The following is a 69,253-nucleotide window of genomic DNA, read 5'->3' as shown; positions in this document are numbered from 1 at the left end:
AACTTCCTTCAGAGTTCGATGAGAGGATCAATGCTCCTCCACATCTGTTCTTTACAGATAAGCGGACACAGTTAGCTGAGCTTGGCATAGGCTATAGACTGAAAACATTGACCCTTTCCAAAGGTAACAAAATCCACCTTCCAGCTCATCTCAAGCTCACTAATTAACATCTTGTATCTTGTATGTCTAATGGTGTAATTATTGAGTATTGTTGTCGCTGTGAGGTTGCCAGGCAACCATCTGAGTTTAAAGGTGTCCTATCATGCTAAATGCACTTTTTAATGTATTTTATCCCCAGTGTGCCAGGGAACTCACAAAGTGTCAGAAAATAAAACCCTCTCTCTTTTTCTCTCTACCCACATCTCTAAGAATGGGGGTACAACGGAGCTGAACCAGATTTGCGTCCGATATGACGTAATATCCTAAATGTCAGCTAAATGCAATGTAACATAATGTAATGTAAATGTGGGCTAGCTTTACACCCACAGCCCTATCAGAAACGTCGCTATCAGAAACAATGCGTGACGTGTTTTGGGCGTATTTTGTTCTTCGTTTACATTAGCAAGCATCGCTAACACTCAGAGCTAACCTGTACTGGAGAGAGCATGTGTAAAAAAGCAGGAAATAAAAAAAGGAACTCACCTTGTGGTAAAACCGCAAGAAAATAAGCATTTGAGCTCTATACTGTTTCAGAAATCTTCCTTGAAGTTGTTTTGAACGTGAAATGGCGTTTAATCACGACAGCATCTAGCTGCATCTTAACAGATCAGACAGCCTGCTCTCACAGAACTCACAGTGGGCCTGCGTGCTCAAAAGGGGGCGGGCCAGCAGAGAATCAGCCATTCTCTGACAGGGCTGAAATAGAGTGATATGAGGGATGTCTAAAATGCAGGATCTGTTTGGTATTTTGAGCAAAACACATCATAGATATGTTTTTTATATATTTTTTTATATCTGATACCCATAACATATGCCTAAAAATAGCATGATCGGTGATCTTTAAGTGAAACACATAACCGATGTAAAATCACATATTTTTGACACTTCGGCTTTTGAATGTAGGCCTATTGATCAAACCAGATCTGACTTTTTAATTTGTAAACTTTGGAGATACTAGAAGGACGATTGTGTTACCTTGGGAACGAGCCACGTTAGCTGTTTCTAGTCTCTCAAGGCCTTTCAGGCCTACCAGCAACTGGCTGAGATTTTGTGTTTTACTCATGAGTACGGTATGAATTTAAGAAAAATTTGAGAAAGAAAGCAAATAATCATACTTCTGAAAATACAAACAATTCCTTAAAATGCATATAAACACATACACTACCATAATTACTTTTGGAATGTTATTCACATCATGACATGTGCCTTACAGTGGTGTTTTTGTCAACTCTGTTAGTCATTTCATTTCAAGGCTTTATTTACCCAGGTGTATCCCTTGAGATCATTGATCTCTTTTCAAGGGAGTCATAGCTGTCATTCATTTCAATATATTGCATGTGTTTGTGTATTTATTTAGAATGTGAAAGAATCCACAGAACAAACCATGGTTCATCTCCCTGCCTCGCGGTAAGTTGAATGAGCTGACAGAAGTGACAAAGGGATGATAACTAAAAGTCTTGTTACATGATGTGAGACCCTCCGCAGTATTGGTCCCAAATGGATCTGATTAAACCAGCAGTGAGGGCTCTGAAGGGCCGAAAGTCTTCAATCTGCAGCACAATCTAGCCAGTAAAGTCACATGCAAGTGATGCAACACTGTGGCTGCCATCAACAACAACATGCCACATAAAGTTGGCTTGTTTATGTTCTGCAGGACTGTAATATTTTTATTTGTATGCTGTTAATCTCGAGAATAGGCTGTCTGCTCTATCTCGAAGTTCAACTATATGATTAAATCTTCCCTTGCATCAGCCAGGATACCGCCATATCTCTCTGGGTGTTCCATCTATGACCCATTATTTTTTTTTAAAACAGGGAAACAGATAGTTATATCAAATATGCAACACTTTATTTGAGCAAAAATGTAATAAAAAGCAATCCAACAATGGGCAAGTACAAAGAAAGAGCGTAAACAATAATAGATTTTAGATTAAATCAAACTGTAAACAGCTAAAAGTGTTTAATCACTCCAACACACCAAAGGAAAAGCTTTTTCAATTTTAAATCAGTCTGCAATCATTTCCAAACACAGGGAATGGGATAAATGAAAACTTCTAAAAGAATGAATAGCAGACAAATCCTCTTTGTACTCAGCCATGAGCGGCAATAAGGCTAACAAGCTTTTTTGAGAATGCACAGGCAGCTCCACAGTGCCCCGTCATACTGTCAACATGCTGCTCGGCTTGGCAGCTCCAGCAATGGGTGTCCTTGAGCTTCACAATTCCCAGACTGCTTTCTGTTCTCTCCGTCTTAACTCCTCTCTAGCTCCCGATTTTCACAAAGCCTTGCATGAGATCCTTTTCATTAAGGAAGTATCTGCGAAGAAACTGGAAACGATAAAATTATACATTTCCGGAATAAATTATGTATCTTACATCTCTTCCTCCTCCTATATTCAGAAAATCTTGGCCTCACGCTTCGTCCTTCCTCCCCAAAACTGCTGTACTGTACCATCTGATTAAAATGGGAAAATTAAAATAGATGGAAGGTTGCCATGAATGCTGTAAATCCTAACTCAACTGTAATGAGCAAAATGCAATCACTCATTGCACAGGAAGATGTACAATTAAACAGGGCATATGAAATAAACATGAACCCTGGAAGCAGCTAATTTCTTGTGTGGACATTGGATACCACTTTCCTCTATAATCGCAACAAAAAATGCATAATTACTTTGCCTGATTATACAAGCAAAACAAGTATCTGTGAAAGTAATGAAAAAGTTAAGTTTCTCTCGTCTCTCAGACTCGCAGTGGTTTTCCTTTTAATTAATTTTGATTTTTACTTCCACATTAGCATCACACTTCTTTTTCTCTGACACGATACACATCTTGATTTTGTTGTTACGCAGCTTGCCCTTAATGTCCTATGCTTTTTCTTGAATTCATCTATGTAATAATAATAGTCAATTTGTCATTTATATTCTAATAAATGACCTATCAACATGTTATAGTTTAGTTACATTGTATTATTCTCTCTTCGCTCTCACTTTGTGATTCTCTTAACCACCCACATTATATCTGTTGTTTATGTTTTTCTAGGCCAAGAAGCTTCTACAACTAATGAAGGATTGTGGTAAGTCTTCCAGTTGTAGCAAAGCACTAAAAGCCTACTAAAAGGAACAAGTGAGAAAAGGCAGCAGTTTTACACTATGATGATAATGCTGGTGTGGTGTCACTTTATATTTATTTTACTGTCAACAAATTCCCATGACAACACCAAAATGAAAATTTATTAGACTGCCTTTCGGTGCTTTACAACGTCCCCACGCATCTGTGGCACTTAAATAAAAACCCACTGGTTTTAAATGCATAATGCCAATTGCTCTTCTTTGATGATACGGTGGTGAAACCTGACGATGGGGATCTCAATTTTCATAGCAAATAATTATTTAGGAATCATGATTATCTGTATAAAATGTAATGACAATTTGTGTTTCATATTAACAACCTACTTTGGGCCAAAACATGTAAATGTACTGAAGGACTAAGAACAACAATCTTTTTACTGGGAAGAAATGTTTTCCCTCATCCGTTTAATAGACTAAGGAACTATGACGTCTGCACAATGTGTGGCAGTCCATCGACTAGTTATTGAGAGTCTGGCCCAGAGTTGTTAGGTGACTGAGTGGGAAAAAGAAAATTACATCTGAGTCAAGCCACTGGCTAGACATAAAGTACACTTTTTTAAAACCCCTGGGAACTGTAGCATTTAGCACATGTGTTTACTGAATTTCTTTTGTGGACCGAGTTTAGTTGGGGAAGAATATATATTCTGTGCAGTAGTCAGTGGGACAGGCTCTATAGAAACTACATGACTACATGTCACAATACCCAGTGCAATGATGTTGCTCACTGTTTCGTAGTGTTTTTGGACAACAATAGAGCTATTATGGCACAGAGGAATAAGCCCTATCAGACCTTGGCTGCACATTCTTTGTTAATAGCATCAATCCATTGTTGGTTTTAACTTATTTTTATGCTTATGTGCTTTCAATAACAAAAAGTTTCGAGTTTTTGCAGACTTGTCTTTTTAAATACCCCACGCTCCCTGGAGGAAAGCTGCTTGAGCATCTCTCATATCTAAAAATCTCTCCCTCGTCTTCATCTCTCTCCCTTTCTTCCTCATCACTCCTTAACTCATCTCTGTGGTACCTGCATGTCCTCGTCCAAACTGGCAGCTGGGCCAAAACTTCAACACAGTATGTCTGGAGCGAGTGCCAGCCAGGGAATGAGCCTCAGTGTTATGAGTGGAGGATGTCAACCATACTTATAGAGTGCTAACCAGTAATAACATCATCAATTCTTTATAGGGTGAGGTGAACTTTAAAGTGATGATGCCTGGAGCATAAAATGTAATTCATTTTCAGGATTATTCAATGTAGGGAACAAGCTGTTTGTGCTGTGTGTGAGTGTAAGAGGGAGCGAAAACCCTTTATGTCACAGTCGTGTCCTCCTTCTTGCCAGGTTTGTGCTTTTCCCCGGCTCACCTCAAGTCGGCATCCGCTCACCAGTGGAGGCTCTGTGCCTGGGCCAGGCTGAGAGAGGAGCGTATGTGCCTATCTAATCTGTCTCGACAAGTACTGTTCGACATAAGGATGAAAAAGAATTCCATCGCTGAAGTGAATTTACCCTCTGACATTCAGATTATACGCAATATTGTGGATCTCTCCTTGGTGGATTTCAACAGTTATTGGCATGACACAAGGGTGAAGCCTTAGTGTGAAATAGCATGAACTGAACACCACCACCTAAGTTGCTCTGATTTATTTAGCATGCTGCCAAGATACACTCATCAACTGAAGTTGATAGAGGCCATATCAGGCAGCACCAGGCTGCAATGTTGCCTTATGGCAGTCAGCAGTTATATGTGTTTGTGCCTCCCACAACAAGCCCAGGGACGGTGCAAGTTTGTATGTGTACTGTATCGGTGTATGAATCCTAGTGTGTATATGTTCATGTGTGAATCAGAAGTCTAACCTGTGATATTGCTATCTGCTTGAGAGCAGATGTCCCCACAAGAGCACAGAATTGAGGAAATCCACGCTTTGCAAAGCTTCACACAGGAATATGCCACCACAGTCAGGTAGTATCACTACACTGTAAAAAATGGCTGTGAAATCCACAGTTATTTACAGTGTTTGTGCACAGTAAATTACTTTATACCATTTTAGAGTATAATACCGCGTTTCGAACCAAAAATTACAGCAAATCTGGAGTTACTTTAGAAATAGAAGTAGTAACATCCCAACTTTATAAAATCACAGTAACCAACAATGCACTGTAGAAGATCAAAGTAACCTACAAAGTACTGTAGAACATCACAGTAACCAACAATGTACTGTAGATGATCACAGTAACCAACAATGTACTGTAGATGATCACAGTAAGCAACAATGTACTAACTAGAAGATCACAGTAACCAACAATGTACTGTAAATGATCACAGTAACCAACAATGTACTGTAGATGATCACAGTAACCAACAATGTACTGTAGAACATCACAGTAACCAACAATGTACTGTAGAAGATCACAGTAACGAACAATGTACTGTAGAAGATCACGGTAACCAACAATGTACTGTAGAAGATCACGGTAACCAACAATGTACTGTAGATGATCACAGTAACCAACAATGTACTAGAAGATCACAGTAACCATCAATGTACTGTAGATGATCACAGTAACCAACGATGTACTGTAGAAGATCACGGTAACCAACAATGTACTGTAGAAGATCACGGTAACCAACAATGTACTGTAGAAGATCACGGTAACCAACAATGTACTGTAGATGATCACAGTAACCAACAATTTACTGTAGAAGATCACGGTAACCAACAATGTACTGTAGAAGATCACGGTAACCAACAATGTACTGTAGAAGATCACGGTAACCAACAATGTACTGTAGAAGATCACGGTAACCAACAATGTACTGTAGATGATCACAGTAACCAATAATGTACTAGAAGATCACAGTAACCATCAATGTACTGTAGATGATCACAGTAACCAACGATGTACTGTAGAAGATCACAGTAACCAACAATGTACTGTAGAAGATCACGGTAACCAACAATGTACTGTAGATGATCACAGTAACCAACAATGTACTGTAGAAGATCACGGTAACCAACAATGTACTGTAGAAGATCACGGTAACCAACAATGTACTGTAGATGATCACAGTAACCAACAATGTACTGTAGATATTCACAGTAACCAACAATGTACTGTAGATGATCACAGTAACCAACAATGTACTGTAGATGATCACAGTAACCAACAATGTACTGTAGATATTCACAGTAACCTACGATGTACTGTAGAAGATCACAGTAACCAACAATGTACTGTAGAAGATCACAGTAACCAACAATGTACTGTAGATGATCACAGTAACCAACAATGTATTGTAGATATTCACAGTAACCTACGATGTACTGTAGAAGATCACAGTAACCAAAAAAGAAAGAACCAACCGAAAAACCCCATTTATAGCTAAAATATCTTAAATAAACCAACATATTTTTCTTAATATATATAATCTTGATGCAGTGTAATTACTAGTTTGGCTATACTAGATATTTTCTATACTTATTAGATATATTTGTAAGACCCTATGTCTTTGCAAACTGGAAGAACTACAAATGTGGTGCTGATTTATACAAAGAATGTGTCTTGGCATTGCACCTTAATTAAAAACGCAACACAGAGGAATAAAAATAGACAAAAGTAAAGTAATAATCATCATTTGTATTATTATTGTGGCGGCTCGAAAGTAGACGAGAATAGCCGGTTGCAGCTGAGGGAGGTCTCAAAAAGCTTGCCTGAAGTCGGACAGCACGGAGTCGACTTGACTCGGTTTGCAATGGCGGGATTTGCGTTGCCGTTCTTCGTTGCAGATGAACAATTATTATATCACTACAAATGAATGACTCAAGTGTCTGTTCATTTTAAAACAAATCAATACAAGGGGGGTTGAATCCTACATGTAAAAGACAGAACGACTTATTACTTTGCAAAACTACTTCCGTCAGTGTTCTTGACCAGTTTGCATTTATAAAGAATGCACAAATTTGTTTAATCATTAATGTCAGATATGTACTAAGTAAAGACATTTGTTCCTGCTCAAGATTAGATTCAACTTTATTGTTATTGCACAAATTACAGGTACTGAGACAACAAAATGCAGTTTATCTTCTAACCAGGAGTGCAAAAAGCAGTAAAGTGAAAAGTAATGTACACAATCTACAGAATAACATTTAGAATGAATTGAATGATGAATAAACAGTGAGGGGTATGAACAACAGGACACAGGAGTGGTTTAAATAAACAGGGTTTTTTATTTACCCAAAAGTCCACAGAAAACATCATAAACCAATAATTTCTAATAACTAGGCCTATAAAAGAGGTCAACAGAAAATGCTTCAAAGAAACATGGCATCAATTTAACACTTAGGTGTTAACTCAACAAACTGACCTGCTACAATGAAAAACCAAGGAACCTATATAGTGGCTTTGCCAAACCAAGTTGAAACCAAGGGATAATTAATAGCAACAGAAAACACAAAGGACACTGACAAAACCCAAATCCCCCCTTTAAAATGAAAGAAGGTGGTTTGTCCCAATCTGTCCCAATTGGCTCCTTGCAGTATTTATGAGTCCTCAGCGCTAGGCCACGCCCTTTGCTGAACCAGGAAGTAAACTCCCCCAATGAACATGGTAACTCAAGAGACAAAGAAAGTAATTAATACAAATAATTTTGTCATTTAATTTATGTAACTCTAGCCAAAGTTTGACAGTCCGACGTCAGGCCATTTAGTGAAAAAGCAAGTTAAGCTAACTGTACTCGGCAAGCTTATCAAAATGTCTTACACATGTAAGGTTTGTAAGTTCAGGACAGGGTCCATTCCTGCATGCATTTGGTTGTTTGTATTCAAAGTGTTTTCAAATATTGTGTATTATCTAAGAATAGTGATAAGAGTGCAAAACAATGCCTTTTGTCGTGTCTCGTCAAATGTGTTGGTTATGTTTATGTATTGTGTCTGTCATTTCGCGTTTAGTAAGGTTTTCATGTTTATTCACATCATGACAGGTCTGTCTATTTATGTAATTCATCTCTAGTTAAGTCCCTGTGTTTCATTTTGTGTCTCGTTTTCCATTTCCTGTTTCATTTTCTACTTACCTCTTGTCTCTCATTTCAGGCCCTGTTACTTCCTCCTTTTTGTGTTTTCCCGCCATCGTCAGTGTCTGCCCCGTCCCTGATTGTTTCCACCTGTTCCCACTCACCTCATGTTTAAATCGTCCTGTCTCCCCCCTGTCCTGTGTCAGTTCATGTTTGTTCCCACATGTGGTCGTGCCAGGCCTCAGCAAAGAGAGGATCGTTTCCAGTCTTGTCGGGTTTTGTTGTTTTGTTAGTTTAAGTTTATTTTAGAGGGATTTTCTGTTCAATGACATTAAAAAGAAAATGTTTGTTACATTCAAGACTGTCTCTGGGTCGTGCATTTGGGTTCTCCTGTTTGTGTCGAGGTCGTGACACCTTTTCAACTACAGCACGTCTCTAAAATGGCTTGGCAGAAGAAATGGCTTCATATTCTTTGTGTTTTGTTATCGACACTGTTTTAAAAATCCAATCTCCATGTTTTTGAATATTAATATCGATTGTTTTATGGATGAAAATATTTATAATTTAGCACAAAAAAATACATGGTCTTGATACCGTTCAACAATTAAGAACACATTGTTCAAATGTAATGTTTGCTGTCTCCCTGCAGTTATTGGTGAGCTTTAACATTTTGTCAAGAATTTCTGGTCATCTGTAAATTACCAGCATGACATGAAGTATACTATAATAAAAAATGTTACAGTTACGATACTGATACTGTAACTTAAAATTATAGCATTAATTTAGTCTTTCTACTTTACAATTTAAACTATTACCATAAACAAAAATACAGTACTTTTTAAATGGCAGTGTTTTATTTGAAAGTTAAAATACTATTAGCTTAAACAAAAATACAATGCTTCGAAATTACTGTTTTATTCTACAGCTATAACACTACTGCTGTAACAAAAAATAAAGTAATTAAATATTAGTTTTATTTTAAAGTTAAAACACTATTACCGTAAACACAAATACAGTACTTGGAAGTTACTGTTTCATTTTACACTGTTACTGTAAATAAAAACTTGTAAATACTGTGATTTCCTTTACAGTATTTAACTGGCAGCAATTGACAAGTTACTTACTGTAATTCATTTTGCAGTATTTAACTGGCAGCAATTGACAAGTTACTTACTGTAAAATGAATTACAGTATTTAACTCGCAACAATTGTAAAATGAATTACAGTAAGTAACTTGTCAAGTGCTGCCAGTTAAATACTGTGAATTTCACGGTACGTTTCTTACAGTGTAGTGTCTAATATTTCATTCATTGTGAGGATTTTGGGGGGTTGTAATTTAGCTTTTTGCTATCTATGATCCCTGTGGCTTTCTTAATTAATCATGCTATAATTACTTTGTTTCCTTTCTCAAAATGCCTTTGGTTTTGATTGTTTTCAGTAAATGAAGACAATATATTCAAACACAATGAATCTGTACCTGAGTTAATACACTTAACAATTCTGCCAGTGGTTCTACATAAATGTTTCATCACTCAGCAATGGTTTTCTTACATTTGCTTTACAGTTTATGATCACATTTGTGTTTCAATCAAAATTCTGTAAAATGGATATACAGTTGAAGGGTATGGTATGCAAATCTCACTAAGAGGCACTGACCGTGATTGTCCACTTTTTGTCTTCCTGTAATGAACAAGGTTCCCTATTGATCTTTGTGTGTTGTTTTAACATATATTAGCTTGGTTGAGCTTTAACATAAATCCTTGTTTAAGTCTCACCTGAATGAGAAAGAAAGGTGAGGTGAAATCACTTCAATTTTCAAATGTGTATTAAAGTTAGCACACAGGTCAAGTATAACTCTAATGAGATTTGGAATAAGAAACACTATAAATACACGGCTTTCAGATGCAGACAAAACTAACAACATTTGACAGAGAGAAATCCCAAGCTTCAACATGTGAGAAATGTGTGCTGCTATTGAAAATGCTCTTGTGCTACTTCTGACATACAGTACTACATAAATAAACAATTATGCATCATATGTTCTTGTATCTGTTCTCAAACACCTGGGCTGTATTGTGGAGAGAAATCATATTGACACTCAGATTACCTTTTTGATCGGGAACAAAGTCAAGAATGTGTCCTGACACAAGAGTATTTCATTTAAAATCAAACTCTTCTCCACTTGTACTGTATAGAGTATGTGCAGAGACTGAGAATATTGTTTCCGATTGGCACCTACAGTAAATGTATTCTATTTTAACAATTAGTTAATTGCATTTAAAAATGACCACATATAAACTAAATACAAAACCCAAGCAGAGTTCTGGGTACTGAGAGGCAAGGGTTTTTAAATGATTACTGGTATACAAGTATATCATATTATTATTATCATTATGATGATGATGAAGATGATTATTATCCTCATTATAATATGTATTATTCTTATAACGAGAGAGAGAGAGAGAGAGAGAGAGAGAGAGAGAGAGAGAGAGAGAGAGAAAGAGAGAGAGAGATTTGTTCATATGTGTATATGGGTACAAATGTAGTGTTATTCCCACTCCATTGCCATTTTCCACGTCATGCACGTCATGCACTAAGTCTATCACGATTCACCGCCTAAAATGAATGTGTACTAAATTAGTAGTAAACTATTTATTTTTCAAATCTCGTCCACTCTCGTCCTTTGGATCCAGCTTGTGGCATAAATTGGCACGCAGTACTGAAAATGTCAGGCAAACATAAGGTGACAAGGTCTGCCCCCAAGGACGGTGACCGTAAAGGAAATATACGTCCCTTCCAGGGTTTAAACAGATGTAACCCCGCCTTTATTTTCCACAGTCTGTGCGTCTTCGCCTTCCTCAGTCAGTACCGAAGGTAACTCCGTGCGTAAAGCTCCTGGACATCATACGGACACCGTACAGTTTCAGTGTGCTTCTCTAGAGATCGAGAGGGAAGAAACGCTTTCCTCGAGGTTTTCGCCAAATAACCGGGAAACAGTTAAATATTTAAAGCAGTTTTAATTATTTATGTTTTGTATGCATCCTATGTTTAGGCTCTCATCGCCAGTGTAGTTGTACCCCAACAGCCTGTACTAATGCCACGGACCCAAACCGCCGCACCGATTCGTTTCAATTTCAAAGAGTAAACCATGTGTAAAGCAAATGACGGATACAGTAGGAGCTAACTGGGGTGCGCTTGGATTTAACCCGTAAAAACAAAGATTCAGTCAAACTTATGGCGTGAAGGTAAGACACATTTGTTTCCCTGTGTAATGCGCCAAACTTGCAAAAATAAGATTATCTTGCTTGGATCTGTGAATATATGTGAAACATTTTCTATCCAGCAGGGTTCGGTGGTCCAGTCAAACCTATACCTACTGAGGCATATGGGGTGATATAAAGTGATTTATTGGGTGTCATTCCCTACAATATGAACTTTCAAGATGAATTTGCTGTTGTGAGACTATTTAAAGATGAATCCAAACTCGAAATATTTGTCTATTTGCAAATTAACACTTTAAGACCGTTTCTGTGAATGAGCGAGTGTGAGCGCGTAATAACATCAACAGTGTTTGTGTCACAGACGCATTATCGGGAAGATGTATTTGTATAGCAGGTATGTTGTTGTCAGTATTGATCCGGGTTGGTCTCCGGTGTAAAACAACTGAAAGCAAACATTTGCTCTCCGCCGCATTAGGAGCCCAGCAAAAGTGCTCTAACTGAGTTGTAGTTTAATTATTGAGATGTGACAATGTGATTGTGTCAGGCTCTCCTTTCCAACCCACGGAGCTGATTTGAGATCTGTTTGTGCCTTCCAGTTTGTAATTAGTGCTAGGTTCTCCAGGGGCAGCGCGTCCTCGACACAGGGCTCGGTGCAGGGCAGGTGTGGGCTGTTCTGGCTGAACAACCCGTCATGTATCATATCAACCCTCGCTGTGCAGCTTTCACAAGTTAACAGGCAATATAAATTAGGTGAACAGACCTGGGTGGTTTATCTGCAGCTGTCTGAAACCTGTGGGCTAACAACCTATCAGTCATACTGTCACAGAGTTGATAGTGGCCTTTAAGTAATTCATGTATTTAATTGCATGTATAATAAAACATGTAGCATGATGTTGTTGCATTGTTTTATTTTTGTTGAAATATGCTTAGTTTGCCATTTCCCAAACATATTGAAGATGGAATGGTGATAATGATGATGCAGGTATTGATATGCAGTCAGTAACTGAAGACAACATTTGAAAAAAGGAAAAATGTGATTGAGATGAGCTATCTTGTTCCCAAACGGTTTTGGCATATGGTCAGCAACTAATGTATGGTCTTTTGGATAGCTCAATTCTTTTAACCGAATTTGTGCTTTACCAAAAAGGACCACCAGTGGACAGGGACAGTTGGGTTTGTTTGCTCAACATGGCCACAATTAACAATTGGAATGGTTTCTTAAAGGAGACATGTGAAATGCTTGCTCCAAGTGTTTGCATCTTTCAAATACCAAAGGAACTCCTGAGACTGAATGTAGTGTCAATTTGCTGTCTGTCCAGTGACAGTTTTCCAGACGCATTGTTCGTTTATATGGATTCTACGTCTTCCTGACTCTGATGTGTCACACCTTGTGAAGTAAACAGCTACGAAAGGGCAGCCTGATGTAGCGCTTGTCAAGTCCAGCTGTTTAAGCCAGACAGCTTGAATCAAATCTCCTGATTGCCTCCAGACAACTATTCATTTAAAAAAACTGATATTTATCTCGCCATGATTTACATGGATTAGTATCAGGAAAAGACAACACCCATTAGGACTTTGCTATAGCTTTACGTTGTGAGAGATAAGCCAACATGAGGATATTTACATCATGGTGATACACAGTCTTAAGTGGATAAGGCACATTATTAGCAAAATAGTTAAGGGATTTAAAGCCAAATCACTTGATGCAGCTGGTCAGTCAAAAGTGACATTTCAATTCAGCACAGTGCTCCAAAGAGAGATGACATGTATTCAACAAAAACAACACTGTGCTTCAGCCTGGGCCCGTGATTACATTTCATTGCAAACCTGTTTGTTTACAGGCTTGTATCGCCCACATTTGATCAAGTCTCTGAAAATCAAAACCCCATTTAATAAACAGACACTCACAAAAAAAGCCATTCTCCATATGTGCTACAGGGGTCAAGCCATTAGAATAAAGTAACACATAGTTTCAAATTGAAGCATTAGATTATGTTTACAAGATGCTACAAAAAGCTCTGCAATGTCAAAACGTAACATATTTTTTGTTCGTAATTTTACTCTGTGTAGAAGCATTCTTTGGGCATTACCCATTTGGGAAAGTAAATGTTTGATAATAAAGTCCTCTATGCCATGATACAAGTTAATTGGCATCTTGCTTTGATGCTTTATGATTTGAGATGATTATATTTGGTGCTTTCAGAGATGTCATGGTATATGTCATATAGTAATGTTAGTATAAACCCCGGAAAGCAGTCTCAGAGTTTTAAAAGCAGTAGATGTTAACCGTAATTATGTCGATGTAAGCTGAAGAGGAATACAAAAAACTAAGAGGAAACATTGTTTGATACCATGATAAACAAAAAAAGGCTAAGAAATGGTGGACAAGAGAGCTTTGGTGACCTTTTTGTTTGGTTCTGTCTAGAACACAAGTGAGTTAACATGAAATATAAATAGTTTACATTTTCAGCGGAAACTGAAGCACCAAAACTCAAAATTGTCACGATTCTCATGTTATGTCACGTTTATAGTTTTGTAGGTTTGGGTGTTTTTGCTGTTTTTCCTGTCATGTTTTCCTCTGGGTTATTGTCTGGTCCTTTTCCCTGTGTTTTTCCTCTTGTCATTAGTTTCCCTGGTGTGTCTAATTGTCTGATTATGTTCACCTGTGGCCCCTGTGTTTTCTCCTCCCTCCTCACCTGTGTCTTGTTGTGTGATTAGTCTTGTGTGTATATAAGTTCTGGGTTTTCTGTCTGTCTTTGTCGGTTCGTCTTGTGCCATGACTAGTTCTGCGGTGAGTGTTCTGTTTTGTCATTGTTTATATCATAGCCTTGAAATAAAGGAGTTTTTTCAGTTTATATCTGCATTTGGGTCCTGCTTCCTTCACAAACCGTGACAGAACGAACCGACCAAAATATGGACCCAGTGGATATGGAAGATTTTGACTTAGATCTGTTCGATCTAGACTTTCCCCTTCAATGTTTTCATGCCGAGTGGAAAGGAACCTCCTCTAGAAAGGACAAAGAGGCTATTCTCGAGAGAGCACGAATGGAGGTGGCAGAAATGCCTTGGTTGAGAAGTTCGTTGCCGGATTGGTTACAGCTGTTCACAAGTTGTCCTGAGGATTGGTCCGACGCTTGTAACCCTTTCCTCGGATCCGACTACGGTCCTGTTGGAGGTCCACGGAGTCTCCAAAGAGCCTCTAGGAGACGCAGCGCCAGGATTCCAGCCCGTGCTCCAACAGCCATGATCCCGGTGTGGGATTCACAGCCTGCTAGCCCCAGGCATGCTAGCTCCCTGTCTCCCAATTACCAACCTGGCACCATACGCCTCGGTGGGATCCGTCTGAAGTCAACCCATGCTTCTGCCCCAGTTCCTGCTCCTATTCAGGAGTCGTATGATGGAACTCGTCTGGCTTATGGAGGTCCACGGGAGTATTCAGGCGGCTGCGAAGAGAAGGAGTTGCAAGGCCAGGCTAGCAGCCCGAGCCCCAGCAGCCATGGTTCCCGCTACAGAACCGGCCCACACAGCCATGGCTCCAGCCCCAGTACAGGCCCCAGCAGCCATGGCCCAATGCGCGAGTACCGGCCCACGCAGCTTTGCTTCCATACTCCATTACCTGGCTTACAAAGCCAGGGTCCAGGCTTCCGCTCTGCGCCCAGCAGCCATGGTTCCGGCTCCAGTGCCGGCCCCAGCAGCCATGCCCCCTGCTCCAGAACCGGACCTTACAGCCATGTTTCCGGCTCCAGAACCGGACCTTACAGCCATGTTTCCGGCTCCAGTGCCGGCCCACACAGCCATATTTCCGGCTCCAGAACTGGATCTTACAACCATGTTTCCGGCTCTAGAACCGGCCCATGCAGCCATGATCCCTGCTCCAGAGCTGGCCCATACAGCCATGGTTCCAGCCATGGTTCCGGCTCAAGTACCGGCCCCAGCAGTCATGGTCCCGACTCCGGCTCCTCGTCACCTGTTGACTCATCGGCCGACGCCAGCCCCCCGTGTCCTGTCGGCGTACCGGCCGACTCCAGCACCTCGTCTCCTGTTGGCTGTTCAGCCAACGCCAGCTCCCCGAGTCCTGTCGGCGTACCGGCCGACTCCAGCTCGTCGTTTACTGTTGGCTGTTCAGCCGACGCCAGCTCCCCGAGTCCTGTCGGCGTACCGACCGACACATGTTCCTTCTCAACCATCTCAAGTCCCCTCTCGAGTTCCCTCTCGAGTCTCCTCTCGAGTCCCCTCTCAAGTCCCCTCCCTCTCAAGTCCCCTCCCTCTCAAGTCCCCTCTCTCTCAAGTCCCCTCTCGAGTCCCCTCTCGAGTCCCCTCTCGAGTCTCCTCTCAAGTTCCCGCTCGAGGCTCCTCTCGAGTTCCCTCTCAACTCACCTCTCGAGTTCCCTCTCAAGTCTTCTCTCGAGTTACCTCTCGAGTCTCCGATCAAGTTCCCTCTCGAGATCCCTCTCAAGCCACCTCTCAAGTCAATTCTCAAGTTTCCTCTCGAGTTCCCTCTCAAGCCCTCTCTCGAGTTCCCACTCAAGTCCCTACTCAAGTGCCGTTGGAGGTTCCGCTGGGGGTCCTGCCAACTCTATGTCCTGTGCCGTTGGAGGCCCCGCCGACTACTCTTCTGCCGGGGGTCCTTCCAACCCCATGTCCTGTGCCGTTGGAGGTCCCGCAGACTGCTCTTTTGCCGGGGGTCCTGCCAACACCATGTCCTGTGCCATTGGAGGTCCCGCAGACTGCGCTCCTGCCGGGGGTCCTTCCAACCCCATGTCCTGTGCCGTTGGAGGTCCCGCAGACTTCTCTTTTGCGGGAGGTCCTGCCAACCCTATGTCCCGTGCCGTTGGAGGTTCCGCCGATTGGTCTCCTGCCGGGGGTCCTGCCGGCCCTGTATCCTCTTCCGTGGGGGATCTTGCCGACACCGGCTCCTGCCCGGCCTCCGGAGCTGTCTGGTCTTTTCCCTCGGGCCCGTCCCCTGAGTTCGCCCGCTGTGGTCTTCACCCCTCCTCGAACTCTGCCTTGCCCCCAGGCCGTCCGCCCGAGACCCCCTCCTCGAACTCTGCCTTGCCCCCGGCCGTCCGCCCGAGTTCCCCTTTTTGAACTCTGCCTTCCCCCCGGGCCGTCCGCCCGAGACCCGTCCTCCAGACCCCCTCCATCCACCCTGCTGGACTTTGTTTTTTTGGGATGTCTGGAATCCGTCCCTTGAGGGGGGGGTTATGTCACGATTCTCATGTTATGTCACGTTTATAGTTTTGAGTGTTTTTCCTGTCATGTTTTCCTTTGGGTTATTGTCTGGTCCTTTTCCCTGTGTTTTCCTCTTGTCATTAGTTTCCCTGGTGTGTCTAATTGTCTGATTATGTTCACCTGTGGCCCCTGTGTTTTCTCCTCCCTCCTCACGTGTGTCTTGTTGTGTGATTAGCCTTGTGTGTATTTAAGTTCTGGGTTTTCTGTCTTTGTCGGTTCGTCTTGTGCCATGACTAGTTCTGCGGTGAGTGTTCTATTTTGTCATTGTTTATATCATAGCCTTGAAATAAAGGAGTTTTTTTCAGTTTATCTGCATTTGGGTCCTGCTTCCTTCACAAACCGTGACAAAAATGACCTCAAAATAACAACCAGTGTAACCACACAGTAGACTCCTCCGACTAGCAGCGGTTTCACAATAATCTGGCATAATGCACACGTAGCACCAAAACACCAGTGCATCTCCTCCGGTATTTGTATGTGGCTCAGCAGCCCCATTGTGTTTTGACCAGTTAATAATTTAATTGTATTGGATCTATGTGAATGTATCTGACTGGCCTACATTCTCTTCTCTCCTGAAACCCATTCCCCAGCATGTCAAACACGTCCACACTCTAGGGACTGGCACCATCACTGAAAGGATGGAGGAGTCAATTAGGTTCTAAAGCCAATAAGAAATCACTCAGGATCTGATAATGCTCAATGTTACAGTTATATTCTCAAAGTTATGGTGGCAGGTTGGTCTGTGTGTGCATTAATGATGCGTAAATGATATAAACACATTACTACAGATTGTGTATATAAACATGCATTGTGTTTGAGTTACGATTATAACCTAAGTGAGGGGTTTGTATTATGTTGCCATAAGTGTGCTCTCTTTGTGTGTGTTTCATAAAAAGTTCTTTCTTAACAGTAATTATTTATCATCCTCATGGAGAGGTGCACTCACACAGCACTGTATTTTTTGGATTTATGGTGCAGTTACACTTGACAATAACTAACACCTTAACAAATGCATCATCACATTTATAATTACATTTCTGTAAAAAGCAGACAAAAATAAGTTTTACACACATAACGCTCTGCTGTAGAGAACCGCTCCATCACACATTTTTAATTAGAAAAATAGCCCATTTGTCTTCTTTTGAGGCAAGAGCAACAGTTAGTTAAATGTGAGTGATCAGTAAGAACAGTGAACCTTTCCATGGCTCTCTATCTCACTGATCCCCTGTTGAGCTAGGTGTGAAAGTGCTTTAGCTACAGTAAGGCAGAATTGTCAGAGCATCCCTCTCGATCAGTCACAATTGGTGCATTAAAGACACATGTGCATTGCATACATACCACAATGAATATAATTGGATTGGACATTTCTTAATAAGTTATGGCTCCTGTCGAGCTTGATATAACATCAAAGGTAAAATATTTGAAATAACTATGTGCAGCAATTGACAGGGTGTTTATTAGAGGAGAGGGGAAGCAATGAGGATTATTAGCAAAAGTAGAAAGAAGGAACAGCTTGTCCCTAGAGAAAGGAAATATCTTTCCAATTATTTAAATATAGAGTGTTTTTGGTCTGAATACGCTGAAACTTGAATGTGTGGTCCATTTAAGAGTTTCTCCCTGTGGACTTTAATTTAGTGGCACTAAGACCAGATCATTTGAACTCCACCAGATGGTGCCTGAAACACTACGACCATCGTGGTGTACAAAGAAAACATATTTACACAGCTCACTCAAACACTCTGAAAATCAGTCTTTAAAAGGACAAACATTAAAAAGATGAAAGTGAGATGGAGTGGGGTGATGTGTAAGATACAAGCTTGCCGTGACACGAATATTGCATCACTTTGAACTATATTGTTCAAGCTCTTGTGTCAAGTGTCAGTGAAAGCTGGGTTTTACTAAACAGCCCCTCAGTGGCAGCTTCCTTGACATTTTCCTCAAGAGTCTTAGAGTGTTTTGTTGGGTGAACAAAGCAAGCATAGATTCTCCTGTCTGTATGACCTTTTGGTCGTAGCTTTGATAAATTATTGTCCAACACAAGACTTTCCGAGGAACTGCTAATCTCTGAAAATAGCAAAGCCTCCAGGCACCCCGTATTTGAAAAAACTGACAGTAAGGTTTTTCAAAAGATGAGTGTGTACTTAATAGGTGATAAGTCATTTCCGATGTAATATGTTGACTGTTTTTATAATACTGTGCTCACAGTGTATAGGATACATATAATTGAAGTACAGCATCTTATCTTTCTCAGAAGGAGGCGCACTGGCAGTATAAGGGACTCTCTCATTTAAATGTTAGGGCCACCAATTGAATGTTGTGACAAACCAATCAAACCTTTTTATTTACACGTTGTATACATGAGTGTAAGTGAGCAGAATAGTTCTTAAAGGTGTCAGACAACAGCAGGTTTGACTCAAACATTGCTCTATAAACTTTGTACTTCTTAAAGGTGGGGTAGGTAAGTTTGAGAAACCTGCTCGAGATACACTTTTTGTTATATTCCATGGAATGCTCTTAACATCCCGATAGCAATGAATATCTTAAGTGCTTTGACAAAAAATCCATAACAAATGTCATCTGTGGAAGCCGTAGTACTGTAACAAGCATGACCAATCATTTTAGCCGGCCTGGCTAAAATAACTGGATGGCCTACCTGCCTGTCAGCCTTCCATCTGTGCACAAACTTATCTTGTGCCCTCATCGGTCATGTGCGCGTTCGTGTGTGTTGGAGGAGGGGCTCTGTAAGGAAGTGGCAGATATTTTCCAGCTGTGTATTTTCAAATTCTAGCGCACTCGAGCTGGTTTCTTCAAAATGACCTACCCCACCTTTAATGTAACAAAATCAATATATAGATATAAATGTGCTGAAGGGTTTTATATTAAAATAATTGAGTCTGATAGCTTGTTGGCGCATTGTCCACAATACATCCAGATTTTTTTTTGCCTGTTCCGATTGCGTGCCTGTTCTGGACGGCCGGTTGCTTGACTCCTAAAAGTGTGTTTTGAACATTCAAATTTGAACAGCTTGAACACTGCTCGTCTTTCGGTTCCAAGCATTACCTGCCATGTGTGAAGTCCATTGAAAGGAGGAGATACCGACACAAACACACACACACACACACACACACACACACACACACACACACACACACACACACACACACACACACACACACACACACACACACACACACACACACACACACACACACACACACACACACACACACATTTCTTGCTTCATAGTTAGGTAGATTACAATTTTCAATACCAATCATTTGAGCATTTTAGTGAAAGCTTCCACTTAGAGTAATAGACCCTACACCCACCACTTCTTACCGCTTTTTTACTGGGAGCAGTGATTGAATACATTCTTTTATATTCCATCATCTCCTCTTAAATCCACAATGTAATATTTATTTTCTTCCAATTGTAGATAGATTTCCCGTCTTGACCACCTCTCAGCGATCACAGAGCAGCTTGAAAGCAAATGAGAAAAAACGAATTCCTTTCAATTACCTGGTAAAAGTGACAACCAAAAGATACCATTGTGGTTCATTTTGTCACTACCAATCCATCAGGCCTTGTGACCTTTTTCCAGGCTTACTTGTTGCATCCTATCCTACTGTGGTCCGTTTCTTTATGGTTGCAGAATTGGTGGAAGCAGCTCAAAATCAGATTTTAAAGTTTAGTAATAGCTATGTGTCAATAATACTTTTCACCAGTCTCATTCGCTTGTAGCATGCTATAACAGGCCCCTTCATCTGCATGTTCAAATAGTGATACCGATGCAGAAACTGAGGAGAACTTTTCTATTTTCACAAAAGGAGAAGATTTGTTTGCATGAAGTAAATGATCAGTGCAATTTAGGTGTGTTGTTATTACAGGCAACCAGTAATAACCCCTCTATCAATATGTTTGGGTCATACTGTTCCTCTTCTGATTAATGTTCCCTTGCATGGCCATTAATTAAAGTAAATGGCTCTGCTTCACATTTTTAAGCTGACAACGTTTTTATTAAAGGTCAAAATTATGCAACATTTTCACCTGGCAACGGATAATATCCTATTTCACAGTGGGTGATAACAATGCTGTTATGTAGCCTCAAACTGATGATGAGAAAAAACCGACTGTATCTCTGTGCCAAACACAGAGGGAGGAGGGAGAAATACAAAAAGACACATGTTGGCACGGTTTCACATTGATCTGCTAATCAGAAGTGCAAAGAATCTGCCTATCACAAGTGCAAAGAATCTGCCTGCTTCCGTGCATCTGTGTTCACTCCACAGCCAACAGCACCTTCCAGGATAGTGTGGGGATATGCAGGATTATGGACTGCCTGAGATGACTATGCAATAAGCTCAGACAAGCATCGGACATGAAAAACCCAATTGTATTAACCTCACCTTTTATTTTTTACTATAAACAGCACCGTTGTTGCAGACAGGTACAGTGAGGCTCACAGAAGCACTTGATTTACTCGGGGCTTACAAGCCTCTGTCGAGGGAAGCTGTGTATGGATGTCTGTGTACACCTGCATCCGTTCCTACATGTTTGTTGGCCTGTAATGGAAAAGCAGCTAGGTGTGTGTTCTTTTCGTATGTGTGTGTACATGCACGTACGTGTGTGCATGTGTCTCACAAGAGACAAGGCCGGTTGTTAGGTTAGAGCTTCGCTACGACCTAATGAGGACAATGGAGGCTTGTTACCAACCTCCCTCTCCTCTCTTTCCAGTGGGCGGATGCTCTACCATTTGTACCCTTATGGCTTGATTTGAGAAGGTAATGGCTGGAATTGCCACTACAGTAACCTTTATGTCGTACTGTATCAATAACATTGATGTATAGGTGGAATTTGTGCCCAGAGGGATTTGGTCTCAGTGCCTTTTATTTAGCCCTTTATATCTTCCTTCCTTTCTCTCAATGTGACTTGTGACTTCCTGTTTGGTTCCTCATATTAGATTTGTTTTCACCTCTTTCTGACAGGATCTCCAAAGTAAAAAGTCCCTTGTCAGAGTTAAAATTTCTGCTCTGAATGCCATTTTCAGTGATACAGGTTATTGCATACGCCAGTCAAATAAATTACCGACCGGTCCCTTTGTACTTTTTTATATGTCAAGTGCCGTAGCTCAGCATCCTGACAGAAGAAAATGCTGTCTCTTCTTGTTTTCCCCCCTCTTCTTTAAGCAGATGCACACTGCCTGAAAAATAGAATTGATTTATCATCTTTACAAACACTGTCACTCTTCTACTACTATAGCTGTTTGATGAACATATCGGTGTACCACTAAGGGCACAACAGTGAGCCTGCAAGTGTGCTTTTTTATGTTTCATATAGAAAGGAAAAATACGTCTTCAGTATATCTTTTGAATCATTCACCATCTTATCTATTTTGTATTGCCCCATCTGAAAAGGGTGCCAAACAAAACTGATTGAACCTTTAGGTAAGAAGGATTTTACCAGAAAATATTTCGTAATGGTAAGTGCAGCGAGAAAGGAGGGATAATTAGAACTCCAGGATAATGACACTGTAATTGCTACTCTGAATGAGCAGGTTTATTTTCAGCACACTTAAAGACATAGCAGCTTCCACCTACACAGCAAGCTTGTAGAAAGAGGCTTGGAAATTGTTAGGAGTTGCCTCTTCACTCAAACAGTAACAAAAGCTATTTTACAAGAAAGGGAATTCACAAGATAGCCATTGACTTATTCAGCATCGATGATTCTGACCCCCTTCTAAGAGGGGATGTGGTAGATAGAAAACGAATTAGGCTGAGGGGTATCGCAGGGTGGAATCAAACACTTTGACAGTATTGACCAAGAGGTATCAGCTTGACGGTTTTACTTTCCCTTTGCATATGCAGGTACTGGGATTTGTAAATGATTAAATGATGCATGTGGACAGGGTTAGCAAAATCTAAATGTCCTATCTGTACCATTAGAACTGGATGTTCGTTTAACCGTGTCACACAAACAAATCTATAAGAATTCAGGTATACATAACTGGCAAGAATTTAGAAATTAAAAGAGAACATTAGCGACGCCATATTATCCACACAAATAACATTTATTAATAGATTATTTGGTTCCAGTTGGAATAATGTATCTTTAATTGCCCTTAAAAGAGTTGTTAAATGAAAATGTCTCACATTCCAAACCCAGAAAACATTGTTAACGGAGCGTTTCAAACAACAGTATAGTAACAGTGAAATGTGTATTGTGGTATTCAAGGCACTATTGTAAATGGTGTGTTTCAGTTCTGTTGTTGTTAGTATGTGTATTATGACAGTGTGTGTGTGTGTGTGTGTGTGTGTGTGTGTGTGTGTGTGTGTGTGTGTGTGTGTGTGTGTGTGTGTGTGTGTGTGTGTGTGTGTGTGTGTGTGTGTGTGTGTGTGTGTGTGTGTGTGTGTGTGTGTGTGTGTGTGTGTGTGTGTGTGTGTGTGTGTGTGTGTGTGTGTGTGAACAGTGCGTTTTACTACATGGTTTAATAAACTGATGACTGAATCGCTGGTGATTGGAGGAGATTAGCACTCAACAGCAATGAGGAACAGTTTTATTCGTTTTTCACAGACTGATGCCAGTTCAGAGACCTTCAACATTTTATAGGAGATTCAATTATAATTTCAAAACAGTTGCTCTGTACAAAACAGCCTAATGTTGCTAACCATAAATAATGTTAGAAGTACTATTATTTTAGGGTACAATAATGTAGACAACATGGGGGAATTAAAAAGTAATTATGGTTGGATTTTTATAAGAAACTGTCATGACCATTTGCTCCCCAATGATATCATAATTGTACCTTCTTATTATTTCATAATTGCCCCATTATTAAAAAAAATAATTCCACCATAATGTGTTGGCTGCAATCTCCAACAATTAAATGGTATAAGGTAAACTATGAAACACACTAGAACCAACATCACTCATATATTCACACTGTTAAATATAAAATAACAGTTATAATATAAAAATAGAAATATTAATATCTATGTTGTTTACTAATGAAAACATTTAATCTCTTTATTTATTCAAAGCTGTCTCTGCTTTTGTCAATCTTTTTGTAAATAACATTTGCTATTTGGTCTTGGAATGTAATTGTACACTTTATCTGATGAAAGAGAGAAAAAAGACATATCCTACATTGCATCTGTGTAACAAGAACAAAGCAAACACCCTCACTAGCTCTTTTTATCTGTTTTTTCGGGCTGTTGAAGCCGGGGTCCTCGCCATGCCTCCTGCTTTCATAGATCAGTGATGGGGTCACATGGGAATAAGAGGATGCGGTTGGATGTGAGACTGAGGGATTGTGGGTAGAAAGTGAGGTTATTTAAGGATTGTATCCAAGACAGGTCAACTGTTCACAATTAAGAGGTTACTTGGTAGGCTCAAGCACTATACAATCTGTTTAATGATGATGGATACACTGTAGCTGCTGCTCGTAATCCAGCTGTTTGCAATTAAACCTTCACATTAACACTGTAGAATAATGGGGGGAATACTCCTTTGTGGCTAAAATTGCTCACACTTTACTTGTTATATCTCTGTGTGTATTTGATCTGTGTTGTAAGAGAAAGCATTCTCAGTTATAGAGCTCCCAGCTTGCACAATGATTGAATTAACTCCCAATTCTTAAATCATTGGACGGTTGGAATTCCTTTATGCCTTGTGCTCAATCATTTTAAGGACCAGCTGTGCACAGTGATTGCATACAGTCTCTCATTGATTAGTAGCTTTTTTATCTTTTACCACAAATAATTCTGGTGGTGTAATTAATAATAACTGTTTCGATGACTGTCAAGCTTCCATTCTGCAACTGGACATACAGTATGTGGTTTACAATCATCACAATGACCCAATCAGCGTTATTCTTGACCAGATTCCCTCAGACATTCTTCCATTCATCCAAGGAGTAGTCTCTCCCCTCTGCCCTGCAATCACCTCATCCCCCTCACCTGAGCTTCCTCGTCCATTTCCCCGCCCATTTGCACATAATTTCCTTATCAGCCATGCAGGTCGTTTTGTCTCAATTCCATTTTAAATTGTGCCTCATGCTTTGTTTTCTGAACGTATAGCCTGCTGGACATATAGTATAATGACCTGTTTGAATTGCCTTTCTGGTTTTGACCAGCCTTTCTTGTGACTAAGTTGTGGTAGTAGTTCTGAAGCTCATGCTGTTTGGTTCTGTTTGAGTAATCTTTGTTGTTGTGGCATGCTTTCACTTTGTTGATTTAGTTGTCTGGTGAAGCTTTGTTTAGGAAGCACCCTTGGGGTATGCTAAATGTGTTAGTATTTGCCTTCTCATTCCAGCTCTGTCTAATGGTACTTAGAAGTGTTAATATTTAGCTTTAAGGTTTCTTTGCGTGGCTGCAAGCTTATGGTGACTTAGAGCAGTGGTTCCCAACCTTTTTTCCCAAGAGCCTCCCCAAATGACTCCTGTTGGAAGTTGCCCCCCCCCCCCCACACACACACGCACACACACAGGTGGGGGGGGGGGGGGTTGGCGCAACAGCGATAATTAAAGTTTAAAAGTCTCAAACATGCTACAACTACTGTCACAAACTGGATGAATGTGAAGTATTTTGTTAAAGGAGATGAAAGCGTAATTAAGGAGCACTATTGGAGTGACTTTGATGGTTATTGGACTCAGGATTAATTTATTTGGATGCCCTCTGTATGAAGAAATGAAAGGACGGCGCAAGTGCAAACAATTCACAAAGGGATTAAACTGTGTAAAAACACATGCTCAAAGTAAGCCGGATTTTGCCGATGTGTTTATGTGGATTCAAAAGTCGTAAATAATCTACAAAATGGAGGAGACCGATCTGATCGGAACAACTGTGACAAATAATCCAACTGAAACGGGCATGGACGATGACTATGTTTCAAAAATGCGCTTATCCAGAAAAGCCTGGTTTGGACACTTTACGGCAGAAGAAACATTTCTATTAAAGAAAGAATTATACATTTCTGTCTTTTTATGCCTTTAATAGCTACTAACTTGAATTTTATTCTAATTCATTAATCAATTATTTATTATATTTTATTGTAATGTAGAGACAAGGCTTTTAGTGACAATCATGTATTGCTTTACAATTATATGTAAATGTAAAAAAAAAATATATATATATTTGGCCTCAAATCATCTGAGGCCTGGCGCCCCCCCCCCCCCTGGGATCTTTGGTGCCCCCCCAAGGGGGGCGACCCCCCCAGGTTGGGAACCACTGACTTAGAGGATCAACATTTTGATGTCGGTGATTAAGGTCAGAGGTTATATCTCATTCACTGATGACCAAAATGTTATCCTCAAGAGTATACAAGAATTAAGAAAACTTCACCCTTCACCTTCTCTGTGGCTGTAGAGCAAATTTCATTGCAGGGTAAATACAGGCGTAACAACACTCATGAGCAGGTAACATATTGGTGGGCTAGGGTCCCGGTATGGCTGTGACACAATGAATAAAAACAATAATCAAATTTATCAATAAAACTTGCGTTAACCCTATAATGAATTGCGTTAAATTGAATGTGTATTTACCACACTAGGCCTTCTTACAGCATGTCATCACATTGATATACTGGTAAACTGTCATTATTCAAATGTAAAATAAATGAAGTCGATTCAACCCAAGTGTAATTTCATCATAAAACTGCAACTCCTGTTCCCACAGCAAAACTATATCGAAACATATGTTTATGTTTACGTCACAGCTCTCTTAAACGGGGCTCCGCGCTGCAGTGGAAACGCGCCATAACTGGCTGATGAATATCCCAGTGCTCGTGTCACAGCCACCGAAGCATTAAGGAAATGTTCTATTTAATGCACCTTTCATCCGTTTTTATCATCCACAGTGTAATTTCCAATCAATCAGGCATAACTCAGTTTGACACGAGTATTGTGGGTTTCCCTGTAGCTGTTTCAGAGAGTTTATCTGCAATGTTTGAAAATGCTTGTAGCCCAGATTGCCATTTGTTATGAGTCCACAAACCCTTCAACTTCATAATTCTAAATATTCTCAAGGCATTTTATTACAGCAGGGTTTGTTGTGTATTACTATTTCCCATACTTTATTAGACTCTGGGCTGCAGTCTTGCTTTTTATGCTATTCGGCCACATCTTTGCAACCTTTCCATCAGTCATTTTGACTAAAAACTAATACATTATGGAAAATAAGGTGCCATTTTAATTCCAATTGGATTTGAGAATAGGTGCATTACACACCATACTGTATGCACAGATACAGATATTTGTTTTATAATGTTTAGTAGGGACATATTTTCATATGCTTCTCTGTGTTTTCTTCCATATGCACATATATGTTGGAAAACAAAGTTAAACAAGCTAACTGTATTGTATTTACGTCAGATGGTGTTTTTACATTTGATGGCTTTATAGTTCTTCAGTGCACTGGCAGAAATGATCTCCTACACACAAACACACACGCACACACGGAAAAAAGCTCCAACCGCTGGAGCAAAAATAATAACACACTCACAATTGTATCAACATCAAATAACTGATGCAACTGGTGCAACAGTTTTCAAATAATTTCAGTTATAATAGTCCATATATTGCTATCACATTTTTTTATTTCATTAGGACATGAAGAGGAAGAACACCCACTTTGCTTCTATCTGTGATTTTGCACTCCACTTTGAAATTAAAGCTCCCATTTGAATTCTGGATTGGTGTTTGAGAGCTTTCCTACCAGCGGTCTATTAACTGTTTTGCTATTATAGACGACACATGCAGCTTCTTAGATGACAGGATGGAGGTGTCTGGCCTTAAAAAAAGAGAGGAAATTACGGCTTGTTACTGGGAGCTTCAAAGAACAATACACATCAAGAGACTCCAAAAAGAATGTCTTGTGACACAGTTCACTTGTCTTTAGCCCCATCTTCTTTGTTTCAGAAATGCATGCTTGTTCTAAAGCCGGGAGGGAAAGGTGTCTTTTCACAGCAGGAAATTGCAACACCTAGAAAAATAATTAGATAAACTGCTATTGATCAACAACACGTAAACCTTCTCAAAGTAAAAGGCAATTTGTACTCTGAGAATAAACTTTCTATTAATTGCACCTGACTATTTTATAAAAATCACTAAATTGTTCACTGTTATTGTTGCTTTATAATTGGTGTATAATTTACATTTCACCTAGGTTAACCTTAGAATTGTATTTTATTATTATTATTATTATTATTATTATTATTATTATTATTATTATTATTATCTAATGTAAAATATTAAAGTAGGACTACTAAGAAGTGTGAATAGTGGTTAATCCAATTATGTTAATCCTAAAGCCAGAGTTTCCGATGTTACGAAGGGGGCGCTCTTTGAACCCTGGTAAATCACCATGGTAACTGTAGCTGTAATAATATGTTTTTAATGCTGGATTGGCTGAAAAAGTGTTTATGGCAAAACACGATCAGACTGTGTTAAGGCTTTAAATTAAAAAAGTATCTCGGTTATTTCCGATTACTTCCTCTCTTGCTAACATCACATTTTGGCAGATTGGTGGCTGTTTACCTCTAAACCTAGTTTGTTTGTTGTTCCACAAGCACACAAGCATCCAATCTGTGTGCTCTCTGTCGCGCTCCATAGTTTCTCCAATTTGTTATGTTTCTAAACCTCTCTGAACTGGACCGTCTCTTGTCCTGGGACCTCTCTTTCTCTCCTGGCTGTCTGTGTTTCTTCAGATGTTTTTGATCCAAATCTTTTTCATCTAATAGATTAAGCATCTCCTGTGCCCTGTAGTATGAAGCCAGATTTTTGGTTAGCGAGGTAACTTCAGGGTTAACTCTGGGTTTCCGGTCCTACGACGCTGGTTCACTTCTTACCGGGGTAGATCTCCATGCTGAACACCCAGGGCCGTCCCTCCCTACAGGCCGATCATGCCGGCTGCATGGGGCCTCACATTGCGCAGGGGGCCTCGGCTTATGAGCTCGGCTTGTGCGCAGTTCTCAGTGCAGTTCTAAGCGCAGCCCCCCCCCCCCCCCCCCCTGCTCCGGAGCAGGTTTGGTTGATAAGAGATCAACTCAGTGAAAGCACCGCCTGCTGACCAATCAGAGCTCAGCGTGCAGAGTTTAAGTCATATTGGAAATAGAGTTTAATTAAACTGCCGTTGCAGGAAAGAGGTCCGGCAAAAAATGTGTGAACATGAAAATTAATAGAATCTCACCTCCCATCTTCAGAGCAACCTGACTAATATAACATTAGCGTTAAGAAAGCTTACTTAAATATCTGCCACAACATAAGTAACCGGATCAAAGTAACATTACGTATAGTCCGAGACACTGACTGCAGACATCGATGTGTCCCATTATCATTCATATTACATCATCAATCACATCATAATATCATATATTTCCTTATCTGAGTCAGCTTCTTGAGCCATATCTGGACGTGCAACACTTACATTGTCACATACTGAATGCCAAAGTATTATTTAAGCAATACGTTAAGTTGAAGAAACACTCAAATGCAATTAAAGCCAGATCCACTCGTGTCTTAGACGGGGCAGTGATATCATAAACTGTTCATGTACGCATTCAAACACTCGGTTTTACAAGCTGTTCTGTATTCACCATGCATGTGCAACTATGTGGCTTTTATCCTAGTTTATCGGTTTAACTCATGGATGTTTAAAGTTTAACTTCTTCATATTTGTCTAATATTACAGTTTACTTTTCATTCACGAAGTATGACGCTGCACTGTCACTATGTTTGTTGTTAGCATTCTGGCTCTGTTACAGTTTGGGGATGTTCTCAACTTTTATCCAAACAAAACATAATCCTGTCTTCTGATTGTGTAATCTAGTCTTTATTGTATCTCACTGTAACTAGTCTTTCTTGTTTGATTTATTTCTGTTTGTGTGACACTTAAGTGGCCTTATTATGATGGAACAAATACCCAAAAGAATAATTATTGCAATTACATTTGATGTCATTTTAAAACAACAGATAACCCTGCATTCCTGACATCTGACAGGCATTGCCTTTTTAAAAAGATCCCACCTTAAACTAGATATTGACAGACATTGAAGTTGAAATACATTTGTAAGTAGAGGGATACTAAACCACACATATTTCCCATTTTATAATATTGTAAAAGACAATTCAAGAATTATTTACCAAAACCAGACAAAAAATGACGACACTAACTTTGACATTCTTTGTTATTCAATGATTTTGCAGCCTAGTATCCTTACTTTTTCCTTGAGAGATCTGATTATTTCTATATAATTGTTCTGAAGAAAGAGACCGAATATAATTACACACCCAGTTGGTTATCATTGTGGATCATTTGGAACAAAATGTGTGCTAACATTCCTCACAACGTGATACATTTGTTTTTATCAGGGAATATAATCAACAGCACTGTGGTATAAACACAGGCTGGCTTGGCAATCATTTGGGTTGGACCAAATCATTTATGTATATTTGCATAATCACTGTCAGTATTGCAGTGCAGCCCGCAAGGTAGTGGGTTGTCTGCTTGCTTCAAATATCTAAATGTGGATGACACCAAGAAAAAAAAAAAGGCATTCATGGGGCGCCAAGGTCACAAGAAAAGTGTATCATGTGGCTTGGACAGGTGCCCTCAACATTAGCTGCTCCTAATGAATGGTATGACCCTGGGTTTGATCTTTGTTGGTGTTGGACTCTTTGAATGTCCAGTTGCCTATTACAACAGCGACACTTCATTTAAATAATGGACAACGGTTCAAGTTTTAGCATTCAGCAAGTATGGGCTCTGTTGGGGATTCCTAGTGAAAGACACTGAATCTGTTTAGGGGGATGCACCCTGACCTCTATCTGACCTCACCTGAAGAGGACATTGTTATTATGATAATCATGTGCAGGTCACAGAGGAGTCATTTAAATAATGGAAGATATTGAAGGCAGCAGGGAGAAAGCAGAGGTTGCTTTATAAAAGCTAGCACGCGCTGTCAGGACAGCAATGAGAACAGTCTCATGTACTGTAAGTGAGGAAGTAGAGCGGGCAAATAAATGAGATTAGACAGCACAGGCCATCTGCAGGGTAAACACAGAGACTGCTGCCCCAGAGCAATGCTTACGAGTCCCAACAGGAGATCTCTCTGCTCACCCGCACCCTCTATTTCTTCTTTCACTTTTACTCTCTGAATCCTTCTCTCTGCACTGGGGCTCTCCTGGCCTCCTTTTGTAACGTTTGTAATGAATTCAGCCGTGTTCTGGGCTCAATAGTAGATCTATTTAGTGTTGTAATGTATTGTATGTATTTATTTGTGTATTTCCCTCTATTAGTCACTTTTTTTTGTATTGATTCTCTAAAATGAAAATTCACATTCAGTGTTAGATATAATGTGCAAACCTTTTTGAAAGTCAAAGATAATTGAATCAGTGCAGTGACATTCAGATGTATTGTAAGTTGCACGTACCTGACCCTATTAAAAAATCACAGATAGCTAAGTGTCCGTCCTTCACCAGTAAAACGTGACCTGAAAAATTCAAGATATTCATATACCTCTGGACAAAGACACATCATGCTTATGTAATGATGGAAAGGGCACAAAAGCGTTTTGAAAAAATGAAACCTTATACATTTCACAGTCACTGCGAAGCGATTCATGTTAAAAATGATAATAAATGTCGCTACGACATTCAGTTAAAGAGTTCCATATTAAGATAAAGGATGTGAAACAAAGCCGAATGGCAGAGTGTTTCTAAACATCTACAATATAAAAAAAAACCTGAGGGATATATATGTTCTTCATTGAGGTCACTATGGAGAAATCCACTGCCTCAAAGACTTAAACCAAAACGTGGCTTAAAAAAAACCCATTTACATAAAACAAAAAAAATTCTGTTATGTTTCCTTATCTTAATGGTAAAGAAGATATGTAGAAAATCAATGATATCTCCCAAAGTCGCAACTTTATTCAAAAAATGTCCTCTTCTTTTTGACTCTACTTTGTTGTTCTGTTTTGTGGTTGAGCTAATAAATAATAACACACTAACAGCTAAAAAAGGTTGAACTAAAAGATTCTGTCTTTGGAATAAAACCTCTTGACTTGCCTCACTCGGTGGGATGAAGACTAAGAAGTTGAACAAAGGATTTATTTGTTTTTCTATCCGCCACATACGCTGCCCGTATGAAGAGGAGGAACTACTGTATGATAGCAGCCAAAAGCAGTGTGTATTTTAGTGTCATTTATTTATGTTTTGAAAGTCAACAATTAAGGGCCTTAATTGAAGATAATTAGATAAATGGGAGAACTGAAAGTGTTGTCAAAATCGTACCAGGACTTTATGGCTTTACAGGCCACCTTCTGTGTGAAAACTTATTTTACCAAAAGTGGAGACATTGCTGCAGTTTGGAGCACCAATGGAGAACAAAAATGTATTTGGGAAAGTGGAGGATTACATAAACATGAATCTATACCGTTATGAGGGAACAGCACTGCCAATAGTTTCCAAAATAGAATGTGTTTGTGTATTTCTGACGTACACAGAGATGACAGCTTTATTAAGTTGCTTTCATTTTAGCTTCACAGTATCGTAGCAAAAACAGAGCAGGATCATATTAATGAACTATATACTTTGTGAGGTTGACACACAACTTAAATACATTTCATTTTGATGACACTGACAAATGATTAAATAAACAGACTTCAAATATCCAGGATGCAGGAATATCCAGGCTGTAATCACATTCCACACATTGTATTTGATGTTGTAAGCTAAATGCAGATTGATGGCTGCAGAAGCTCACTAAATATGTTAATCAGAATCTCTTGCCGCAATGACGCATTGTTTTACTGACTGTCACAAGTTCCTTTGAGTTTTTATACAGTAATGGTGCATATTGATGCAATATGGCTGTTTTGTAACATATTGGCTAAGCAGAAGTTCTTATAATGGTATTCCTGTCTGAAAATGCAAGTCATAAGATTAGAATTGAAGAAAATTAACTGTTGTTTCAAAGTCATGCTTTTCTAGTCATTTCAAGTGGATGTATATCACGGGTGCGCTGACTATGATTCCTTTGATAACACAGAAGCTCTTGTGTTGTGTTTTTCCGGACCAATTATGCTAATGAGGGTTTCAGATATTCGGGTGATATGTCTGTCAAGGGGAGACAACTCCACATCTTTCCCCTTTTTGTGGTTTATATGTGTTTGTTTGTTTTAAAGACCGAACACTTTGGGAGCACTAATTGCTGTTTTTGGATGCAAACCTGTTCCTTATATTCAACTACATGTCCTAACCATAGACTGTCCTAACACTATCACTTTTTGTAGAGCTATGGAACATTTCCCCATATTGTTGTACTGTATCTCAAAAGTTATGAAATATAACCAAAAAGTGCAAATAACTGTAGCAAACTGTATTTGCATACAAGAAAACTCTATAGTGTACCTTTTCTAAAATGTTCTGAAATCTCTTTTTGAGTATCATTCCTTTTGCAGCACCTCTTTCCTTACAAAAAGGAAAAGCACATTTACCAGCACATTAATATTCAGCATTGGTGCTACGTTATGCACTGGGGAAATATACCCATTGGAAATCACGATACGTTTTTCTCTAAAGGCCACAGAAACTACAGGATGCATTTAAAATTCTGCCAGTTCACTTAATGCTTTTCTTGAAGTCAGGGCTTTTTCAGGGCTGTAGTTTTATGGAAATATGGTAAATACCTTCTACTTCGTGTTGTACACATTTGGATTATCCCAAATATTCTAAAATGAACTTGGTCCATTGGGGTTTTAGAGATTAAGACCAAAATACTGCAGGAATACAGATTGTCCCAACAAGTTTGTGCTTTCTTCATAAACTGTTACTGCGAACATTCACATGATTGCAGCTACATTTAAATGCTGTTTTCTCTCTGTGTTTCTGCATGTTTTGCAGGGCCCGTTCTTGGCCTTCGTCACTCACAGCTAATGGATGTCTTAACCCAGTATGCCTACAATGACAGTTTCAATGATAATGGAACATGGAGCTTCAACGAAACAGATCAAGAGCACAAGCACCCTTACAACTACTATGCCATGCTGCTTACTCTGCTCATCTTCGTCATCGTCTTCGGCAACGTGCTGGTATGCATTGCTGTGTCCAGAGAGAAGGCCCTTCAGACCACCACCAACTACCTGATCGTGAGCCTGGCGGTCGCCGACCTTCTGGTGGCCACGCTGGTTATGCCATGGGTCGTCTACTTGGAGGTAGGATACCAGATACACACACCCACACAATATTTACACAAGTATACTGTGTACATACTATACCAAAGACAAAGCAGTGGGGTGCAGACTTGTTGTATAATAAGCAGTTCTTGTTTCTATACTATCGCCTATATAACAGATGTGAATACTGTCAACAAAACAACAGAGAGGCTCCTTTGATACCAAGAAACACTTTACTTTTCCAAAGAAAATTATCATCATTAAGACAGATTTCAGTTTGGAATATTGTGGTTGGAAAATAACAAAATTATGCATACAGCATGGATTTATATGAAATCTAGTGCAAGTAAAAAACTCCTGAAAAGGGCTTGAGCCAAGCAAGTCGCCTGCAGTTATCAGCAGGTCGAAGGCCCAAGGTGAAACAAGGGGGGCAGCTCTTATGTTCACATCAGCATTGTAAATATCAGTCCTGCAGTGGTTAAAGGCGTTTATTGTTGCAACAATATGTGACAACATCAAAATGTCGGACCGGTCTATTCAGCTATAGGTCAGACATTTATGAATAATTCTTCCTAATTCTGGGATATATCAGTTTGCATTCGCTGCTGTGTGATATAATGCAGTTTTCAAAGTAGTTAAGACACATCAATGCTGCTAACCAGAGCAACCTCAAACAGAACAGAGTCTCGGGTCCAGCATAAATTCATCTCCAATCCACTAAATCAATAGCAAGCAGGATGTGGGCTATCTTTCAGAAAAGACTCTCTATCTCTTGGTCATTGCTCATTTCTTCTGTCTATCTTCTCGGCCCTGGGGTTATTTCTGACCGTCAGGCTTTAGGTCACGCTGTGTATGATGTAGAGAAAGGCAATCTAAGACTAAAGGGACTCTAATCCTCCTATGCCTCTCAGTGAGTCAGGGTGATTATCACTCTGATCAAATAACACTGTATTAATCCATAAAATGTCATGGTCACTCCATGTATGTTTGTTACAGCACAGTGGAAAGTGGAAATGTGTCACTCTTTAACAGTAATCTTTCAGAGATATTATTACTTTTTTAAGTGTAATAAGTCACCTTTTCATTGCTTTTATGTTTGTGATCATGAGGACCAATTATTAGCCTAAAGCTCGTTAATCCATAAAGTAAGAATCCTGCTGTGTTTGTTTTTTATCACTAACATTTACACTCTCTCTTTTGATGTGGGCAGATGGGTTCACTAGTAGGGTGCCTACATTAAAGTATTTCGTTAACGATCGAGTGGAATTGCAATGTCTCAGTGCAGCATCGTATCAAAGCTCCAAAATTCTACCATAAAACCTTTTTAATTAAATATTAATATTATAGCAAAAGAAAACGTGTCCATGAAAGCATAAGTGTTTTAATGGCATTGGGTGGACTTTCAATTTGAGTGAGCCTTGGAATTCCTCTGACACAGCATGTTTTCAGACACTAATTTAAAATGTCTACATCCTGTAACTTTATATTGCTGATTTGTGATCTGTTTGTGTTTTGTGGAAACCCAATGTTTTTTTTATTTATTTCTTCATAACCAGAGCAGGAGCAAGCATCAAAAATGTTGGATTAAAGAAGCGGTTCAGGGATTTAGTTCATAAGGCTAGAGGCATCACGAGAGTCAGAAAAAAATCAAAGTAACAGAGACTGCAATATGTTGAAATGTAATCCAGCTCAATAATCCTATATTTACCACAATGGAAATCAAAATGATCATTTACTTTGACCCTTTGTAAAAGATCACGTAATTCAAACTCCATTGTACAACATTTTAGATTCAGGTTTATTTTCTCAGACTTTAGAGAGCGGCCTAAATTGACATTAGTCAACCCCTTTTGATAGGCTGAGCTGCTCATAATGACAATTCACTGTTTATGTGTACAAATTGTGCAGAGCTCAAAACAGCATGTGCTTAAATATAAAAAAATGTAGCCTCTGACAGAGTTCATACTGTATATTCTTCTTCCATCAGACTGATGTGCATCTTCAAATAATAACAAAGAAACAATTTAGTGTTCAGCGTGGGATAAAAACGTGTGGCAGGTCTATGGTTTGTCTCCCTACTACAAATAACACACTCCAATTCTAACTGCATACAGAAAAACGGTTCTCTTCTATATCCATGTGCACTTCCTTAATCTTAGCCTCATTGACTTTGGCAATGACTTAATTTCATCTTGTTAATAATGTATCATAATGAACTTTAGTTAGAGCTTAGTCACACAGTGTGGAAAAGGGCATTTAACTCGCCCTTTATTATCAAAAGCTGACTTGGCATTAATTATTGCAGCTTTTGCTTTCTGCCAAGTGGGAGAAGAGAGAACATATTGAAGGAACATAAGCCAGGCCAAAAAATTTAATTATTACAAATAATTACTAGTAAAATCCAGTGTAAGTGCAATTTACAATCAATGTATTAAAACATGAGTAGTGTATACCCAAATGGTAATCTGAGATGTGGATGTGAATAACATTGTTACGACCCGCCCTCTACTTAGTGCAGGGGTCGACAACCCGCGGCCCACGGGCCGCATGCGGCCCTTTAAGCCCTCTGCTCTGGCTCCCTTGAGCTTAGACAAAAAATAAGAAGGAAATAAAATAAAAGTATTTTTAGGACTATTTATATTTTGTTGCATGGTTGAAAATGTTTCATATCTTCTATTTTGAGGTGATACTGTGACACATAAATAAAAAACAAAACGGTTTTAATTAGGTCAACTAAAATATGCGTCACATCCTGCTACGGTCCCGCGCGAGCGCCTTTTCCTGCGGGTGAATAACCTGACCCGATGAGCGAACTATGGATAAATCAAAGAAAAGTACCGGAGGAACACAGGATTTAATTCTGTGTGGACAGAGTTATATGCTTTCACAGCAAACGATGCTGGTTTACCGGTATGTTTGATATCTAGAGAGAAGTTGTCAAAGGTGCTGCACTGCAGCGCTATAAAAAGCACGACCAATCATCTGAGCCGGCCCGGCTAAAATAACTGGATGGCCTACCTGCCTGTCAGCCTGTCACCCTTCCATCTGTGCACACATTTATCTCGTGCCCTCATTGGTCATGTGCGCGCTCGTGTGTGTTGGAGGAGGGGCTCTGTGAGGAAGTCTGAAGGAAGAGGCATATTTTTTCCGGTTGTGTATTTTCAAATTCGAGCGCACTCGAGCTGGTTTCTCCATTCTTACCTACCCTACCTTTAACTATTTTTAGGGTGCAGCTATATGTTTTATTTATTTCAAAGTGGGCCCATTTTAATAATTTTTTTTTTCCTTCAAATGTGCAGAGGACTCCCCAAGTGCTGTGTTTAATTTATTTTAAAGTAGGCCTGTGTATTATTTTTTATTCTCCTTATAGGAGTTCTTTGTTTCTTATTAGAGGTTAACAGTTTTATATAATGTAATAAATAGCCTAATAAATGCAAAAAAACTGTAGTTTTTGTCTGATATAACAATAAATACAACTTTATTAGCTATCAAGCTATGAAATATGTTTTGCGGCTCCAGACAAAAAAAATGTTTTGGAAAAAGGAGCAAAATGGCTCTTTTGGTCAAAAAGGTTGCAGACCCCTGACTTAGTGGTATCGGCTCGTGGGGAGACCCGCAACATAAAATAACACACAGCAAACACGCAACATTTAACCGCGTTCATTTATTTCAGACCCAACCGTACTCACATGGCCAACCGGCAAATGAACAATGCCGCTGGAGGACAGGGAAAAACAAAAAGACGAAGTGGGCCTGAGCCAGCCGCACCACGGGCCGTAGGACCCAGAGCTTCCCTCCGCTACCCAGAGACCTAACAAATCCCTGCGGGAAAAAACAAAGCCGCGAAAACCTAGACTACCTGTTCCTCCTGAGTACATAAAGACACACAGCGCTAAGCATCTACAGATCCTACAGCAGTAGAAGGAGGTAGTCCACGGATAACGTCTTCCGGCGTTAAGATCGGGGGAAGAGCCGCTTCTCCTCCAGCTTCCCCAGATGAACGTAATTAGGACACCTGGGGGAGGCGGAGCCAGGGGCGGACCAGGTGTGTCTGTGCAGCAGGGGGAGAGACAAACAGGAGGGGAGCACGTAACAAACATGATATTATTATTTATTCTTGCCAGTAAGGATGTCCATTCAACATTGTAATACACAGATAAATAATTAGTTGTATGTATCTTTTAAAATGTGCTATATGCAAATGATGTAAGAAATGTGCTTTTTTTTTTTACTGCAGTTTGAGTTGTTTACTAGCATTTTAAATACAAAAGGTCCTGTAGTTACAGAGTTTGGCATTTGTTGTTTTTTATTATGAATGGCATAAAGACAGCTGAGTTTTAGATGAAACAGCAGAATAAGTTAGTTTCATTTCACCCAAATTTCCTCTGACATCTCTGCACTTTCCTACCACTCACTGAGTTCCCCAGCCCCCATCACTGGATTTTCAATTTCCTCAAACCTCACCTTTGAAAGATTAAATCATACCACAGTTACATTGTAAATTATGAATTGCGATGCACATATACACAGTATCAAATTATAAATGACGTTGGAGTTGTAAACCCAGAGTAAACATTTCATAATAATTATCCTATTTTAGCATATATTTGTTGTGATTTTATTGCCTGAGACAAGCAAGTTAATATCCACTGAATGCTTTTCCATGCTGATAGAAAACGAGTGGTGTTTCAACTTTGAGGGGCTGAAATGGTTTTCATCTCTTATGAGGCATTTAAATTGTTATGGGTTGCAGCACTGATGAGGCTAACAAGTATGATTGTTTTCATGGAGCTGATGAGAGGAGGAACCGGCAGATCGTCCTATAAAGATCAAGAACAAGAAATTGAGTGATGGCAGGGGCAGCTAGAAATAGAAGGTAGTGTAGAGATACTAAGAAGACAAATGTCAGGAGCAAAAGGTCAGGAAGAATGCAAAAAGAGACGAGAGGAGAGGTTGCGACAGGGAGAAGGGCGCTCATTAGGCTGTCAGATATTTCTGCTATCAGCACTTGTGTTGTAGACACCAGCGACGACATGGGAAATGTAACGTGGCGTTTAATTTCATGAACACATGGCCTAGTGACAAAGATGAATCTGCCACATGAGGTCGGGGTCGTTTCCCCGACACATTCATCTCTCTTACCCTTTTAGGAGGAAACAGGTGTGATGTAGTGCAAAGTGGGCTTAGACCTTTCAAAGCATCACTCATTATGTTGGTTTATATTGGGGTTTGATCCTGGATCCGAATGAAACTAAGATACGAACACGAACAAGTCAAAATAAAAGCCACCTGGTGTCATTGAAAAGATGTTAGTAAGTCACTGCACAGTCAAATCAGATAATCAGTCAATATCCAGGATGTCAAGATTCTTTTGATAAAATAAACATAGCAGAACATTTGGAGTCTGTACTATATCTGCAAAATATATATATATGCTAGCTGTTTTTCTCCTGCAGTTTATCAGATCAGATGAGATGGCTTATGTCTGTTTAATCTGTTCTCCCATCAGATGCCACTCACAACTCGGTGCATTCTGATCATGCTTTTTAATTTTAACCTCATTTATTCTTTCTTCCTATGATTCAGTTTTGCCCTTTATTCCCTCTATTTCTGATGTTACCGGTGAGGAAATGATAAGGAAAAAAACACGAGAAGGCTTAACTGTCAGGATTGCTTTTTGTTGGAGAAGTATAACGCATCATCACAGGTGCTGCCTCTTACGGTGCAGTGGCTTTGTTCTGTTGCCTGTTTTTGTAAACTGCTATTTGTTGATGTTTTTTCTTACAGGTAGTGGGAGAGTGGCGCTTTAGCAAGATTCACTGCGACATCTTTGTCACTCTGGATGTGATGATGTGTACAGCCAGCATCTTCAATCTCTGTGCCATCAGCATTGATCGGTGAGTTTGCCGCTGCACTGATTATTAAGGCCTGTCTGTCATGCTTTATGTTTGGAGCTTCAATGGAAATCTTTAAGCAGGTTGCCTTCAGCGCCCACACAGCTATAATCGGACAAAGGCCTCAATTGTGCACAATGCACAATACCCTAATGTCATCTATTGAGTTATATAAAAGAGCAGACATGTCGTAATTGATAGCCTCTAGATGTTCCAGAATTATAAATGTGAATTATACTACCTCTAAGAAATATGCTTAAAGGAATTAAATCTATTGGCAAAATCGTTGACTACTGCATGATAGGGATGCCAGTGATTATTCGATTATTCGAATATTCGTTACAGTCTCCATAATCGAATATTATTTAAAAAAAAATCAATTTTTTTTTATGCTGCAGCACGCTACACACCGACCCCGACCCCGACCCCGACCCCACCCCCCCCTCTCCCTCACACGTGCGACTAAAGATGAACAAAGCGGCAGGTAAAAAGAGTTCCTCCTCGTGGAACTACTTCGAACTTACAAGTCCAAAGGAAGTTAAATGAAACAAACAACGGAATTCCTTTTGTCTGAGTTTTTTTTAATTCTCTCCCGAAGGGGCGGGGGGGTCTGTTGAATAATTAATTATTTGGCAGGGCTGCCGAATAATCGATTTTGATCATGGTCAGTTTCTGGCAACCCTAGTGCATGATATACAAATATATAAAAACACAAAGTATAAACCCTAATGAAAAAAGCAGTTAGGTTTAAGTTAGAGACCTTTGTTTATTATAAGACAAACAGCCCACAAAGCATAATACAGACTTAAGAAAACAATCAGAAGAAACACTTACTTACAAGGCCAATGAACACATCTTGTTGAAACACAATGATATCCTCAGATGAGGAACAGAGGTGGAAAGGCATCAAAAAGTAAAACTAAGTGAAAGGGGGAATTAAATAGGGGGAGGGGGGGAGGAATTCATTTTCTGACGTCTACCCACGACAATATCTAATCTATGCTATGCTCGAATAAGAACAAACACATAAAGACCATCAAAATGACATCCTTTGGTTAGGATGGGAAAACATCAACAAAATGAAATACAACTTGATGAAACCCATCTCCTGTGACAACACATGGCCCCTTCCTTACTTCCTCCCAATATTCTTTCAGCTCTAAACGTCCATCCACGACCATCTTCATCTCAGCCTGTATTTTGATCTCAAAGGCAGATCTAACTAATGTGCTGTGACAGTTGCAACTTGCAGTGACAAAGCAGTAGAAACACCTGACTAAGTTCTGCAAACCTCAGTGTGAGTTCCCTCTACATTGGGTGCATTTACTGTAGGAGCAAATGTCACCATGATGACAAACACACAGACTCACAAGGCGAAAACAATATCAGCGTCACATCATGGCTGGTAATGAAGTGCCATTTAGAAAACCTATCACTGAAACATCTTCACTTTTAATCATTAAAAGTCACCCACTATGCAAAATCCACCTTTTCATCTCTTTTATACATAAACATGTGTCCCTTCTGTGTAAAGAGATTCTGACATTTTCATTTTTGCTCACTTTTTGTCCTGATTCATTCATATGAAAACCTGTCTGAAAATGATCTGATCAGATTTTGGCCACTTTATGATTTCATAACGATTTTTTAGCTTGTGTAACCATTATCCAATAACCAACCAAGGTAAGACCTTTAAAGCCTTATCCAAAAGGAAATGCACTTTTTTAGTTGTGTAGCTGACATTAAGATTTATTCAATTTGAACTGGACCTCCAGTGGCGGCCGGTCCATAGGGGCGCTAGGGGCGCCGCCCCACCTCTTCCCACATTACAAATTAAAATTAAAAAAATTAAAATTAAAAAAATATATATATATTTTTTAAAATATATATTTTTTTAAATATTTTTTTAATTTTAATTTTTAATGAACAAGGTAAATATTATATAATTGGTATCATTAAAATGTATAATCTACAATAAAATCTCGTTTAAAATGGTGTTACGATGTCTAAAGTTGCTGATAAGTCACATGTTTCCTGCCTGGCCTTGCCCGTGTATCATTACCCTCTCTCGTCTGGGCGCTAAGAGAGGAGCCCTCAACCAGTGCAGCAGCAGCCACTAGCAGCTGACTGTTGCTATCTGTAAGCTATGGCTCCTAAACATAATTTCAGCCAATCAGCGTCGTCAAATCTGATGATCACCGGGCGCCAATGTCAGCGCCCGGTGCAGGGTTATGGCTAGAAAGGATCTGTCTTGTGTAAAACTCTCGCGAGAGTTTGCGAGTCACGTGGCTGAATGTTTAGGTTTGACAGGCAGCCTTTCAGTTACAATCGTTAACATCAGTGGGCCACAGCAAATTATGGTGAGAAGCTAAACTATCTATTAATTATGTCAATTACAGGGAGTGTGATTGTAACTGTGTGTGTGACTAGCTGGATGCAAAGAGGTAAACACTGTCTTTTGTTTCCCATGCTTGCTCTTCAAACAGCCGGGGACAGATACTATGTGCCCGTGCTAAATAAACACACACACACACACACACACACACACACACACACACACACACACACACACACACACACACACACACACACACACACACACACACACACACACACACACACACACACACACACACACACACACACACACACACACACACACACACACACACACACACACACACACACACACACACACACACACACACACACACACACACACACACACACACACACATATATTATTGTAGTTGAGGTTTGACAGCATCCATCAAACTAGATGTTTTGCCTTAATGGTCTGTTTTCTAATATTTCTGTGTTTCTGAACCACGTCTTTGTCTGCATATAATGTTCGTATTTAGTCTCCTCAGGGTTCCCGCGGGGTCTTAAAAGGTCTTACATTTGATAATCTGAATGTAAGGCCTTAAAAAGGTCTTAAATATGACCAAAAAAATAAGAAAGGTCTTAAATATGATTTAGAAGGTCTTAACAATGATCGGATTTGAAAGGTACTTCTGTGTTGCGATAGCGTCTAAATGTGTTTTGGGGGAAATTTCCGGGCTGCAAAGTAACCAGTAGCCTACGATAATATACTTTCAGTTCCCCCCAACAATTTGTATGGAATTAAATCAACATGGAACCAGTAATCACTAACTTTGTTTCCCCCGGCCCCTTATTGGAGAACACCCAGCTAGTAACCTAGCAACCAAGCTTCAGCTTGCGGCAGTCAGAAACTCATGTATCTTCGAATCTACTTACAAATTAATATGGGGAAGTGTCAGTTCAACCGTATTTGGTTGGAAAACATCTAATTTAATGCTTGGTTGAAACCAGTGGAGGGGAACGTGTTTGAAGACCGCCGCACCATTTGCAAAAGAAATAAGCATTTTTTTTGCTAATGTAGCATTAGCTAGTGGAGCGTTAGCTAGTGCCGCAGCTCCCGCAACAACACCGGGGGACCTCCGGGCGATGTTTCGGTCTACGTCAACCCTAAAAGCGGAGGTGCTGTAGACGCTAAATACCGTAGCTAAACACCAATCATACAACAGCAACGATGAAATAGTGTAGCCAATTTAATTTAAGGGGTAATTTCTCAAAATGTTCCCCGTGTGGTTTATTCACCATTACAATAGCCCCACCTAAAATAATTTCCACCAGCCGCCACCGACTATCACGTTTAATCGTGTTTTATGCCGTTTGCCAAGACTTGATAAGTTGCTCGTAAAACACAGGAGGTATGGAAAATAAGAACACCTATGTGGTACATTTGTACAGCTAATATAACACAACACATTAGTTGTATTTCCTTTAACTGGTGGATATAGAGTTGCTGCGGGGGGGGGGGGGGTTGAGATGCACAGGCTGCAGTGGAGACGCTGCGCACAGCTGATCGACAGCTGGGACACAAACCACCAAATACAAAACAATAATTCAGATCCAGTCGTCATGACTCCACTCCGGAGGGATTCCTCGATCATTTCTTACAGTTTCTCATCAAGGGGGTGTCTCCTGTCCCCGGTACAAACACGCTGCCTGAGGAAGGCTATGTGTATTTATTTTGTCATTAACCTTTTTCGGACCACTTATTTATTTATTTTGGTGACGATCCGACCTCCATGCTGCTACTGTGGTTCAAACTGCATCCACCAAACAATATGATTTATCTCGACCTCCCCAAAATAACCAAAATCTGACACGGGCCGTTTCTCAATCGTGAGGATGCTTGCTTGGTAGCACATGTCTTACGAGTCACTTCCTTCAGAAGCTAGGCAAGAATCCTTCCCGGCATTCGGAAAACGAAGAGTGGAACAGGCTAGCAAACTTGTGCAGGTTTGCGTCATATGAGAGGCCCTGCCTTACATTTTCCGCCACAGATTTGGGGAAATTGGTCCGTGCGCAAAGCATTGTGGGGATTTGAAGGACGCAAAGTCTACCCATGTGCAGCCTCGAAATTACCCCCAAACCAAGGACGCGGCCTCTGTGGAATTCCAAGTATGCTGGAGATTGGAACAGTCCTTCGACGGCACTCGATGACGTAGTATCCTTGAAATATTGGCTTGGAAGCCAGTTTCCTCGCGATTGAGAAACGGCCACGGTGTGAGATGTCTTTTTTAGCTGTTCTGTCGTCATTTCCTGCGATCTTCTTCATAAAGTCAGTCAAAATGAATGAAAGGGCATTTCTTTGACTATTTATAGGCAAATATGGGCGTTAAGTGAAGCCCGCAAAAGCTGCGCCGCATTTCGAGTCGATTGTGATTTATAAAGGGAAACCGGCGTAGGAAGTGCCATAGGCACTTTCCTCGCCGGTACGCAATGTTTTGTGAATCGGAAAATGTCGGAACATTTCTGTACCTATTTTTTGGATTTCTACTACGTAAGCAACCTTCCCATGTGAATCCTACGCACGGCGTTATAAAAGAGGCCCCTGGTATCTCAAAATAATCATTGTTTGCATGTAATTGAAATGAGTGTTACAATAGGGTGACCAGACGTCCCCGTTTTCCGGGGACAGTCCCCGTTTGTATTGGCCTGTCCCCGGTTGAAACTGTCCCCGGAAATGTCCCCGTTTTTTAATATACGTTAAAAACACATAGCAAGGTGAAATAAAACGTTTCATGTCAGGAAACACTGGGTAAACACTACAGACTGTGATCAAGCCAGCCCCCACTTCGGAAAACACAGTCAAGCCAGCCCCCACGTTGTATTGCGGTGTGCGAATATCCTATGCTTTACGGTAGAGGCCTGTAAAAACTGCCTTCAAAATAAAAGCGTTTACTCGGTCAATAACAAATATACCTAAAAAACACACCAAACATATTCATATATACTGGAGCTTAAATTAAGAAATATGTCCTATATAATGTGATCAATAATAATTTAAAAACAAACTACGTATAACTACCACATTATAACTGAGTGAATGTAAAATGTAGGATACAGTTATGAAGACATATCTAACATTTCCACTGGGTGACTAATTTCAATTGATGTTGACACCATTACATTACATTACATTACATTGCATTTAGCTGACGCTTTTATCCAAAGCGACTTACAATAAGTGCATTCGACCAGGAAGATACAACCTTTAAGAAAACAGAATCATATAAGTACATCAGGTTTCATAGAGCCAAACATTTCAAGTGCTACTCAACTGGCATTTAGAAAGCCATCCCACAACACTCCTAAAATAACATTACTTTCTGAAGCACAATTTAAAATGTATGCTGTTTAAAATCTCAAATGTAGATCTATTGTCCATCTATATTTTGATTATTATTTAATGGAAACTCTCCATAATCAAAGAGTCATTCGAAGTCAATCAAAGACTTATTTCACTTCAGGGTGATAGCAGGACACCCCATCTAATTCTGATTTAGAGTTTCAAAATAAAATACTTTTGAAGTCTCATGTATGGGCGATCGTCCTTCTTTTTTTATACAAGGATAAATAAAAAACTGTCAAATTATCAAAGACTTATTTCACTCCAGGGTGATAGCAGAACACCCCATCTAGTCACTCAGAGAGAATCAGGACAATCTGATGTAGAGAATCAATATAAAAGACCTTTGTAGTCTCATATACGAGCTATCATCCCTCTATTTTTAGATAAGAATCAAACAAAAACTATCCAGTATCAAAGACTTATTTCACTTCAGGTTGATAGCAGGACACCCCATCTAGTCACTCAGAGAGAATCTGGACAATCTGATGTACAGTTTCAAAATAAAAGACCTTTGAAGTCTCATATATGAGCTATCGTCCTGTTTGTATCCAACAGTTAAAATGTTTAAATTACATTGAACCAGAATTGTCCCCCTTTTTTCTTTAACAGTGAAGAAAATTGGATATATGAGATTTTGACCGCAAAACTCAAAATGTCCCCGGTTTTAATTTGGAAAATCTGGTCACCTTATGTTACAAGCATGGGAATTACATTAAAATTAACATTTAGATATTACTAATCTGACTTGTGCCTGCTTGCTGTGTACAGCACATGTGAATACTAATCACTGGTGTCCACCCTTAGGATGCTGATTTGTAAAAGTTCATCAAGGAGTCACTGAAGAATTTGATATCTTGTATCAATTCAGCAGCTTAAGGGACCATCATATTTTATACATCAAAGGATTTGTTTTTGCTCCAAACTTTTTTCCGCACTAATGAGTGTGTTGACAACTTACTTTTAAATGCGTGGCCACAGGATATAAAACCGTTTTTCTGTGTTACTATATAGTTTAAAGGTGGGGTAGGTCATTTTGGAGAAACCAGCTCGAGTGCGCTCGAATTTGAAAATACACAGCCGGAAAAAATCTGCCACTTCCTTACAGAGTCCCTCCTCCAACACACACGAATGCGCACATGACCAATGAGGGCACGAGATATGTTTGTGCACAGATGGAAGGCTGACAGGCAGGTAGGCCATCCAGTTATTTTAACCGGCCGGGCAAAAATTATTGGTCGTGCTTTTTACAGTACTACGGCTTCCACAGATGACATTTTGTCAAAGCACTTATTACACAGTATTCATTGCTATTGGGATGTTAAGAGCATTCCATGGAATATAACAAAAAGTGTATCTTGTGGTGATTGACATTATTCACCCACGGATCTATGGGTTGGGGTATTGTTCTGCACGGACATTTGAGTGAGCCGGACTTCCTGTTTCCGCCGGTCTTCGCTTCCCGGGCTTGAAGTGTTTACATGTCTTTGCAGATGCTTAATAAAAGTCTAGCCTGTACCTTCGATACCCCGCCTCCGACTCTCGTCTCTCGGCACTACATTGGTGACCCCGACATAAGTCTTGTTGAAGGATCCGACACCGAACCGAGCATGGCAAGTAACCAGGGCCGTGGGAAGTAGGGGTGCTGAGGGTGCTGCAGCACCCCCTGGTGGAGGACAGGGGGATCTGCACTTCCACAAGATATAATTAAAAAAAAAACGAATTTTCAGCCTTGATGTAACAACAATCATAATTAAGTAAAGATAACACCCTTTTCACCCCGGTTACATTTTCCATTTGCCCTGTACGATGGGCGCTGTAAGTGATGAAAGTGGGGGATGTTGGCTGAGCAGGCGCACGCAGCTCACAGCCAAAGTCAGAGAGATAGAGAGAGGGGATACCGCGGTACCGGCGGGGATTGTTGTTAGCTTCTGTTGCGCTAACGGATATAAGAAGCTGTTTCTACAATAATGTGGAGGGCGTGTTCTGTCCTGTCAGACTGAGAGGCTCAGTGAGGTAAAGGACTCTGAGGGCTTAGATAGTTAACTTTAGTGGAAGTTATCTCAGTGGGTCTCAAACGTTTTGATCACAATTTATGTAAACAAATATTTCCAAGGCACACCTTTATAATTATTAGGATGAATAAAAACAGGTTTGAAATCATTCCAATGTATACTATAGGACAGTAAACCAAAAATATTGTTTAAAACTGGAGAGATTTTAAAATATACATAAATAAAATGTTTACTGGTAAAATAAGATATGAATGAACAACACAAATAAAATAAGTTACATGTATTTGTTATTGGCTATGGTAGGTTATTGGAAATGTTCACATACCTACTTATTTGATTAATAAAATACAAAACGATCTTTTTCATAAAGGTGTTTTTAGAGTAGTACCCCCTAGATCAGTCTCTAATTGGGCGCTTAAAGTGCACCAAATTGAAGCATTTAACTTTAAAATGTTAAAAAAAAAAATCCCGGGGGAGTCCCCCTGGACCCCCCTAGAGGATGTGAAGTCCACCCCCCCAATTAAAACATGTTATAATATATAATAAATTTGAAGCCTTGTTATATAAGCTGTCCACCATGTCAATATATTTCTCTTTTTGCAGTGTATTGGTCTTTTGTAGAGGTTTTTCATAGCCAGCTAAAATCTTGCCAAGCAGCACATTGGTCAGAACCAGCCCTGGTGTCATCCCCACAGCACCCCCCATTTGAAACATGTTCCCACGGCTATGCAAGTAACGTTGTTTTTTTCAAACTGCCGAAACTGAGTTTTGGGAGACATCTGCGGCTGCATGGTTCGCTCAGGCGGAGGCTCAGTTCGCCCTCCGCGGAGTGGCTGACGACGCAGCATGTTATTTTCACGTAGTTTCAGCGCTGGGGAGCTCCACTGCAACCCGGACGGTGGGCTTTGTTACATCTCCTCCTGCCCAGGATAAATATGCAGCGTTCAAGGCTTTCCTGCTAAAGACTTTCGAGCTGTCACGGTCGGAACGGGCCCGACGCCTGCTCACTATTCATAGCCTGGGGGACAACAAGCCTTCTGACCACATGGAGATGATGCTCAGCCTGCTGGGTACGGAAGAACCAAATGTTTTGTTCATAGAATTGTTTCTTCGGCACATGCCGCCCTATGTACAGACAGCGCTCGCTAACACGGCTATTACTGAGCCCCGCGCTTTGGCTGAAGAAGCCGACCGGTTCTTCCTGGCAACACAGCGTTTTACCCCGGAGGTGCTGGCCCCGACACGCAGCGGCACCTTCCCTGGTACAGGCATGCCACCTAGCAGAAGCTCCGGGGCCGACGTCAGCAACTCCAACCCTGGCCTGTGTTATTACCATGCACGCTACGGGGCGAAAGCGAAGATGTGCCGTCCCCCCTGCACCTACAAGGTAACGGTAAACGCCAAGGCCTGCACTCGGTAGTGGCCGCGAGCGTGGGCACATCCAACCGGCTCCTGTTCATCAGGAACACCCTCTCTGGTCGCAGACTCCTTTGTGACACAGGAGCCCAGCGGAGCCGCCACCGGTGGAGGCCACGGCCCACCTTTAACATCCGCTAACGACACCCCTATTCGCACCTATGGCACAAAGACAGTGGACCTGTACTTCGAGGGTCAGCGGTTTAAGTCCGCCCTCCTCGGCGCGGACTTCCTGTGCGCTCACGGGCTGCTGGTGGACGTCAAGAACAGCCGCCTGGTGGACGCGCTGACGTTTGCCTCGTTCACGTGTAACCGCGACAAGGCCTCATTCAGCGGGCTCTCCAGCTCACTCTCACAGGGCGACAAGTTCCAGCACCTTCTCAGTGAGTTTCCCGACTTGACGCAGCCCACCTTTTCCGCTGTCACTACCAAACACGGAGTAGAGCACCACATTGACACTGAAGGCCCCCCTGTCTACGCTAGGGCCCGGTGGCTCAACACTGACATGCTGGCAGTCGCCAAGTCGGAGTTCTTCAACATGGAGCGTCTGGGCATCATCTGCCGCTCAGACAGCCCTTGGGCTTCGCCGCTTCACATGGTACCTAAATCTGCCGGTGGCTGGCGACCGTGTGGTGACTACCGCCGCCTTAACGACGCCACGATGCCAGACCGCTACCCGGTCCCTCACATCCAGGACTTCTCTGCACACCTGGCGGACAAGCTGGTTTTCTCCAAGGTGGATCTGGTGCGGGGCTACCACCAGGTGCCGGTGCACCCCTCGGACATCCCCAAACTGCGGTAATTACGCCGTTTGGGCTTATCGAGTTCCTGCATATGCCGTTTGGACTTAAGAACGCAGCTCAGTCCTTTCAGCGGCTGATGGATTCAGCGCTCAGAGACATGCCATTCATCTTCGTCTATTTAGACGACATCCTGGTCGCCAGCTCCTCCTCCGAAGATCACCAGGCACATCTCCGGGTCCTTTTCGCGAGGCTCAACCAACACGGCCTGATTATCAACCCGGCGAAGTGTCAGTTCGGATTGTCCTCCATCCATTTCCTTGGGCACCTCATCAGAAAGTATGGGCCCCCCCCCCCCCACCCTCCCGTTGAAAGTGGAGGCCGTGTCTGCCTTTCCACGACCGCCTACAGCTCGGGCGCTCCGAGAGTTCCTCGGGATGGAGACGTTTTATCACCGGTTCATCCGCCGGGCGGCCCACACCATGCGCCCGCTGTACGAGGCCCTCAAGGACAAGTCCCCCTGCCAGGCCATAGACTGGACGGCTGAAAGGGAGGTCGCTTTCAACGCCACCAAAGCCGCCCTGAGCGAAGCCGCCATGTTGGCTCACCCGTCACACAGGGCCCCCATCGCTATCACCACCGACGCGTCTGACTACGCAGTGGGCGCGGTGCATGAACAATGGGTCGAAGGCGCCTGGCAACCGCCCGCCTTTTTCAGCCGCCAGTTGACTCCCGGGGAGCGCAAGTACAGCGCTTTCGACAGAGAACTCCTTGGTCTCTATTTGGCGGTTCGCCACTTCCGTTTCCTGCAGGAAGGCCGGGAGTTTGTGGCGTTCGTGGATCACAAGCCACTGACCTTATGCATGTCCAAGGTAGCCGAGCCGTGGTCCGCCCGACAGCAACGCCAGCTTTCGTACATCTCCGAGTACACCACGGACATACGACACATCGCTGGCAAAGCTAACGTGGTCGCGGACTGCCTCTCCAGAGCGGTTATCGGAGCTGTGCAGCTGGGCCTTGATTACCTCCGCATGGGCGCTGACCAGGCCTCCGACCACGGGGTCCAGACCCTCAAGGCCTTGGTCACGGAATTACGCCTGGAGGAGGTCAGGGTCGTTGACTCTGGCGCAAAGCTGTGGTGTGAGGTCTCCACGGGCCAGCCTCGACCGCTTGCCTGGTGGTGGACATTGGTGGCAGGCCTGAGACTGTGTCCGTTGGGGGCCGCCCTCCCATGGCCTGCCCCCCGCCCCCTGTGGGGATGCCCTCGCCGTCGTTGGGGCCCTGCCCTCGCCTGCGGCCCCGCCCTCCTCGCCCCCTGTAGTCCGTACGCGCCTGGGTCGGGTGGTACTTCCTCCAAGGCACGAGGATTTTGACTATGGATGAATACCTGGGGGGGGGCTTGTGTGGTGATTGACATTATTCACCCACGGATCTATGGGTTGGGTTATTGTTCTGCACGGACATTTGAGTGAGCTGGACTTCCTGTTTCCGCCGGTCTTCGCTTCCCGGGCTTGAAGTGTTTACATGTGTTTGCAGATGCTTAATAAAAGTCTAGCTTGTACCTTCGATACCCCACCTCCGACTCCCGGCACTACAATCTCGAGCCGGTTTCTCAAACTTACCTACCCCACCTTTAAGGGGCGAACACATTAACAGAAGGTATAGCTTGCCAATCAAATCTGCTACTCACTCCCTCTTTAAAGGCAGTAGCCATAAAAAATATCTGAATTTGTGTAGGTGATATTAACATAACATAATTCAAATGATGTTCTCTGGGCTACATTTCAGATTTAGAGCATATTATCTAGGGATTGCCTAATGGCAAAGAGACAGCATTTAGCACTCTTTTTGTTGACCATTCAAAATGCTTTAAAACACAAAGCAAATATTTGATTGCTGCTATACAAATGTCCTGAATGTTGTATATATCACATTAAACCACAAGAAACCTCCCCATCATTACGCTCTCAGTGAGTCATCATGTGCCCTAAAATACCATCTCCAACGATTGCAGGTGTATAACCTCAAGGTTCAAGGTTCAAGGTTCTTTATTGTCAAACTAACATAGCTACAGAGTAATTATGTTGTTGAAAATCTTAGGTCACAGGCTTCTCTAACAATGCAACACAATAATACAGATAAGCAGACAATATTAAAACAATATTAAAATATACTATATTAAAAGTAATACAAAAAGAAAAATAGTTTTAAAGAAAGTGAGAAAAAAAAGTGGAATAGTGCAATATGAGTCTATATACAAGTTATTGGAATGATGTATTAGATAATAGATAAATAATTAGTAATAAGTAGCAGATGAATTTTAAGAAATTGTTTCATCAGTTCAGTTGTTTAACAGTCTTATTGCCTGCGGGATTAAGCTGTCTCTGAATCTGGTTGTTTTTGTCCGGATGCTGGGGTAACGCCTGCCAGACGGCAGCAGACTGAACAGTTTGTGGCTGGGGTCAGGGCCGGTGTCGGTAGCATATGTGTTCGGGGTACCATATGTGTTCGGGGTCCGTCTCTTACCAGTGACGTCATGCATTGTGATTGGCTGTACGCTAATTTACCCAGGGGTGCTCGGGGGCAAATCACATCTACAGATCAAGACGAAGCGAATGGAAGTACTCCCATACTCCTAGCGTGTGAAAATGTTTGTGAAAAACTTAAATGGGCCTCCTATCAACAAATTTGACCCTTTCCCATTCATCCAATCGTGGATAAATCAAGGACATCGGACTTCCACATCATGGGTTCCAGGACCGTGACCACAGCCTGCTGAAAACAGACCACTTTGGGCTATTTTATCTGCGTAAAGTTGTGTGTGTGTGTGTGTGTGTGTGTGTGTGTGTGTGTGTGTGTGTGTGTGTGTGTGTGTGTGTGTGTGTGTGTGTGTGTGTGTGTGTGTGTGTGTGTGTGTGTGTGTGTGTGTGTGTGTGTGTGTGTGTGTGTGTGTGTGTGTGTGTGTGTGTGTGTGTGTGTGTAATATATATGCCTATAGTTTTGTGGTAACGTTCACGCCACTAATGACAATAGTGTAGGCATACTGCTGCTGTGAGTTGCTAGCCTAACTCTAACCTGTGAACGTTACCACAAAACTATAGGCAATATTATTGTTCATAACAGGTAATGTCAAAGCTATGAACTGCATTGTTGTTTAGCTGCAATATAGGCTATATGTAACATCTAACATTTACAAAAGTCACCTGTAATAGTTACCTTATGTAGCTGACGCTCAAAGGTCCCTTATTATTGTTTTGTCCTTTTTGAAGAGTGTTTAATGTATGCTTGAACTTTGTTTTATTTTGTAAAAATGATAAGAGTTGTCTTTCCGGAAGTCATGTGACCTCTTGCCCCGGATGTTTATATTGTGTTTGTGTGCGTTAAAAGTGTCAACGATGTGATAACGTAATTCTACTGCTGGTCTCCTAGGCAAACACGTTTTCACGGTGTTTCATGATTGTGCAAAGAAGAGAATAAACGTGATTGTGGACATCAGTTCGATGCGTAATGTTCTTTCAAGACCAGAGTAGTTACACCTTATTTAGGACTAGATGCCGTTTGCATGGTGGAGAGCAGCAAGGTGATGAAGGGACCTTTGAAGACAGCGCCACTGCAGCGCATGCGCACTTCTTATCTCATAATTATGACTTTATCTCATTATTTCGACTTTCTTATCTCATAATTATGACTTTTTATCTCATTATTTCGACTTTCTTATCTCATAATTATGACTTTTTATCTCATTATTATGACTTTCTCTCATAATTATGACTTTTTATCTCATTATGACTTTTTATCTCATTATTTCGACTGTCTTATCTCATAATTATGACTTTTTATCTCATTATTATGACTTTTTATCTCATAATTTCGACTTTTTTATCTCATAATTATGACTTTACATGGGGATTTTATTTTTTTCGGAAATGGGCTTCCATACAAATCAAAGAAGAAGTGAGTGAACAGGGAGTAGAAGAGAGGGCAGAGCATGCAGCCTTGAGGGGCACCAGTGTTGAGGATCAGGGTGGAGGATGTGATGTTTCCCACCTGCACTGCCTGGGGTCTGCCCGTCAGGAAGTTCAGGATCCAGTCACAGAGGGCGCTGTTGAGCCCGAGGTCTCTGAGCTTGATGACCAGCTTGGAGGGCACAATGGTATTGAAGGCTGAACTGTAATCAATGAATAGAATTCTCACATATGTGATCCTCTGGTCCAGGTGTGAGAGGGCAGTGTGGATGGTGTGGGCTATGGTGTCGTCTGTGGACCTGTTTGCTCTGTAGGCAAACTGCAGGGGGGCCAGAGAGTCAGGGAAGGAGGAGGTGATGAAGGTTTTGACTAACCGCTCAAAGCACTTCATAATGATGGAGGTGAGTGCTACTGGGCGGTAGTCATTGAGGCTGGTGATTATTGTTTTTTTGGGGACAGGAACGATGGTGGAGTGTTTGAAGTATGTGGGGACTACAGACTGCAGCAGGGACCTGTTGAAGATGTCTGTGAACACCTCTGCCAAATGAACTGCACACACCCTGAGAACACGGCCAGGGATGCCATCAGGTCCAGGAGCCTTGTGTGGGTTAACCCTTTTAAAGGATTTGCACACATCTGCCCTGTTTAAAACAAAAGGGCAGGGCTTCTGATCCTTCTGTGCCTCCACAGCCTGGCCGCTCTCAAAAAATGCAAATAAGCTGTTCAGCTCATCTGGGAGAGATGCGCACGCAGACACTCCCGCAGCACCCCCCGCTGCTCCTTTGTATTTGCCGAAGGGAGGGCGAGGGAGAGCAAAAAGTAAATAAACACGCACAAAATAGTGCAAAGTTGGAGAGGAGCCAAAAGACAATGCGGCCATCTTCACCGGCGCATTCCTGTGAATCTTTGCAGGATATTTATCATATTTGGTGTGCACAAAACATCGGTCTCCTTCTTTTGATAGAGCTTGGTAGCATGTCACAGGATTAAAGACCCAATATGTTATTTAAAAAACAAAATAGGTGTATTTATGTGATTTATTGGAAGTCCTTCATTGGATTTGATTATAGATTAAAACAGGTGCAGGAAATGTATGTAGCACGCACAATTTAGAAAGAAACTGCAGCTGTTTTGCAGATATCATTCTTACTGCTATACTGTGTCTTAACTATCTGGGAGGAGAACCTTTATACACGTTTAAACATTTGGTAACAATCCACCATTAGGCCTAATCAGCTCTTAATGTAAAAATGGTATATAAATAAATTGTTGTTGGAACCGTTAAAAAGTACATTGAAAGCAACTTGAAACTATGTGTTTGTACCGAGGGTAGTTCCTCGTATGTTCACAAACATGGCCAATAAAGCGAATTTTTTTTAAAACTGATCTTCACTACATTTGTTGACAAATTAGTGTAAAATTGCCTAAAGGAATGTGAATTGCAATGCCCGAATGCCTTTGGGTGTGATTCCTGGTACGTGTGCATAAATAAACAAACACTACTAGTATTTAACTAACTTCATAGGGTTTCTTTAAAAAATGTATGTAAATATTATAATTGAAAGACAGAAGGCCCAACTATGTGATCTGATGTAACAGCGGGATTTGTGTACATCCCATAAAGAAAGCAATGAAAACACATAGACCTAAGTTTCTCTCTGAGTTGTGGGCTGAATTTCTTTTCAAAATGGATAACATTTGTCTATGTCTAATCTTTCTAAACCCATCTGCTATCTCTGCGCAGCCATGTGAATATCCATCCCCACAATTGTGATTCATGAGCAGGTGCAAGGAAACATTAATCTACCGGTGTTTTTCTGGATATATGCATTCTTTTTGGCCTTACTGTGCATTATCAATCTTGGGACAATTGGAGAGGTTTTACCTTACCCAAGGCTTCCTATCTGAAACCTTGGTAAAATGTGTTTCACAATCCATGATCTATAACACAATCGCCTTAAATGTATTACTTCCCTTGTGTTTCAATAAAAGAAATCCAAACGGCAAAATAGTCTCTGTAAAGCTTTACCCACTCGGCTTTACATCCAAATTGCACAGAAATCAATGCATGAGTAAAAGGCTGTCCGTTTCCTGGTGATTACAGCAGCTCACTAATAAGGTCAGCCGATGTAGCGAGGTTAAATGATAATGTATTTCCTTGGAGGAAAAACGAGCCAACTTTAAAGTTCTTCCTCTACATGTAAACTGAGGCCACACATTTCCTAAGCGCCCATCCAACATCAAAAAGGATCTGATCAAAGATGACAGGCAAGATCTTTTGGTTATACCACTTGTAGGCCTCATGTTTTGTGTCCCCTTTTGAGCTATAAATCCATTGATGAATAAAGAGAACTAGGAACATGAAGGGGATAAAATAAGCGGCAAATCATTGAATAAATTAAAACGATACAAGTGTATGATGAAGACTTTCTTCTGTCTATTTCATTTCCATTTTTTTTTTTTTCATGCTTTTTTTTATGCACTTAACTAAGTGTTTTTTTCTTAATTCCTTACAGTTACACAGCAGTTGCAATGCCAATGCTGTACAATACTCGCTACAGTTCCAGGAGGCGGGTCACAGTCATGATATCCGTGGTGTGGGTACTGTCTTTCGCCATATCATGTCCCCTATTGTTCGGCCTAAATAACACAGGTAAGAAAGGATGCCATTAATATTTTTCTCATGATGTATAGTTTGTTGAAACATTTGTTTGAATGCATTATATTATTCATGTGTTTTGTACATCCCCTGCACAGCAGTACAGCATGAAAACTGTATATACACATACGTTTGGAAGATATAGCTGATGTAATTTTTTTATTCTTGCCCCTCTTTGCATTAATATTGCATTAAAGCAGAACGCCAACGTCGGTGCCCATTTGCAGCATTGCAAATTGAGAAGCATTGTGTTCTAAAAGTGAATATATTAAACTTATACCACTTAACTTCATACTGACACTGAACTACTTTAGCGAGCCATAGCCTGTTAGATTGCTCACTCCACAGAACGAGGGCTTTACAGAGGATTACAGCAAAAGCAGGTTACGATTAAGAGCTCCTTAGATGTTAATTCTACTATAACCCTTTTAATATAAGCAGTTCCTGCAGATCTCGCCAGTGTGGGCTTCAAGAAACATGAAAGCTGAGATCATCAGAAGGAACCACTGTAACGGTAGCAATTCGCTATAGCATCTCATATTTAAAATATTTATATGTTCTTTTAAATGGATTGAAAGACTGTAAAACTGTGGAGGGAAAGCAAGTACGACACGTATGAGGTGTATGTGGATGATTTCATACACAGATGATCACAACCTGGTTTGTGTTTTAAATGAACTGTGTTGTGCACAGTTCTTTTGCCAAAAGCGCTTTCCAAAGTGACTCTTACTCACCATGCATCATCCACGCAATTTGTAAAATTGAAGCGCTTGCAGAGTATGATTATAGAAGGAGGCTGAGGTATTCAGTATTAGTATGAGTCAAAAGTCCAAAACAGAGGATCTTACATTTCCCATAGATTAAGATTTATTTAAGTTACTATTTATATATTTTATTTGAACTTTGTATTCCTACCAAAGCTAGAAGAAGTGTGCTGTTATTACTGACAGCGAAATGGGAGTCCTCCTGACAAGCAAAGATAATTGTATATGTCAAATCGGACTGCCACTTTAATGGACCACCCACTCTACCCCTGTGCTGCAGCAACCCTGAAGTGTGAAGACAAGTTGTTAACAAGAACTACACAATTACTGTTACATCTACAGTATCCATGACAACTCAGCTGTTTTCTAAGCCTTAGGGTCTGAAGTTTACTGGGTCCATTTTTGTATTGAACAGCTATGTCGTAACACTGTGTGTGTGTGTGTGTGTGTGTGTGTGTGTGTGTGTGTGTGTGTGTGTGTGTGTGTGTGTGTGTGTGTGTGTGTGTGTGTGTGTGTGTGTGTGTGTGTGTGTGTGTGTGTGTGTGTGTGTGTGTGTGTGTGTGTGTGTGTGTGTGTGTGTGTGTGTGTGTGTGTGTGTGTGTGTGTGTGTGTGTGTGTGTGTGTGTGTGTGTGTGTGTGTGTGTGTGTGTGTGTGTGTGTGTGTGTGTGTGTGTGTGTGTGTGTGTGTGAAAATCAAAAATTAACTAGCAATCAGTGCAGGGAATCTAGCCTTGAGTTGATATGATCTCTACATTCTCCACCTGAGTAGAGCCCTGTGGCAGTTTCCTGGATCAGCTACACTACAATGGTCCAAGTGAACATGAGAGGGGAGGGGAGAAATAATGTTTGAATGACCTCTATGTGATGGTGGTATTATAAATGGTTACATTTTTGGATGAGCTTCCCATAGATCAAAATCAAAGAGCAATCCATCATCTATCTTTTCTTTGTTCTTTGCAAGAAAAACTAAATTCATAAAACGTTTCCACATTGTATTTCAGAAAGTTTTTCAAGAGACACATTGACAATGACACGACAAAACTGTAATAAAAAAAAAAATTGGATGGGGCATAAGATGCAGTCATAGGTCTTTATTCACCCTGTGTTTATCTCCACAGCTACCCGTGATGAGTCTCAATGTGTGATCGCCAACCCGGCCTTCGTGGTATACTCTTCCATCGTGTCCTTCTATGTTCCCTTCATCATCACTCTGCTGGTTTATGTGCAAATTTATGTGGTGCTGAGGAAGCGCAGAAAACGTGTAAACACCAAACCGAAGCAGCGTATCTGTCAGGTGGCCGACCCTGATATGCCTACTTTGCTGAAGGTGAGCTTGCAATATGGCTGCTATTTACTACTAAATATTTTACTGCTTTGATGTGGACCTGTGAGTGATTTACGCTTGTATTACCCCAGAGATCTGTATCGTTCTGTTTCCAGATGTTATAGAATGATGTCTTTTTCGACCGTGTAAATACAGCGTGCCCTTTAAGGTTCATTTGTGTATTTATGAAACAACAATCAATAATTCTCTCAACCCAATGATACTTGATGGTTTTATGTATAGGCATTGCATTACATAATAACATAATGTAATCACTTAAGGAAGGCTAACAGGCAGGTAGGCCATCCAGTGTCAGCCTTCCATCTGTGCACAAACCTATCTCGTGCCCTCATTGGTCATGTGCGCGTTCGTGTGTGTTGGAGGAGGGGCTCTGTAAGGAAGTGGCAGATTTCTTCCGGCTGTGTATTTTCAAATTCTAGCGCACTCGAGCTGGTTTCTCCAAAATTACCTACCCCACCTTTAAGGAGCAAAATAATGTAATAAAGGTTCACTTGTACTTTAACATATATCAGATCTCAGATATTTACATGAAAAACTGTATGTCCTAAACTGCCAGAAAAAAAAGGACTCTTACTAAACAGCCTTTCTGCATCATAGCTCAATGAAGCCTAATTTTACCTTGTGGGCTGTGGGACCTGTGCTTAGACATCCCTTTTGTCAGTTGTTCTTTTATGTTGTACCCTCTGCGTGCCTGACACAGCTGTTTTTTTATTTCAGGATAAGTGCACTCATCCAGAGGATGTGAGGTTGTGCACCATGATTGTTAAATCTAATGGAAGTTTTCCTGTCAACAAGAAGAAAGTGGTGTGTGCAATTTTTTGTTATTTTGGTTGCTGCTATTTCTCAAAAAGTTTAATTGTAGGAACCATGTTTGTTTTTCCCGTAAAAGATTTATCAAGGTGTCCCCTTGAAGTTCTACTCCATTTCTCAAGAGAAAATACAGCTTAAAACACAACCTTTTCTGCTTCTGTGAACACAGCAAATGGAAATTCAACATTTAAAGCGTGATTATTTGTTATCCGTTAAATGCCAAACATGCCTTAATACAAAACATGACCATCTGAATCCATGTTTTTGTGCTCATCCTGACCTTGCTCAGATATTCATCAAAGAAGTAGTCCATGAGGGGGAGGAGCTGGAGCTGGATGAGCTGAACAACAGTGGCAGCAGCCAGAAACAGAAGCAGCCGCCACAGTGTGCTCTGGGAGACACTCCGGCCACCAGCCACCAGCTACTGATGCCCAACAAGGCCAACGCTAGCCCCACCTCCTCACCCCCCACACCCCCTGAGCAGGGCCAGAAAGCAGAGAAAAATGGAGATCCTACCAAGGAGGTCCTCCGGGATCCAGCACCCCTTGTGGCTAAAGCCTTCCAGACGCAGGCCTTACCTAATGGCAAGACTCAGACCTCTGTGAAGACCATGAGCAAGAGGAAGATCTCCCAGCAGAAGGAGAAGAAGGCCACTCAGATGTTAGCCATCGTCCTTGGTAAGATATTTTACTACTGATTTAAGTAATATTTAACATAAATAATTTAAAATGATTGACATTAAAGTTTATGAAATGCTGTTTAATGTGAATATACTCTCCAAAGTGGAGCTGTTGGTAATGAAGCGTTTCCACAACCAAATAACTACGTTTTGGTTATCTATTGCAAAACAACATGCAGTGATTACAACATCAAACCAGCAGGGGACTCTGTTAAAAATGAAATATTTGTATCTCTTCTAACTTATTCTTATTGTGCAATTAAAAAAAAAAACTGTTTCTCTTTTGCACAAGCCACGTCATTTTCTTTGGCTTAAAGATAAGACAAGCTGATAGAATGACAGGAAATTATTCAAATTCTTAAAGTCAACCATATTTGAGTGTCGAAAAAAAAGCTTGCTTCCTTTTCATTTTTGTGATTCTTTTTCTAATATTCCCATTTTGTTCTCGTATCTCCACAGGTGTATTCATCATATGCTGGTTGCCATTTTTCATCACGCATATCTTGAACACCCACTGCACAAAATGCAAGGTCCCCGCTGAGATGTATAATGCTTTCACTTGGCTGGGCTATGTGAATAGTGCTATTAATCCCATCATATACACCACCTTTAATGTTGAGTTCAGAAAGGCATTTATTAAGATCTTGCACTGCTAAACTGCAGCATCACTTTCTGATCAGACTGAAGGAAGAGCGATACATAAAAGCATCTCTTCTGGCAAATACCTCATCCTGTCAAGGGAAACGCATCATAGGGGGGAACGGCAATCTGCTTTTTAAAGCGTATGGAGCTGAGTGACTGAAAAACTGATAGTGTCTTATTAAAAGGCACGTTGGCTCTATATGTGCATTGTTTGTGGGGTCCCATTCTCCAAATCACTGAATGTAAAACAAGAAATGTCTGTAACAAGGAGCTGTTTCATTGAGAAAAGAAAATGTAACATTGTTCTCGAAATCATTGTATTTGTCACGTGGGTAGCCATCTGTGTATACCACACACATACAAGTTGCAAACTGCTATTTATTGTATATGTACTTTACTTTTGAATGATGGAAATCTTCTGCAATTCTTAGTCAGTGTTCATTGCAGTGTTAAACTGATACAAAAGCTCTTAACCGTTAAGCGTATCACTGGTTGGAAAGTGTGTCCAAGACAAGATACATTTTACCTACTGTATAATGTGGCTATGCCAATATCCACATATTTGCAATTTTATAAATTGAAAAATTTATATTATTATTATTATTATTAAAAATATCATTATTATTGTTATTATTATTTATATTTGCTGTACATAGTTTTTCTTAAAACATTAACTGTGATTATATGCCTGCTATGGAAATGTGATGCATGCTAAGTGGCTCCTTAATTGATTATTCATGAAATGTATGTTTAACAAAAGATGTCCAATAAATGAAGTTATGAGACACTGTAAAGTGCCACATGAATATCAGTGTTTGCCGTGTATAAAAAGATACACCCATAAATGATTTGACAGCAGCTTCTGTGTTGTTCCCGGGACTGTTTTGCCGTTTGAGAAATGTTGTTTTCTGGAAGTTACTCTGGGCACTGCTGCAGTGGAGTTGTTCCATGGCAAACTAATGACCTGTATGTGGACTTTGCAGCTTCCAGGTATACTCATGTGGATTTGTGCTACCCTGAAGCAGCTCCCCGGGCTTTTGCTGAGTAAGAATGAGGCAAACTTGGCAAAACTGAATTAACAGATACAGCACTACAGCTATATCTGTGTCTTACAAGACTGCGTTTCATTTCAGTTCAACAATAAAGACATTATCAATTAAGATATGTTAGTGTTTTGACGGATATTAGCCAGAGATTACTGTACAGGGAATTCACAGAAATAATGTTTGTTGTCGAGTGCTTTATTTCAATCAAGAAAATAAACTCTGAAAAAGGTGATTTTTGTTTTTTTTATATTTGTGGAAATCAGTGGCTAAAACATGCAAAATGTTCTTGTCCCTCGACCAACCATTCTATAAAGAACAAAATGTCTAGCCTGAACAGGATCTAGGAGGGTACAGAGGTATCAGAATCAATCAGATTTGTGGCATTCAATAAATGTCTTCAGTCCATCCCATGGAAAGGGTTATGGCTTATTTTTTCGCATGCTTTTTTCAACTCCATGACTTGATTCCTTCATTGTGTTTCTCTTTTGGTAAATACCCCATATACACAACATACATATTAGGGACTTTTTACAGACACTGTACCTCAAGAACAACCAATTTCGGCTCAAAACGTTGTACTTTTCGTGAATGGTAAAATGATTTTAGAGGAAACGTTTGACCATGACAGCGATTGTGGGAAAAGGTAATTTTGTTGTGATTGAGAAAACGAATCCAAACTAATAAACATTTGTAAATATACTAACACTCCATGTGGCCTGACAACACACTCTCACTCCATAATCGTCCAGGAGCGACGTTTGGTCAGGGTCCCGTGGCGTACAGTTGTGACGCTCCTAGGCTCCTTCAGCTTCATAAAGGGACGCAAATAGCTTTCAACTGATTGCAATGTATTCCCATCTGCGGCGGGATTTGACGCTCATGGAAGCACGGCATTCGTTTGTGTCGGCTGCCCTTAAAGGCAATGTGAGCGTCCATTCCCATTGGATAACGGAGAATTGTACACCCGGAAGTAAGTATTCCCCTTACTGTCGATTGATTTTAAAGTGATATCTGCACTACTCATCGACTAAAAAACACCAAATTATGCTTGTTAATCACACAACATTGATTGGTTTAAATTGTGTGCAATGCTTTTGTATTTTTCCCCTTCGATTCGGAGAAACAAATATTTGTTCGGAGTAAAGGATGGCAGAAGACACTACACTACCCAGAATCCGCAGCTATCGTTTAGGACTACACTATGTGCTCAGTTTGACAAGCCCCGTGATTAGTTCTCAAGCTCTGTGATTGGTTGACCTCCAACTGCATTCCATATGAAAAAAAACGTTTCGTAAAACATAAAATCATACTTTATTCAGCAGTGCTTGCTTTACTCTTTGAAAATCATCACATGAATGCATTGTAATAAATGGTTCGACTGCATTAAATATATTACACATCTGTCGTAGTTCTTTATTTTTATTTATCTACATAGATCGGGCTCAGAATAGACCGGAAACTATTTTTTTACCGTTCAGTTTGAATTTCACAATAAAGTTAGTAGTAATATTTTGTTTTGATATTATTGTTACTACTAGACCGCTGGGTCATGTTAAGACCATCTTTTCTGTGTTGCTGTGGGTTTTTCCATCGCTTTTGTGTTACAAATATCAAAACAATAACTAAATATATCCGTCGTAAACTAAACCAGAAACAGCAGTATATTTTATTTTGTTAACACTGTAAACTTGACAGCTTTTTAACCCAAACCACCTGGTAAAAGCACGTTATTACACGCTTAGAGTAATGCAATGCAGGTAGATTGTGTTGCTTTTTAATGACTGTTTAAAATGCCTTTTTCTTAATGTCTTTTATTATTATTAACTACTTGTTACTTGTTGCTAGGGACGCTGCTATCGATATTGTGTTTCGCAACATGTTCTCTATCTATGGCACGTCTCTACTGGGAGTTGTAGTTTTAAAAGACGTTTTCGTATTTCCCATAATAAGAAGTTGCCAGTATACTGTGTATATCCCTGGAGGTTTAGGGGATAGGAAACACTCAAATTTAAAAAAAATATAATTAATAAATGGGTGAAAATTGCTTGTGCCCATAATGGGCAGCATTAATATATATACCCACATGCCAGCTAAGGTCAGAAAAGCTTTATTTAACAGCTGGTCTTATGTTTGTGACCCCTCCTGTTGTTAATTGATAACATTACATTACATTACATTAATTGATAAGCCTAAAACATGCACTTGTCAAGGTTCAGAGGCAAATTTTGCAAATATGGCAGTAGCCATCGATCATCTTAAGATAAGATATACTTTATTGATCCCAATTTGGAAACATTTGCGTTACATCAGCATGTGTAACAGTTGTACATATGCAGTGGTGTTTATTTGTAAATCATTTAGTATAATCACACAAATTCTGTGTTTTATATTTAATAATTCTGTGTTCTTTATTTATTGATTGTTCAATACCTGACAAGGCCGGAGATGAAATATCTACGGTTGCAAGAAAAAGTATGTGAACCCTTTGGAACTACCTGGATTTCTGCATAAATTGGTCATAAAATGTGTTCTGATCTTCATCTAAGTCACAACAATAGACAAACACAGTCTGCTTAAGCTAAAACCACAAAAACAATGATATGTTTTTATGTTTTTATTGAACACACCATGTAAACATTCACAGTGCAGGGTGGAAAAAGTATGTGAACCCTTGGATTTAATAACTGGTTGACCCTCCTTTGGCAGCAATAACCTCAACCAAACGTTTCCTATAGTTGCATATCAGACCTGCACAACGGTCAGGAGGAGTTTTGGACCATTCCTCTTTACAAAACTGTTTCAGTTCAGCAATATTCTTGGGATGTCTGGTGTGAATCGCTCTCTTGAGGTCATGCCACAGCATCTCATTTGGGTTGAGGTCAGGACTCTGACTGGGCCACTCCAGAAGGCGTATTTTCTTCTGTTGAAGCCATTCTGTTGTTGATTTACTTCTGTGCTTTGGGTCGTTGTCCTGTTGCATCACCCATCTTCTGTTGAGCTTCAATTGGTGGACGGATGGCCTTAAGTTCTCCAGAAAAATGTCTTGATAAACTTGAGAATTCATTTTTCCGTCGATGATGGCAATTTGTCCAGGCCCTGAGGCAGCAAAGCTGCCCCAAACCATGATGCTCCCTCCACCATACTTCACAGTTGGGATGAGGTTTTGATGTTGGTGTGCTGTGCCTTTTTTTCTCCACACATAGCGTTGTGTGTTCCTTCCAAACAACTCAACTTTGGTTTCATCTGTCCACAGAATATTTTGCCAGTAGTGCTGTGGAACATCCAGGTGCTCTTTTGCAAACTTCAAACATGTAGATCAGAACACATTTTATGACCAACTTATGCAGAAATCCAGGTAATTCCAAAGGGTTCACATACTTTTCTTGCAACTGTATATACATCCTAATACATATGTATAATATCAGTTAAAATAAGTGCTTCAACATAGTTAACATTGCTGGAGGTATGCACAAATATTGATAGATGTCTTGTAATGCACTATTGAGGAACCTGCGACCCAAGTTTTTCATTCATTGCATAACTACACCGTTTGTGAATATGATATGTCAATAAACCTTAGAAAATCTTGAAATCTTGAAAGGGATGTGCAAAATAGTCATTATATACAGTCTTTAATTAACTATTAGTAGAGAATAACGAGTAATGAATATACTTTATAGGGATCCTATTAATATCTAATAATACAAATAATGAAATTCAATAACATGCTTTAAACACCAGGTGTCCCTTTCTATCAGCTGTGCACCTTTATGGTGTAAATACAGCCTATCTACCAATTGGATCAAATATAAAAGTCAGCCGAATTAGTGTTGATCCTGCAAAGAGACGTATTGTGTGAAAAGAAATGTAAGATGTTGTTTAATTGCTGATATATTTATGATCCACGTCACGTATTCAGTGTTGGCGGCAGTTCCTCATGTTTGTCTAGAAGTCTTCTCATCAGGGCTCTATAAATAGAGAACTACGGCAGATATGTATTATTTAATGCAGCCGAACCGTGTATTACAATGCCGTTATGTGATGACTTTCAAAGAGAAAAGCAAGCACACTCGGAATAAAGTATTATTTTATTTTTTTGAAATGTTTTCGGTCTATTTGTTAATGACGATGTGATGTGAGACGTGAGACTGGAATTGCACAGGGGAAAATAACGTATCTTTAGATGCGGATTTTGTTAAAATAATAAGTTTGCGCTGTGGACCAATACATTGACGGGGAAGGGGGTAGCAATAAAGATAACAACATTAAACAGTTACATAACATAACAGAAATAATATCGATAGCAGCGTCCCTAGCAACCACCTTGGTAACAATGCAAACGTTCGATGGACGCAATTTCCTGAAGTAATCTTCGTAATAACTAGCAAACTAAAAATCATGTACATCGACTGCACACATAATCTGAAATAACAACTCATATGTCTCGCATCAAATGACATCAAAACGCATTTTAGTGGCCATACTAACTTTAAAATAGGCATTTTCCACCGAGAATAAAACGAAGTCCGGCCATGTTTTTCTTTTCTGCAGGGAGAAATTTGAAGACCACGTGACATGAATGGTGAAAAAAAACGGGGTTGTCAAACTGAGCACATGGTGTAGTCCTAAACGATAGCTGGGGATTCTGGGTAGTGTAGTTTCTCCTGCCAGCATTTACTCCGAAAAAATATTTGTTTCTCCAAATCGAAGGGGAAAAATACAAAAGCATTGCACACAATTTAAACCAATCAATGTTGTGTAATTAACAAGCATAATCTGGTGTTTTTTAGTCGATGAGTAGTGCAGATATCACTGTAAAATCAATCGACAGTAAGGGGAATACTTACTTCCGTGTGTACAATTCTCCGTTATCCAATGGGAATTGACGCTCACATTGCCTTTAAGGGCAGCCGACACAAACGAATGCCGTGCTTCCATGAGCGTCAAATCCCGCTGCAGATGGGAATACATTGCAATCAGTTGAAAGCTATTTGCGTCCCTTTATGAAGCTGAAGGAGCCTAGGAGCGTCACAACTGCACGCCACGGGACCCTGACCAAACGTCGCTCCTGGACGATTATGGAGTGAGAGTGTGTTGGGCCTGATGTAGACAGCGTACAATTAAGGATACCCTGTCAGTGTATGGTTATCTCTATTTCTCGGATTGTAAGGACGGCGTAGTGCTTTTATTATCAGTGATTGTTGCTATCTTACAGAAGTACTTTACATCACTGGCACTTTATCACTGTAGACTAACGGCAGTCTTTTTGATGACCAAAGACAGTCCAGCATTGCATCATTTATAAGGGGGAAAAAAGCATTATTACAGCAAGCTAACATGCAGGAGAAGAGCCGACAACAACAACCACAAGAGTCACATGATCTATAATGCTGTTAGCAATGAGTGCAACCCCAGTTCCAAAGGTAACAAAATGAGAAGTTTTCCTTTTTCAAAGCAATTAATCACTCGTGGTGAGTGCTGCTGCTGCTGCTGCTGCTGCTAGCAGGGTTCTCGGGGAAAACAGAGTTGACCTCCTTCTCTTGTGATGTTGTGGTTGTATCGGAATAAATTGTTTAAAGTTGAAAAATGAAGGGCAGAAGACCGTTTTTTCTCCAATCTAACAGCAGGTAACGACTGCAGAGTTGTGGTGGCAGTGGTAGTGCAAGTACTCAGGCAGTGAACTTAAAGGAATGTAGCAATACCAAAGAGTACAGCACAAATCCTCTGTGAGAAGTCCTGCATTTAAATGTTACCTTAAGTGGTAAACAAGGTTTGGCAACAAAAGTACTAAAAGTGAAGGTATTTCTCATGACGAATTGCCCATTAATTTCAGAATAATGTTTATAGAATATAAATATTGATACATCAGTGTGTCCAACACTTTTAATATTGAAGCTGGTAAAGGTGGAGATTATTAAAACTTTTTAATGTAAAGTAAAACTTAATTACATATGTAAATCAATATCCTAACATTTCTAAAAAAAAATAGCCATAGATTCAAAAGCAGTTGCATGTTCTACACTGGCGTGCCACACTATAATGCCCCACGCTGCTCATAGTGAATAATCTCTCTTAATTTCCTTTTTTCTTTGTTGAACAGGAGCAGAATCAGATCAGTAGAGAGGATGTTTTGTCGTATAGTCCCTTCAGGCAGCGGCTGACTGATGTGGTGTACTTGGCGACACAGCATAATGGACTAGCACCATATCCCAGGAGATTTCAATTATATTGGCCCCCGGCAGACACTATCAGAGAAAGGTTGTTACGGAAGAGCCAGGACACAGGTTTTTTGATGACAAAGAAAAAAAACATAATTGATGTTAACACAGAAGCAATACAATGTTATTTTGTGCCTTGTGTTTCAGTGAAGGTGCTTCCACTGGAACATTCAGAGGTTTAAAAGTAACTTGTCTAAAATATTAATGTGTAAAAAGCTTGCCCTATTGTTCTATTCAGTCACATGCAATCATCTTACAGAGTAGCTTTTGTCTTTGCTTTACTGGCACAGATCCAAAAGATCCATTTGTATTAACGCTGCTATTTATGGATGTCTCATAGACCTCTGTGACACATGTTTATATGGTATTTCCATAATAAAAACCCCAGGGGGCATTTCCTAGAGCAACGTATACTGGATCAGCACCAATCATGTCTGGCACATACTGTATGCTGGAACTGTTCCCATCTTTATTAAAGCTTCTGAATCATTTTAATTAGCAGCTGTACTGGTTAAAATGTTGTAGGTGCTATTATTTATGAATGGCTCGGCTTGTCAGTTAGCCTTATCTATGCATAAAGAAATAGCTTAGCCTTAAAGGACTCAATTATATATTTTTACGCTTTTGGAGGCTGTTGCCATGTCTATCTTTGAACTTGGAATTGGTGATGTCTTTGGTGGGTTTGTAAATAATTGATACAGAACTGTGATTGACATGTATCTAAATGTAGTGTAAGGGAGGATTCACTTGAGATTAAACCCGAGAATATCTTCTTAATTTAAAAAAAGGTAAAAACCTTCACAGTAAATGCAAAAATGACAAACTGTTATTCACAGGCAAGGAGACCAATGACCCATTGTCACACATATATAAACATGTTAAGTGGTTATACTCCACAATCCACAAGAGATTTCAATTGTAATGCAATAACTTGTAAGTGTGTAACCCGCTGCGGCTTTGATCCCTCTTTTTATTATTGCTTCAAATAATCACCACTTATTTACAGAAGCTCGATTTCCCTTTAGTGTTTCCTAGAACACACACACACACTCTGAGATCAACACAGCAACATTAACCTCCAAGGCCAGGACCACCTCTGGCTTGTCTTTTAATACCACATCTGAAATGACATGTGTCTGAGCAGGGGTCTTCAGTGATTTATAATGTTACACAATCTATCATTGATTCTGCTGTAAGGAATATCAAAGGCGATGTTGACAGCGAAAAATACCTCGGCATTCACTTCTGTAAGGTAGATTCTGCATCATGAACCTCAGTGTCTCATAAAGGAGCCTTTCGTCCATCTGTTTTCCCTTCAGTCTCCAGTATGTGTTTTCTCCAAACACAAACTCAGTAACATTTGGAGGCATGTCCAATTGTTGGAGAAGGAGAGTTCAAACTTAGAACAACTTCACTGCTGTTTA

General features: G+C 40.5%; 1 protein-coding gene across 2 annotated transcripts; it reads left to right on the top strand.

Moving 5' to 3' along the window:
* Positions 1-11,149: 11,149 nt before the first annotated feature.
* Positions 11,150-61,841, top strand: drd2a (dopamine receptor D2a). Of its 2 annotated transcripts, none has more exons than XM_079677817.1 (8): positions 11,150-11,537; positions 33,672-33,953; positions 39,702-39,811; positions 56,183-56,319; positions 58,208-58,416; positions 59,152-59,238; positions 59,534-59,921; positions 60,383-61,841. In XM_079677817.1, the coding sequence occupies exons 2-8, from the start codon at positions 33,675-33,677 to the stop codon at positions 60,577-60,579; spliced, it is 1,407 nt and encodes a 468-aa protein (XP_079533943.1). In that variant the 5' UTR covers positions 11,150-11,537; positions 33,672-33,674; the 3' UTR covers positions 60,580-61,841. The 2 variants fall into 2 exon arrangements, with proteins under 2 accessions (XP_079533943.1, XP_079533942.1); XM_079677816.1 differs by having other exon boundaries at positions 33,643-33,953.
* Positions 61,842-69,253: the final 7,412 nt, after the last annotated feature.

This window comes from Notothenia rossii (assembly GCF_949606895.1).
Source record: "Notothenia rossii genome assembly, chromosome: 4".
Classification (NCBI taxonomy): domain Eukaryota; kingdom Metazoa; phylum Chordata; class Actinopteri; order Perciformes; family Nototheniidae; genus Notothenia; species Notothenia rossii.
Note: the sequence above shows the minus strand (reverse complement) of the source record. Positions and strands in the feature narration are given on the sequence as shown.

Excerpts from the sequence above, each read along its gene's own strand:
- drd2a (XM_079677817.1), top strand. The coding sequence starts at position 33,675 with ATGGATGTCTTAACCCAGTATGCCTACAATGACAGTTTCAATGATAAT. Across the intron at positions 59,239-59,533 it reads CTGTCAACAAGAAGAAAGTG|ATATTCATCAAAGAAGTAGT; the intron begins GTGTGTGCAATT and ends GACCTTGCTCAG. Across the intron at positions 59,922-60,382 it reads GATGTTAGCCATCGTCCTTG|GTGTATTCATCATATGCTGG; the intron begins GTAAGATATTTT and ends GTATCTCCACAG.